Source organism: Populus alba, chromosome 11 (assembly GCF_005239225.2).
Source record: "Populus alba chromosome 11, ASM523922v2, whole genome shotgun sequence".
In the NCBI taxonomy this organism is placed as follows: domain Eukaryota; kingdom Viridiplantae; phylum Streptophyta; class Magnoliopsida; order Malpighiales; family Salicaceae; genus Populus; species Populus alba.
In genome coordinates, this window is record NC_133294.1 from 13,137,251 (window position 1) to 13,207,738 (window position 70,488).

Consider the following 70,488-nt stretch of genomic DNA (forward strand, 5'->3'; position numbering starts at 1 on the left):
AAATTTTTAAAAAAAAACTCGAAGCCTCCTTATTCTATTTTCAGCTTCCACGTAGCTACAAACAAATTATGTACTAATCCTTAATTCTAGCCAAGCCAATTCAAAAGCTACCCAGACAGCACAAAATTCTTTGCTAATCAATTAAGTAGGAGCAAGAAATGACACAAGTCACAAGGTATGTCTCGTGTCAATATCGTCACCCCGTAAACACAACAAACCTATAGGGTAGTCTACCTTGCAATATGATCCGGCTTAGGGTTTCACCAATCTCAATATTTGAATTACAGGTAGATTCGGAAGATCAATCTGATTTATCTCTAAATAATTTTGTTTTACTTTTATTTTAAAATAAAATAATTTCATCTAAATAAAAAATCTAAAAGAAATTGAAATGACATCTCTTTCTAGACAAAAAATTTTAAAAAAATATCTTAGAATTGATCCAGTTAAGTTTTATTCAGATTTGATTATGTTAGCAGAATCATAAATTACTTACGAAGTTATTTAAATTTGATTGGGCTAACTCTCAATTTGATTAAAAAATAAACACGATGCAAATTAAATTCAAAGTTAGGTAGATTATTGAAATTAACTTGTTAGGCTAGACTAAATTTAATAACCATGTCCAGAATGGAGCTAGCTAGTTTAAATTTAAAAAAAAATCTAATAAATTCATAATGGTCATAATTAAAAATATATTGCTAAAAGATAACAGATTGAATGAGAGTTAAAAAAACTTGAAAATAAACATAAAATTGAAGTAAAAAACTACAAAAAAAAAGACGTTTTTTGAAACCAATTGTTTATAGGTAGAAAACTCACCACGTTGATCATAACATTATTGATTTTTTTTAGAAAGCCTAAAAAAAGTAGGAAGAAAAACAAATGAAAAGCTAAAAGAAAAAAATTAAAAGAATTAAAAATAATGGAAAGGAAAACAAAAGGTATAAAGCTAGAGAAAAAACTAGAAATTTCAAGTCCTAATAGCCTAATATCAAAAGATAAAATATAAAAAAAAAACTTGAAATTAGATCGGGCTAATCTTCAAAAATCAGCAACACTAATCACAAGACCGAAATAACCATATAGAATACCAAAAAGAATGTTGAACAAATCTATTACAATTAAAAAATTAAAAAGAAAACAAATAGTAATCAAAACAATAAGAACCAAACTTGATATAAAAAATAAAGAATGAAAATAATGAGAGACTTAATTGAAAAATAAATTAAAAAATGATTAAAAAAAGCAATTAAAAAAATGAGAACCAAGATTGGATTAAAAAACAAATGAAATAAAATGTCAAGGGACAAAATTGAAAGAAAAAAAAAACAAATTCAAGTAAATGATTAAAAAGAGCAATTAAAAAAATAAAGACTAAATCTAGAAAATGAAATGAAATGAAATGTTGACGGATAAAATTAAAAGGAAAAAAAAACTAAGAATTTTTTTTTAAAAAAAAACAACAATCAAGAGAATGAGTATCATATTTGATATATACATAAAACAAAATCAAATAGAAAGAGATGAAATTAAAAAAAAAAAAAAAAAAAATCCAAAACAAATAAAGACCAATCAAAAGAAAGAGGATCATAATTGAATTTCTTTCTTCATTACTTTTTTATCAAAATAATATCATTTTTTAAGTTGAATAAAAAAATCAAGCAATTAGTTAGGGGAAAATCATGTCAACACCCGTTATTTTATTTTTTTTTACCATTATTTTTTTATATCAAAATAATGTTATTTTTACTTCTTACATAATAAAAAAATCTATTAACCCTGGTAACCCGGATCATTTGACCCAATTTGTGATCCGAGACATGAAGAGGGTTAACTACCAGGCCGAGTTTTTAAAGCATGATAAAAAAAAAAAAACACCAAATATGATATGAAAACTCAATGAAAATTAAACAATAAGAAATGAAATTGCTAAAAACCAATCAATCAAGAAGAGAACTCAAAATAAAAGGAATAGAATCATAAGAATGAGGATTAAATTAAAAAAAAAATTATAATCAAATGAGTAGGGATAAAATAAAAAAAATCCAATTAAAAAAAAAAATTAAAAGCAAAATAAATAGGAATCAAAAGAATGACGATTAAGTTTGGAAAAAAAACATAAAAATCAAATATCAAGAGATGAAATTGAAAAACAACAAATTCAATACAATTAAAAGATTGAGGATCACTTTGTAATTTTGCAAGGCCAACACATCTTTTGAGGTGGGGAGAGAGAGAAAGAGAAGGGTAGGAGAAAAATTGTCATCCAAGCTTTGTCTTGCCTTTGCGACTGACACGTGCCAACCCACCATGTAAAAGGTGGCATGCTACTTCGAATATTGTACTTGAAGGCGACCAACGACCACCTCAAGGTGACACAAGTGTCGTCCAAAGGGCACGAATGCTTTCCACCTGTTGATGTGTGCTCTGCACACACTTGTCTCCTTTTCTTTTTTATTTATAAAAAGACCATAACACCATTGACCCCCACGTGATAATTAAAAAAAAAAAACTAGGTAAAAAAACTGAAAATGCCCCTTTACTTCAGGCAAAAAAAAAAAAATGTTGACCGTAAGAGCTATGGGGTAATTAAACTATACAAAAAATGTGAAATTTTGAAAATGCCTCTTATACATTAGCAGTGTTTTTCTTTTTTCAAAGACATAGGAGTAATTACACTATAATGAAGATATGAAAATACAAAATTACCCTTAAGTGTTTATTAAACTATTTGGTTTTTAATGGAGGTATCAATCATTTTATTATGGATTGCTTATACACAATTCACAGTAAAAAACTAATGTCTTTTAGTTTTATTTGTAATGTATCACGTGGCCAAATATTAAGATGTCTCGACATTGTGTATTACAATTGAAGGGTGGATTTTAGGGTTAATTATCTATTTGACATGCGCTTTATCACAGGCTAAATATTTGTTTTAACAAGAAAGTTGAACATGCATGATTTTGCACACATGTTTTTTTACATAAAACATTTTAAGTGCAAATCAAAATATTTATGCATGTATCTAATTAAATAAATTGAAAACTCTCTATCTCCATTAAAAATTCATTAAAGATAACTCAATACATATCTAAAAAAGTCAACAAACGAATGTAAATCAAGATATTTGATCTTGCAACACAATTCATTCACCTAATTGTGTTCAATAACTTTATTTATTAAAATTAATTTTTTTTATTCAATCAAGTGATAGTAGAAATAGATACACACATATAAATTTATTGAATAAGATCAGATAGATATATAAATATATATATATATCACAAATGTTGCACTTAGTAGAATATAAATATGTTTTATCTATAAAAATTAAATACCTACAAAATAATATTTTGAAAAAAACAACCACTATTTAAAAAAGACTAAATACTAGAAACAAAACTAAGAGACAAGGGATATTAATTTAAAAATTATTTTCAAAAATAGATTTTAAAAAAGGCATGATTTTTTTAAAAGGAATTTTTTTTTTTTAAAAAAAGGAGGCTAGTGCTTGGCTCATTTAGACGGGCTCTATTTTTTTTGAAATTCAATTAGAGCAGATGAAAAAAAATGAGAAAACAAATCATGCTTGACCCATTTAGACTCGTTGCCTTGTATTTCCTAGATTTTGACTACTATGATAGCTAAAAAAACAAGATTTATATTTTTTTTTCCAAAAATCTATTTTCAGCCTTTTTTTAACAAAAACACCTAGAAAAGCCTAAACACCTTGAAAAATCCATAAATTGACTTTTTTAAGAAAACCAACACAAAAACCTAAAATCAACCAAAATTAAAAGCTTTTTTTTAGTTTAAATTTGGTTTTTAAAGCAATTTCAAGTTGAAAAAACATCTAAGTTTGACTCCTCTCTCCAAATAAAACCCTTTGACACTAAGATCAGCTATTTTGATGGTCAAAATTGTTGCAAACTTTTATTTTCTCTCTTAACTGCTAGAATTTAGCATCTTTTATATCTTTTTCTCTCTCAAACTAGGACTGAAAATTATAAAAATAAATCTTTGTACCAAAACTAAATTGAAAACTATTTAGTGACTGAATAGTTATAATTTGTAAAATTTAAGGACTAAAGTAAACTTTTTTGATGATAACTTTGAAAGCATCACCTATTTGTAGCGTTTTTTCCACTTTTGTTACTTCGTCTTTTCTATTTTGCCCTTAGTCTTTTCAATTTTGCCCTTAGTCAACAATTTGGATTCAATTATCCTTTAATTTGTCCCTAAAACAATGCAATCACGTAAAAAAAAATTAAGGATCAAAATGAAAAAAAAAACAATAAATCCATAATAAAATATGAGAATGTTAACAATGCATAATGTTTAGAGTCTTTGTTAACTAGACATGGATATGCATTACACCAACAGTACACATTTTTGTTTTCAATAAAAAAAAAATGATGTTTAGATGTCATAATCACGTTTCAATGAAAGAACAAAAATTAACAAGTTAGGTTATAAGTCCGACCAGGTAAGTTAGTTTTATTTTAATTAGATAATAAAAAAAGGAAACAATAGTAAACACATAAAAAGAAAAAAAAAAAGGTGACATTGAAAAAAACCATGAATGATGAAATTGTATAAAACAAGGTGAAAAAACCCGACCTAAGTCAACTCGAGATAGCATGATAAACATGTAACTTGGATAATAGATGTCGAGCTAACCCAACTTAACTTGCAAAATCCGCAGCTCAGGTCATGAGATCGGAATAACTCAAGAGAGAAGAAATCAAAGGAAACAACGAAGTCAATTTATTTTTTAAAAAATGTCAAATGACGAAATCAGAAGAGAAAATAAACAAAAAAGGATATCTACCAGCATTAACTTTTCAAAAAACGGCCCTAGTTATTAGACCGGAAACATCATATATGAAAAAACCATGAAACTTAATCCCTAACAAATCAAATATTGATGGATGAAATTGTAAATAAAAAAATAACACAAAAGGATCAAAAACCAAATAGACCAATTAAAAGAATGAGGATAAAAATTGAAACAAAAAATAAATTAGAGGGAATCTATAATTTTTTTTATTAAAGTGTGAAATTGAAAAGAAAAAAAAAACTTGAATAAAAGAACAAAAAATCAAAAAATTGAGAACCAGATTGAAAAAATAATATACCATAAATTTTGATTGAGTGATGAAATTGAAAACCAATTAAAAAAATGCACAAATGTGTTAAGGAAAAAAATCATAAATTAAAATATTGAGGACCAAAGTGAAAAACAACACATGGAAAATTGCGATTAAAGAAAGAAGTTGAAAAAATAATCAAAACTCTACAAAGGGCAGAGGATAAAAAAGTAGGAATCAAAATAATAGGGACCGGAGTCGAAGAAAAAAGGAATTGAGGGGACCTAGCATAGAAACCGGGGTAAAGAGAGAAAGGAAATGAAAAATAAAAGGGTTATTGACACCAAACTAGATGTCAATCAACAACATGCACCGACCAATAATTAAGGAGATACTAAGACAAATTAGACTTTACCCCCAAGACGACGACATATATCATGCATCAACATTAGATTTTTTTTAATATTTATTATAATACAAAAGACAAAACTTCCTTTACCCACTTTACCTCCTTAATATTAACGAGAAAATACCAAATTGAAAAGACAAAACTAACATTGGATCAAAGTCAAGGACTTTTTCGACTTTATAAGCATGTAAGTAATTTAACTGTGCTTGAATAAATAAAAACCCTAAACTGCCCCTACATGTTAGATCTTAGTTTTCTGCACCTAAAGGTATTTCCATCCTTTTTACATGTCAGTAAAGTCTCTCCAAACCCAATAATCAACCCAATTGTTTTTTTGTTTAAAGGATAAAATAGTAAATTTACTATTACAATCCACAATAAATTATTCACATATTATTCCTAAGTTTAGCAAACACCTCATAAATTCATGCGAGATTAATAAATTCTTTCTTACAAGATTGCTTAAAATATATTTGTGGATAATTAGGAAAGCATCCGTGATAAAACACCAATGCATAAAATAACCTTATATTTGATTAAGTTGTATTTCGTATCTTGGATATATCAATGTTTTGGAACATAGACCTTTAGGAAAGCATCAGGATTTTTCAAAGAAAAAAAACCATTTCTTTATTCTATTTAACCTTTTAAAATCGAAAAGCTGCATTATAGCAAACTCGTTTCTGATAAATTAACCTTCAATTTCCCGCTATTTTACATCCTGTTCAATATATTTGTACATAAATTCTTGGAACACCACAAAGAACAAACACATAAGAACGCACGAACAGTCAAGCTCCTTACGTTCACAAGAATTTGCAGTATCACATTAGATTATTGACTTCTTAACACAATTTGCAGTCAGCCATGCCTTTGCATTATTATTAATTTTAGTTTGTAAACTATACGTGATGCAGCAAAAGAAAATCCCTCAAATTGGAAGTAACATAATCAGTCAAAACTCAAAATCACTGAATTTATGAGAACATAATTTGTGAAAATGAAAGTTGGAAAATACTATATATCAACACCATCCACTAAATTTCCGTTTCATCTAGTTATCATAAGAGATCTGCCCAATAGAGGCTCCAATTCTTCAAATTCAAGCGGAGGATACGTTAACCTTGCATGTCCTTGAATCTAGAACACAAACGTTTTAGTCGCTATCCTCAAAATGTACATTTCAGCTTCTTGATGAAGCAACTGTACCTAAGTAGCAGTTTAGTCACACTGCAATATGAACATAGAGAATAAACTTAACTCTGCTACACCAAACTCTGGAGGCCTATGTGTAGGAAACAATCAGGTACCATCATACAGCACATAACTTCAAGATAGCTCCCCATCAACCTTGCATGGCAAGACTAAAATAAATAAATAAATAAGAAAAAATAAGCATTAAGGGGGCATAGATTTATTTGCAACTCATGTGACTTGATAACATACCATGAACAGACTAATTCGCTTCAACATAAAGCGCTAGAGCAGAAGATGGATTGTGATCTGGTACAATCACAACAGCAGGAAATTAGTAGAGGAGAAATTATGGGCCAACCAGATATATCAAAGTAAAAATTCAAAGATTATGGACACAAACCTTCTGATTCCACCTGCAACCAATCCCTTGTGCATATCAGAGCCTGTCGAGTGTCTGGATTCAGGGAACTGCGATAACTATCAAGCACCCTACCTCCAACACCGAAAGCCAACTCTGGCGCAATAGTTGACATGGGAGTCCCCAGAATGTCTCGTGCCATCATAGACAAGATAGGGTACCTAGGTGTGTGGACTTTCCACCAGTTTAATATGTTGAAATCGCAATTGCGAGGAAAGACCGGTTCTTCCAAGTATTTGTCCAAATCAGATATTGCACTCTGACCTTGAGAAGATTCATGAAGGAACTTGTCAAAACCCTTTAATCTATCCCTACTATCAGTACTGGTGCTAGGTAAACTGCTGCCAGGTAAAGTTGAACCTTGATCAACCAATGTTGAGCAGATGGAGTATGCATTAAAAAGCTCCTTAATGCCATCAGAAACTTCCTTGATTCGATCCAGGGCAGTACTACCATAGATCTGGGAATAATAATATTCCACCAATTTCATCTTGAATCGAGGATCTAAGATGGCTGCTACTGCCAAAGCCAAACTGCACTTGCTCCAATATCTATCAAACTTGGCTTTCATCTTCGATGCCATGGAACTAAGAAAATCATCTGGGTTCTTACACCATTCAATTAACTGGATGTGAACATCACAAATTTCAGGAAAATATATGTTCGCTGTTGGACATTTATCCCCAGAAAAGATATTGGTAATTTCAACAAAGAGTTTCAAATAACCAGTGATGGAACTGGCCCATTCCCACTCTGCATCAGTTAAAGCTGAGGTATAGGCTGGATCACGCTCTTGCAAGAAACAAAATGCACTCTTGTATCCTATGACTGTTTCGAGCATGAAGTATGTTGAGTTCCACCGAGTTGGCAAATCAAGAACCAAATTCTTCTGACTACTGATTCCAATTTGCTGGGCAATTTCATTGAACTTTCCTTGGATTACCTGCGAACTTTTAACATATCGAACACTTCCTCGGACCTTTTCAGTCACCTCTCGGATTGTTTCCATGGCATCTTGAACAATCAAATTTAGAACATGTGCAGCAGAGCGGACATCAAATAATTGACCATTACTCAAAAGGGGCCTGTTTTGTGAGATCCGATCCTTAATTCTGAGCACAATATCATCATCAGCAAAACAATCATCAAATGTCATGGCAAATAACTTGCATTCAACATCCCATTCCATGAGACAATTTATAATCACTTCGGAAAGCATATCTTCAGTATGAGAAGAATCCAAGGTCACAAAATTTAGAATTTTCTGTTGTAATTTCCAGTCCTCATCAATATAGTGCGCTATCAAACACAAGTATTCAGCATTTTCTGGAGAAGACCACATTTCAACAGCAAGGTTAATTCTGCCATGCAATCTATTTATCATCTCATACGCTTTCTGTTTCTCTTTCATATAAATCTCAATACAAGAGACTTCAATGGAGCTATTTGGCACAAACTCAAACAAAGGCTGAAGATTCTTCACAAATATTTTGAATCCAACATGCTCAACCATGGTTAATGGGTAACCATGCAATATTATCATTCGGGCAAGATCCAGACGACTCTGTTCTTGATCAAACCTACAACTTCCAAGGCTAATAATTTCATCTTTTCTCTGTTCATGATCGAACTTTATAATTGTGGGCTTAATATATTCATCTTTTCTTTGTGTTTCATCATAGTTGGCATTGACATTTGCAATGCTAAGGGAAGTATCCTTCTTCTTTTTCTTTGCTGCAAGTAGTTGCGACACATCATAGTTAGATCTTTTAAGACATCTCATTAAGTGATTTCTTAGATGCGTAGTCCCACTATTACTTGACCCACTGAGTTTCTTGTCACAATGCACACAAACAGCATAGCATACATCTGCCTTCCTGATCCTTTGGAAATGATTCCATACGACAGACGTCAACCTCTTTGGTTTCTTAATAGCTGATTCATTTGATACTTCCATTGCATAGGTTTAAGAGCCAGGGTCTGCATTTGACAGGAATCAAGAAAAATTGTGACAAATGAATAATTTAACCTTTGATAAAATTTCAACACTGATGAAACCAATAAAGAAGACATGAAACAACACTAGATTAGACCGATGACCTAGAGATGGGTTAAATCCAAAAACAAAGATTACGTTCCTAACACCTAAAGCCAAAACATAGCATGGTTCACTAGAGAGGCCAAACTCAGGAAAACAAGAAAAATGCTTTGCAATTACTTTCATACTCTTTTTTTCCTGGCAACAATACCTTTAGTATGAGCATCACAAACTAAACATGTGGGTCTCGCTTAAACCAAAACATTGCAGACAATCATGCATCCACAAACTAAACATGTGGGTCTCACTTATACCAAAACATTGCAGACAATCATGCATCCAAAAAGACCAACCCAGCCCAACTCACAAGAAGCAACTCCCTCAACAGAAACGGTTAGGAAACAGTACACAAATGATCTTCCAATTACATCATTAATAAGCAGCGGCCAAAAAACTACGCGACCAACTCTTTCAACTTTCACTATCCTCTAAGGGAAAAAAATAAAAGGCACACGCACATTCAAACGCATTACCAAAATCAAGGCTGTCAGTGGTGTCATCATCTACCAAAGAAATAACAATCACATGACAAATTGTCACAACAAACCAAAAAAATCATTTCAAAATCCAGTATTCTTAAATCACTCAATAAAATCACAGTTCCAGCTCCAGCCTCCATGAATAAAAAATCCAACCAATCCACCAAAAAACAAATGAATTGATCATCTTAAAACCCTAAATTCTCATAGACTCAAAACCCGACATTTCAGATTCAATCTTCCTTATACACCATAACTCAACAGATACAATAAATTCAAAACCAATCCATCATCTCAAAGTCCACAATTCTCAATCAAAATTAACAAAAGGAGCAATAGTTTCAGCTCCAATCACCTCTATAAATATTAAGTGTTCCCGCACCAAGAAACGCTATAAAACATAGATGGACCATCATCAAATTCCCAATTTTCCAAGAAAAAAGAAATACAAACTTTTTAACTTTACTTTTCTCCTTAACATGAATGCAAGATCCAATCGTTCAGCCATTATAACCATCAACTGAACAGTAACAGCAAAAAACAGTAAATGGGCCATCTCAAAATACAGGAAGTAAGCACTAAATCACATTTTGAAAAGAAAGAAAGGAAACAGAAATAAAGAAAAAAGACTTGCGTATACAAGAACCTTAAAGAAACAAAAAAAAAAAAGGTGAAAAACGAATCATGAGCGAGAGAGGGTCTTACATGGATTCTTGGATAAGCTTTGCTTTTTGAGCTCCACAGAGCCCGATCAGAGGATCCGGGAAGGTTTAGAGTTTGGACTCGGTGAAGAAAAGAAAAGATAAAAAAGGATCCGGTGTGGGGTTGTTGAGATTTGGAGAGAAAACGGGTAAGGATCCGGTAAGAAATCTGGTCATGTTGGAAACGAGTTGTGGGCCAATAACCAGTGTTGGAAATATACTTTTTTTTTTGTTTGTTAAAGCGGAGTTGGTAGAGCCGTAGAGGTGGTGTTTGTATAAAAAAAAGAAGTAAGTTTGGATCATAATAAAAACATAAATAAATAAAGGGACCATGTTGAAATTTAATTTGAAGCTAAACCCATGCTTGGGTCCGTTTGCTCATTGTTAGGTTGATTTGTGGTGCGTTGGGTTTCGACAAAATGTGGGGGCATTGTTTTTGGATTGGACCTAACCAAGTCTCTCATTGTACTTTTTTTTTCTTTTTCTTTTTATTTCTTTTATGATTTAAGCTCTAGATATTAAAATGATATTTTAATATCATGCGTATGTCAAAAGAATGTTAGTTTAATTTCATTGACGGAAGTGCATTTTCTTTTTATGAATGGGATGTACAAAAAGGGATGGAAATGGATTAAAAAAAATAAGAATCGATTTGTTTTTTTAAATTAGCAAATAGGGGTCAAATGTTTCTCATCACTTTTTGATTTGATGGGCTCCTGGTCATGTTACTTCAGCTTCCTATTTTCCATCTCGATAATTATTAAAACAATTGAGAGAGGCGAGTCTCTCGTCTCTCTCCTGTTTTCCTCTCCATTTCTTTTGATTTTATCAACAAATAAAATATATTAAAATAAAAAATTTTAGAATTATAATAATAATTGCAGTGTAAGATAATTTTTATTTAAAAATATATTAAAATAAAAATATTTTATTTTTAAAAAATTATTTTTGATTTTAACACATTAAAACGGTTTGAAAATTAAAAAAAATTATTTTAAATAAAAAAATAAAAAAATCAAAATTTGAAGGATAACGGTTTGCACCACGTTCCTAAACACACCCGAAGAAAAAATTGAATCTCTTGTCTCTTGATTTGAAAATTCTATTCTATTTAATATTGCAATATGGTCACTTTTTAAAAAATAAAATAAAATTTGTATTTTAATTTTTTTTATTGTTAGATTGTTTTGATCTATTAGTATAATAAAATTAAAAAAAATTAATGTATTTAAAAAAAATACTTTATAAAAAACCTAGAATAACAATGCTAGACATTTCACATTCCCATTTCTTTCATTCTCACTGATTATCTCTCTTTCTTTTTCTTTTTTTCTTTTATTTTTTAAGAAGAGGATGACCAAATTGAGTCCCTCCCTCTCCGATGCAAATGCAAAGCACGGTTCCTAGGCGGAAACTGCTTCTTGAATCGTGGAAAACGAAGACTTATTTGCGTAATTTTCAAATTCAGCCCAGTCTAAGTGTTGATTCGGGATCTAAAAAATTTAAATTGAAATTGAATCAGGTTAAAAAAAAAATAGAAAAAAAAAATCAGTATGATTTGGCGGGTTGACTTGACTAACCTGGCAAATTAATCTTGCGACTTGATAAAAAACTTGGTTACAACTAGTTGATTTTTGTTTTTTTATTAAAACGACTTCATTTTAATTATTATTTTTTTAAAATTGACCTAAACAACTTGTTCAAAATCCGGTGACTCGGTCAAAACTCGAAACTTGAACTTTAAATCGGGCTAATTCTAAAAACTATGCTTATTCAGGTCTTACAATTCTTATCAATTGATTTTAATTTTTTCTTGCTAAGTTGTTAATTCTTTCCTAATTTATTTTCGTAAGATTTTGTTGCTATGATAGCAATTCTTTCCTAGCTTATTTCCTGAATTATAGCATCATATGTAATCATTTAAAAGTGGTAGTGATGGAAAAAAAAGGTAGTTGCCAATTTTTGTTGAATGATAAATTTGAGAATGAAGAGATTTAATTGATTGATAGAGAGACTATGTTTTGTATTTCTTTCCCTCTTAGCAGTCGACGTGAGGTTGACTAAGGAGGTTTGCACTAATTTTGGGATTAGAGCAAGGTTTACACTAATTTCCTTCCTCAACCTTTGGTGGTAATTTTTACAATATGTTAAATAATCAAAACCCAAACACTGACCTACCCCAACTACAAGAACAGATCACCCAACTTGCATTTGTCTTGGAACAGATTAATCATAGGTTCTATACAATGGATGAACATCGAGCTCGAGATGAGTTTGAACCTCATAATAAATAGGTAGCTAGCTTTTTCAGTTATTTATTAATCAGGATAATAGTTTTATTAACTAAAATAACTAGTTTCTATAATTATTCATTAGTTAGGGAAACAGTTTCATTTACCAAGATTACTTGTTTCTTTAACAATTAACATTTATCAAATAGATTACTATACATTGAAGGAAAAATTGCTTACACTATTAATTAATACATTAGTTTAAAATTGTCGAGCACCTACTTGATATATGGGGTAAGTAAAATTATCTCTTGCTGCTAAGTGGGTTTTGTGGTCTCTCCTTTACCAATAAAAACAATATCATTTATTATTAAATCCTTAATTTATTTTGAAATTTAACTCGATAAACAATCAATTTATTCTTTACTTAAATTATTTAATATGTTTCCATATCATTTAAACTAATTATTATTAGCATTTAACTTATATTAACAATTTTAGTCTTATAATTTTCAATATTTAAATCTTATATTAAGATCATGTCTATATAAATTTTTTAAAGCTAGCTACTTATAGCCGACTTGACTTAATTTAATCACTCAAACATATTGATCAATACTTTAACCACATACAAAGTCTAAGTATTTAAGTCTTTTTTAGATGATTTGGGTAAAAATAGATTTTCAAGTCAAAACAATAAATATTTTATTTTTTCACCACATTTGGCATTTTAAAAAAATAGAGCTTGCATGTGAGCCTTTTCTCAATGGGCCAAGCGCTGACCTGGCTTACCAAATCCATTTACACCTATTTTTTTTTTTTTTTTGTAATTTTTCCATTTAAAGAAAACCAAGCTTGTTTTATATGCTTTTTTAATTTATATTTAAACTAATACCCCTCTCTTTATTTTTATTTATTTTTAGTCTTTTTTAGATAGTAATTGTTTTTTTTAATTTTTTTTATATGTATTTAATTTTGAAGATATTATTCTAATTCATCTTTAATTTTTTTGTGTTTTATATAATTAAACTTTATTTAACAAGAATATTTTTTTATTAATATTTCTAATAAGCATAAATTTTTATAAGATATTTTTTTTTATTTTCATTTTATTTAATTAATTTTATATATGTCAATTTCTACTATTATTTGATCAAATAAAAAAATAATTTTAATTAACAAAGTCATTGAATATAATATGATAAATATATCAATTATTTTGATTTATATATATTTTTCTGATTTTTTTAAATATATTTTTAATTATTATTAATAAATTTTATTTATTTAATTAAATATATATATATATATATATTTTTTTTTATTTTTACTTGATATTTTTTTATTGTGAAAAAATATGGAAAAAGAAAGCTTCATGTTTAATTTTTTTTATTAAAAAAACAAATATATCCGGTCTGCGGTCAATTAGCTGGAATGCTCCAAACAGCAGTGAAAACCCGCCGACTTTAACACTTCCTCACTCGCCATAAAAAAAACAAAACGATTCCCTCAATTTCCCCTGTACTGTCTCGTCTCCGGCGAAATTCTCAGGTGAGTATCCTTAAAACCCTTTGAAATCAAATGGGTATACAATAAATTCATGCAGCACGTACTGTTTAAGCCTTTAATAGATTGGGGTTTATTGGTTGTTGCCTATGGATAGACAGATAGATGGGTTGATATTTATCTACATAAATTGGAAGATTTTGAATATAGTTTTAGCACACAAGGAAGTTTACTTTTTATTTATTTATTTATTTCGACTCAGTATTAATCCAAGCAAATCATAAGATTTTTTCTTCCAAATGCAATTTGACTTAGGTCATTGATTCAAAACAATAGATTTTTAATCAGGTAATATTTTTTTTTTTTTCAAATTGGTATGCAGTAAAATCAATCAATTAGTCTTCGTTGGTTATTGGTTTTGGAAATTAATTGGCTTAATCGGAACAACAAAGCATGGATTTTAACAATTATTTTCTTCGTAGTCTCATTTAATGGATCGTAATTAGTAATTCTAATGTCTTTTCATTTATCAGGGTTGGTGAGGTAGAATGGAATCAAGGACTAGAAAGAGGTCATCGCTGAACAACAATGAAGACAGGATCAGCACGCTACCAAATGTACTTCTCCATCACATTTTATCTTTTTTGGACGCAGTGCAGGTTGTTCAAACCTGTGTTTTGTCCAGAAGATGGATGGATGTGTGGAAATCTCATCCCTATCTTGACTTCAATTTTGAGACTTTTTCATCCTTAATAAGTTCATATTATTATGACGATGACATGAACAATTTCACTGATTTTATCAGTCATGTTTTAGTACGTCGTAATAACGTCAAGGCTTTTAAGCTTTCCTTAGATACACGTCGTGATTGTCAATATAGTGTGGTAGAATCTCTGATATATTATGCAGTTAAACATTACGTGGAAGAGATATCTATAAATACTGCTCATTGGGATGTGCCAATTGTGTTGCCTCGTTGTTTCTTTGACTGTGAATCATTGAGAAGCCTGAAATTGAAAGTTGACGGTGGTCTAGCTTTGCCAAAGTCATTGGGGTTGCAGTCTCTGAAGACATTGCATCTTGGTGGGGCTCAGAATTTTGATGGAAAGATTTTCTCAAGTTGCCCAAATCTTGAAAATCTGACAATTGAAGATATATGCTTAAACGTGATTGAAAACTTCAATATTCATGCTCTTAGTCTGAAAAGCTTGGAAATTTTAAATTGGAGATATAATAGAATTAAGCAGGGGTGCAAAGTTATGTTATTTGCTCCTAAGCTTACCAGTTTCAAGTTTGATGGGAACACTCCTCTATTTTGGTCTGAAGTGAATCTTACCTCTTTGGATGATGTAAATGTAGTCTTGCAGAGATACTATCACAATCATTACTATCCATTCTATGTAGTTGAAGATGAATACATTTCAGAAGAAGAAGAAACCGAGCAGGGGCTTGGTCTCAATCTCATCAAGATGCTTCATCAGTTCTGCAGTGCAAAATCTTTGACATTATCCATGAATATCATTGAGGTGCATATTTTAAAACATTCTACAATTTAAGAGATTGTTTTGTTAAAGTTTGTGGTACAAGGCTGTGAAGTTCAGATGGCATGTCATCATTAGAGATATTGCGAATTTTACCATTTTTGTCTCTTTAAAGATTTGTGCAGGAGGTTGTATTCTTAATTTGCGTGGCTATCTTTAAGAAAATGATTTTCTTAGTGTGCATTCATTTAGACGCGTCTTGTTAACCTTTCATAAAGTTCCTAGCACATTAACTACTACTTCATTCCCTAGAGTGCTGCTAATTTAGGTGACAAATGCCTCCTATTATGTTTTACATTGAAGAGTTGAAAGATATTCTCTTAACTGCATGAAAGAATTTTAGGATTTCGTGTGTGGTCGCTTGCTTGTGCATTAGCCCAAGTGCGTTTGATAAGGACTCTTTAGGATTTGGGAGTCATATTCCTGAAATTCTGTAATATTAACTATTAGGCAGTGTTGAATTCTACAGGTGATGGCATAAGCTTTTTGACATTAAATATTTACTTTTTTTAATGCTATGAGTTTGCTTTGTATTTTGGCAATGGTGCTGCTACTGATTGACCCTCAAAGTGTAATGTTGAAACGTGACATATCCTTGAATAATTGAATTTTACATTCCATGCATCTTAAATGCGTTCTTATCCTCAGGCTCTCTCCTTCTTTATGGTGGCATGCTGGGCATAGATACAATAAATTTGAGCATACATCTTTTACAGTTATTTTTTCCATACAATCTTACCACTGATTGGTTGGCTTGCAAGGCTTTGAATATTTGATAAAACTGGATTTTCTTGAGCTGCAATTTTTTATTCAAGTATGGTCGAGGGTCATTAACAGATTATTAATTTTCTCATTTATAGCTTTCAAGTAGTGTTACAAGTTAAAAGGATTCGTTTGTTCTTTTTCATGCATATTTTACTCACGACTAAATAATAATAATAATAATAATAATTATTATTATTATTATTATTTAGTTAGCGATACCTAAAAGAATTTCATTTGATGAAATATCAAATCCTTTATATTCTTGTTCTGCTGCTGACTTTTGTTCATTAATAACTAACAGACTGTTTTCTTCTGCCATACCCAACTAATGTTTATCATTTGTTGCTCACTGAATAACTAAAATGTTAATTATTCTATTTATTTATTTATTTTGCAAGGGTTTGTTTCTTGAACATCCTTTAGTCTGGTTTCATTTTATATGAAATTTTCATGTTTCCAGGTTCTCTCAAAGGTTCCAGCTGCTCTAAATAAACATCCTTCTCCGTTTTCTAATTTGAAGTATCTGAAGTTGAAAACTGACCACAAGGATGTCACTCTACCTGCCCATGTCTTGAATTACTTTCTTAGAAGCTCTTCTTTGCTGAAAGTATGCTTCTAATATCTCCCAAGGTAATCGAACATCTCCTTCTACATTCAAAGTTACTGTTGATGCCACTTAAATAATAACTGCTTCAGTCTCACACTAACATGCCTTGTAATTTCGTGGGCACAAAGCTGTGAAGCTATATGAAGGCAGTTTTTTCCATTACCATACGCATGTGAATGTCTTTCAAGTGCTTAGGTACTCCTGTGACACCTGTAATCTACATTCTAATCGATCTGGCTTGATCCTTGTAGCATACAGCAATACAATATATGATGTTCTTTTTCCCGCAAACATTGCTTGGTTAATCCAATGTAATGAGTAGCTCCGATTGAAATCAGCAGTTTGCATTAAACTTGCTGAGAAAGAACCCTGCATACGATGTGTTAGCAAAATTTGCCCAAAAGGTAAAAAGGAAATTGTTGGGTGATCTCTCGTTCTTGCATGTCGAACTTGCAAATATTTATTTACCTGTTGATTAAATAGGAGCGGTAGTTGTTCACTGCCAAAGGCTAAAATTGATTGATAAGAGTTAAATTAACTAAGAGTTATTATTGATTAGGAGTTATGATTGATCAGGGAAGATAGGAAGTCATCCATCTTAGTATAATCTCCCAGATTAGATATAGACTCTTATGAGAAACTTTAACATATATATGGATGATTATATCTTAAACACAGTTTCTGTATGTAATTTGTAACTTCCTTACATTTTTTTTTATTTCACTTTTTTATAGTGCTCTTTTGCATTGGAGTATATTTATTCTTCTTTTCCCTTTTTCCTCCTTTTCACTATGCATCTTCGACAACAATATATATTTCTTAAGGATTGAAATTTTAGACACTATTTGATTTTGTGAGGCTAGTGCTCGAGATTATGTTCCTAGTTGTCGGAAGGAAGAAACGAAGATAGCATAATTGATCTTGAAAATTATTTGATTGATCGATCAATCCATAGACTGGTAAAAAAAATCATTATTATGACAGAGGCTAGTTACAAGGCCATGAAGAATTTAACAACTAATTACCAGCTCAAGGACTAATTGAGCAGGCTTAATTAGATTTACCGCGCTATGGTTATTCATCGTTTAACTCCCTTAAGCATCAAACAATTGCACATGGACAGGCTTGAAGTGCTCTGCATCTTTTACCTCTGTTACCATGAACATCAGGCGTTACTACTCCTTCCACGTCATCTGATTAGAGATGAAAAACACAACCAGCATGAATCGCGACAATAATGATGTGGTAGATTATGATTAATGAACTGAATCAAATTTAAAATAAGTTAATACAAAATTGATCTCTCATATAAAAACTCGAGGAGCAAGTACGAAGTATCTTCCAAGAGCAAATGCTTTGATGGGAATGTACGGAGGTTGCCACCGTCACTTGGGTGTCATATGTTAGTTTAACAAGCATTGATGCAAGCCTAACATTATTAGGGTATGATCACACACTATGTAGGTATACATAGGCTTACATACCGTCTCAAATTGATTATTTGACTCGACAACATTATAGTACACAACCTTACTTGTTCCTAGGCAATTTACAATGCCCCACAAGTTACTTTCCAACATGGTAATGTGAAACCTCTTATACCTCAAGGACTTGTTATCATACACAAATAATGTTGTAAATAGATAGGGTTAAGCTAGCTTAATACCTAAGTAGTTCTTTGAATAAGACAGAAGTAATGTTGTAAATATATAGGGTTAAGCTAGCTTAATACCTAAGTAGTTCTTTGAATAAGACAGACAATCAATAAGAGAACATTTATTAAATTCATTGATCAATGTGGTGATGGTGCACAAATCACTTAATGAAGTTATTACTGTTTGGCTCATCACCAACTAAAATAGCCTTTCATTGATTCTTTATGCTATCGACAAACTCAATCAATAGTTTGAAAGAAATAAAGAATCGTTTTAATGAGTACTTGTCATTGACTAACTTAATTAGGATTGTCTAAGATTTAGGACAACATATAGAAAGTTATGCTCTTTGATTCGGGACTCTAAAACCAAATGCATAATAGATATAATAAAACAAGAGTGCATTAAATTCATTACGGAGTGGATGTAGTGGAGTATTACAACAAGGTTTATGAGAACCAAGAACTTGGATATCTACACACTTGAGGGTCTAGCCCATTAGTCAACTGCAAAGCTTGTCTTTGTGAATATCCCGGGTTCGATCCTCAAGAGTACCAGCCTGTCACCCCCGCGGTGCCTTACCTGCCTACTGGGCTTGCAGGATGTTCAGTAGGCCCTGGGATTAGTTGTGGTGCGCGTAAGCTGGCCCGGACACCTAGGATCATCAAAAAAAAAAAAAAAAAAGAACTTGGATATCTACATCCTAACAAATGATTTTGTTTGATATTAAAAGATTTTTGAGAAATGAGAAGAAAAAAAAAAAGCCATAGAGGAGAATATACCCAAGTGGTTATTTCAATGAAGTTAAAATCGCAAATCCAATGATTTACTTAAACTCTGATGAAGAGTTCAAAGAAAAACATTATTAACATTGAGTATCTTGATATTATTCTTGTAAGAATTAAACATTACTTTATAATAACTTTCTTTTTGAAATTAATTTTGATAGAAGAAATTAAATAAAAAATATGAAATTTTAACCCACATCATCAGTAAAAATTAAAGAGATATTAATATGGTTAAAGTGAAATGTTCAATGCACCAAATCAACATGTTGGCTTGTTTTTAATCAATTTTAATTCAACACTTAAATTTTTAGAAATTATGTGAATCTGGAAAGTTGTAGGGAACTAGTTCTCAATCCACTGTGCAAACACATATAATTTCACAGGCAGTCATTAAACATCCCATCATCGAGTTTGTGCTTGATTTTTTTAAAAAATATTTGAATTTCTCACTTTTTAAAGAATTCAAAGTAAAGGGACTACAACTAGAAGTTTTGAAAAAATACAACTCTTTTTATCCCAATAAGAAAGAAAAGGAAAAATCAGTCATGACAACCAAGGAAATGAGAGGGAAAAATAGAAAAGAAAAGAAGAATGGATTGTTAGATTCACACTAGAGCTCCATCACTATCATGTGTTACCGCACAATAAATTTCTTGTCAAGATGATTCAATGATACTAAAAAAGGTCATTGTCATATCTTGGAGGAGGCTATACACACCTCCTTAATATAGTAGCTTTCCTTACACACTAGCGATTGTAGCACACAAAACATCTTTTATCTTTGATTCTCTTATAACTCTTTAATTTAGTCACAATTTTGATCTCTCTCAAGCTCAATAAAGGCCTAAATAGGGGAGAATAAATGAAGGGAAAGGAAATAAATAAATGGCCCAAATTGAGTGAGCTTATTATGGTTGTGTCCATGACACGAGTTTCTAATTTGACAAGCTAGTCTAGATTAACTTGAGTTATGAATTTGACAGGTTAATATAAATGAATTGAATAAGTTACCGTCTCAATTGTTTTTTAAAAGATATCATCTTGAAATATTTTTTGTAGTCAAATCATGTTTTTAAACCTTTCGATTTGTCAAATCAACTAGGTCACGTTGAGTTAACTTTTACATAACTTAATTTGAAGTCCAAGTAAGGAAAAAGATCAAGTTGGGAGCTTTTAATATTGACACATTGGGCCAAATTTAGTGACATTTTCAAAGAGCTCACCATGAATTGGACATTCTTTAATATATTAAAAAAACATAAATTAATTTTTTTTAATGAAATAAACAAAGTTTGAATAACATTATCTTAAAATATTTATTCAGATCAGGTTTTCACCGAGTAAACTTTATAAATTCTATTATTATAAATTTATACCTATTTATTTTTTAAAAATTATGATCATAAGAATGTCATTAACACCATGAATCGATGCTTGCAATGAGCATGAGAAACGAAGTTTGTAGTTTCTTTTAATTATATTGCTTAAGTTTTTCCCTCCCACTACTTTGACTATAATTTTGAGCTGTCAAAATGTTTTAAAAATAATTATTTTTCTACACAATTCTCTGGTATTGGCAATTCCTTCGGCCTTACATCCTAATTTATTAAAATCTTGGATATCTTGTCACAATAGTCAATGAGTTATAGGTAACTGATATTAATATCATCCTTATTTGTTAAGAGTATTGTCTTTGAACTTCTTGTTTGTCACATACAATAATTTGTATAATCCTTCTTTATAATTCAAGGAGATTGATATATTACATTGCTATCTTTATTTTTTTAATAAGTTAATTTTAAAATGTCGTTATGAAGATATAAATTTACCAAAATTGATGAGGCTTTGGTCTTAGAAAAGGTTCGAATTTTGAAGAGTCTTCAAGCATTGATTGTAATAACAACTTTAATTCTAATTCACATTATGAGTTCAAAAAGAGACAAAAAAGAGAATGGAATTCAAACTAAAAATAGTAAATAATTTTTTGAGTGAAATATAATTTTTTTTTTAATATCACCATTTAAGCATTAGATACCTATATAGTCAAGTCTTGTTATCATATTACCAATTGCAACTACTTTACCCGTATAAAATTGGATTAGTTTTGCACCACATCAATTTCATGATTTCTTTCTATCACATGAAAGCTTATGAGATATAGAAGTCTTAGCATGACCTGTGGTGTAAAAAATGATACAAGATAATCATAAAAGCTTAAATGATTTTATTATTAACAAAGAAAGTTTGAGCTATAGGAGTAACTTAAAAAAATAAAAAATTATTTTGACAACATTTAGTTTAAATATTAGTATATTACACAATACCTTATAATAAATGATTGGATTTATATACAACCAATATGTGACAAATGAATATGACAACCTAACTAGTCAAATATTTCATTTAAGTAACCACCCTAACCAAATCATTTTTTTTTAATTATGTTAATTATGATCTGAATTAAACTGAATTGAAAACCAATTCAAATCAAACCGACTTAGATTGGTACTTTTTTTTTTTTATTAGCAAATAACCAATAGGTCTTTTAATTAGAATTGTTTATATATATATATATATATATATAGACCTATTTTAATGCTTATTACAATAGTTATTTATTGAATTGAGATTAAGAAGTTTTCATAATAGGCTTGGTTTTTTGTAGGCTTTTATTAACAACTAATGGTTTATTGTAATAAACTTTTACTTCCCACTTATTTTATTGGGTATTTAAAAAGCTATGATACATACTATTGAACTCAAAAGTGATGGGGAAAAATTCTTTAACAAAAGAGGCTATCAAGCTAGCAAGTCAAATCTAAAAGGTTAGGCTAGGTGATTAAAGTTTGTTTGAGATTCTGATTATGATTGCAATTCAAAGTATTTTTTGTTTAGAAATATATTAAAATGATATTTTTTTGTTTTTTAAAAAATATTTTTTAAGATCAACATATGAAAATGATTTAAAAATATAAAAAAATTAATTTTTTTATAAACACGAGTTGGACCGCATTTTCAAACGGTATCTTAGTCTTAGATGCTTAGATGATGACATATTTTCCACCCAATTTGTTTTTAAATCAAATAATTGCACGTCATTCACTTTAGATAATAAATTCAATTTTCAACCTTTTTTTCACAAAGTCCTTTTAACAATGGAAACATAAAAGGTTGTTTTTCTTTCAACTTTGTTCCTAGTTATATCATTTGTTTTTAACTGCAAATTAAAATTTTATTTCATAAAATTAATATTTAATTTAACGTCAATAACTCTTAGAGACTTCATAAACATATCTCAACACATAAAACAATACCAATAATTCAATATTAAGTACGGGGATGAAATTCAAAATGATATTGCAGAAGGGACAATGTTGTCCACAATAAATTTTTGACGTTGAAAACGATGTAGCATAATAAAAACTTGCGTTATGTTTTAACTGTATTTTTAATTGTAATTTGTAATGTTCTTTTATAATTTGTTTTTGTCTAAAAGAAAAGTTTTATACTGATTATTTCTTACATTCCAATATTAATGCTGTTTTCATTATTAACAAATTCAAACATTCCAATATTAATGTTAATTAGCCACATTAACCAAAAATAAAAATAATAAAAATCCTAGAATGTATATCTCATTTGCTAATTGGTATCATCGAGCTTCCTGGGTAATGATGGAAAATGCAAGGAAAGCACAAAACGAATAATTTTTTGTCAATTGCTTTTGATTGCAGGACAACATTGAAGGGAATGTGATGGTTTTAAGGTGAACATTGCCTTATTTTTTTTTTTTTTAAGAGGGTATTTGAGAGTGTGATTATGGTTGCTTTTTAAAGTGCTTTTCACTCAAAAAAATATGTCAATAATATTTTTTTATTTTTTAAAAATTATTTTGAGATCAGTACATCAAAATGATTTGAAAACATCAAAAACATATTAATTCAAAGTAAAAAAAAATTTTAAATTTTTTTGGAAACACTTTTGAAAAGCACTCCCAAACAGCCTAATGTGGATGTCTAGACCAGTTTATGCATTTCTTGACTAATTTTACGGGTTTTGAAGTTAATGACAATATAATTCTCCAGAGGCCATCATATTAGTAATTATGGACTCAAATATAAAATCACAAAAAAAATAATTTTTTTAGTTTCAAACTCTTATAACTGAATTACCTTTACATGGTTTCATTGTCTAATTTTGAACTTTGAGAAATTGATTGAAAATATAATTTATAGGCGAGGGATGCAATTGTAGTTATCCATTAACTTTCTACTACCCGTCCCTAATCCTTTATATATGCTGCTCCATACAGTGAGTGAAAAGCATCCGAATTTAACACTCCCTCACCCACAAAAAAAATTCTACGAATCCCCCAAATTCCCCTCTACTGTCGCGTTTCCGGCGAAATTCTCAGGTGGGTATCCTTAAAACCCTTTAAATTCAAATTAGTATGCAATAAATTCATGCAGCACGGGCTGTTTAAGCCTTTAATAGATAGGGGTTTATTGGTTGATGCCTATGGTTGATTGTTATCTACATAAATTGGAAGATTTTTAGTTTAGTTTTAACACACAAAGAAGTTTACTTCTTCTTTTTCCCCCCTTTTAATCCAAGCAAGTCATAAGATTTTGTCTTCCAAATGCAATTTGACTTGGGTCATTGATTCAAAACAATAGATTTTAATCAGGTAATATTTTTTATTTCAAATTGGTATGCAGTAAAATCAATCAATTAGTCTTCGTTGGTTATTGGTTTTAGAAATTAATTGGCTTAATCGGAACAACAAAGCATGGATTTTAACAATTATTTTCTTCGTCGTCTCATTTATTGGATCGTAGTAAGTAATTCTAATGTTTTTTCATTCATCAGGGCTGGTGAGATAGAATGGAATCAAGGACTAGGAAGAGGTCATCGCTGAACAACAATGAAGACAGGATCAGCACGCTACCAAATGTACTTCTCCATCGCATTTTATCTTTTGTGGACGCAGTACAAGTTGTTCAAACCTGTGTTTTGTCCAAAAGATGGATGAATGTGTGGAAATCTCATCCCTATCTCGATTTCAATTTTGAGACATTTTCATCCTTAATAAATTCAGATTATTATGAGGATGAGATGGTCAATTTCACTGATTTTGTCAATCAAGTTTTAGTACGTCGCAATAACTTTAAGGCTATTAAGATTTCCTTGGATTTATGTGGTCATACTCGGTACAGTTTGGTAGAATCTTTGATATATTATGCAGTTAAGCATCATGCGGAAGAGATATGTATAGATACTGCTTGTCGCGATGTGCCAATTGTGTTGCCTCGTTGTTTCTTTAACTGTGAATCATTGAGAAGCTTAAAATTGAGAATTGATGGTGGCATAGCTTTGCCAAAATCATTGGGGTTGCCGTCTTTGAAGACATTGCATCTTGGAGGGGCCCAGAATTTTGATGGGAAGATTTTCTCAAGTTGCCCGAATCTTGAAAATCTGAAAATTGAAGATATATGCTTAAACACGATTGAAAATTTCAATATTCACGCTCTTAATCTGAAAAGCTTGGAAATTTTGAATTGGAGATATAGTAGAATTAAGACTGGATGCAAAGTTATGTTATTTGCTCCAAAGCTTACCAGTTTCAAGTTTGATGGGAACACTCCTTTATTTTGGTCTGAAGTGAATCTTACCTCCTTAGATGATGTAAATGTAGTCTTGCAGAGATACTATTACAGACATGACTATCAATTCTATGTAGATGAAGATGAATACATTTCGGGTGAAGATGAAACCAAGCAGGGGTTTTGTCTGGATCTTCTCAAGATGCTTCATCAGTTCTGCAGTGCAAAATCTTTGACACTATCCATGAATATCATCGAGGTGTGTATTTTAAAACATTTTATAATTTAAGAGATTGACTTGCAAAAGTTTGTGGTACAAGGCTGTGATGTTCAGATGGCAAGTCATCATTATAAATATCATGAATTTTGTCATGTTTGTGGCTCTAAAGATTTGTGCAGAAGGTTGTATTCTTAATTTGCATGGCTATCTTTAAGAAAATGATTTTCTTAGTGTGCATTGGTTTAAATGTGTCTTGTTAACCTTTCATAAAGTTCCTAGCACGCTAACAACTACTTCATTCCCTAGAGTGCCACTAATTTAGCTGACAAATGCCTCCTTTTATGTTTTACATTGAAGAGTTGAGAGATATTCTCTTTAATGCATGAAAGGATTTTAGGATTTCATGTGATCCCTTGCTTGTGTGTTAGCCCATGTGCGTTTGATAAGTACTCTTTAGGATTTGTGTCATATTCTTGCAATTCTGTAATCTTACCTACTAGGCAGTGTTCAATTCTGCAGGTGATGACGTAAGCTTTGTAAGCTTTTTTAATGGTATGAGTTTGCTTTGTAATTAGGCAATGGTGCTGCTACTGATTGACCCTCAAAGTATAATGTTGAAATGTGTCGTGTCCTTGAATAATTGAATTTTACATTCAATGCATCTTACGTTCTTAACCTCAAAGGCTCCCTCCTTCTTCATGATGGAATGCTGGGCATAGATACAATAATTCGAGCATGCATCATTTAGAGTTCGAGTTATTTTTCCTTACAAGTTTACCACAGGACTGACGAAACTGTTTTCTTCATCCATACCCAACTAATTTTTAACTGGTTATGATGATCATCCATGGACATCAGGTTTCATGATGAGATTGTTTGTCAACAACCTTGGATTTGTTGCTCACTGAATCACTAAAATGTTAATTTCCTTGTTTTTCGCAAAGGTTTATTTCTTAGTTGAACATCCTTTAATCTGGTTTTATTCTATATGAATTTTTCATGTTTCCAGGTTCTCTCTAAGGTTCCGGCAGCTCTAAATAAACATCCTTCTCCATTTTCCAATTTGAAGTATCTGAAGTTGAAAACCGACCACAAGGATGTCACTCTACCTGCCCATGTCTTGAATTACTTTCTTAGTAGCTCTTCTTTGCTGAAAGTATGCTTCTAATATTTTCCAAGGTAACCGAACAGCTCCTTCTACATTCGAAGTTATTGTTGATGCCTCTTAAACAATAACTGCTTCTGTTTCACACTAACATGTCTTGTAATTTCTTAGGGCACAAACCCACAAAGCTCTGAAGCTATTTGAAGGCAATTCTTTCCATTACCATACGCATGTGAATGTCTTTCAAGTGCTTAGGCACTCCTTTGACGCTTGTAATCTTCATGCGAATCGTGGCTTGATCCTTGTAGCCTACAGCAATACCATATACGATGCTTTTTTTCCTGCAAACATTGCATGGTTAATCTAATATATGAGTAGCTCTGATTGAACTCAGCAGTTTGCCTGAAACTTGCTCAGAAAGAATCATGCATACAATGCCAGTTAATGCAAAATTTGCCTAGAAGATAAAAATGGAAATTGTCGGGGTATGCGATGATGCCCTTCTTGTGAATTGAATTTGTGACTTTTTTTTTTAAATCCACATTAAGAAAGCTAAATGAAATGAGAATTTCACTGCAAGTACAGACATAAATTAGTATGTCTAAGATACTAGTAAAAATAGTATGAAGATATTTCTTTATTTCTAAGATAAAAAAAATAATGGGTTGGTGAATAAGGGTATTTCATGTTTTTTTAATTTTCATGTACAAAAAAATAATGCTTTTAACCTCAAAAAAGATATATAAAGAGGTTCTTGGTGGCCAAATCTGGTTGTTTCCTGTTTAACTAGATGAGCAGCCGTGCTCTTTTCCATATGATGCATTGCATGTATACATATAATGGTTAGGTTTGTTATAGTGATAAATTATTAGTGGTTTTTTCTTTCTTTTTTATTTAATGATAGCTAAAATGCACAATGGTAATCTCTTTGATTGCTAGACCTTACCCTTTTATTCTTTAGTGACTTAAATTTAAGCCTTCAGTTTATGGGTATTTGGGTATTTTCTTTTTACTCAGTGTTATTAGAAAATTGTTTGGAGGTGTATGTGTATTTTCTAATTTTAACATAATGAAAGCACTCTTTTATCTCTAAAATCAATAAAATTTAGAACTATTAATCAAGGGTTATTTTGGCTTTTCATTATATTTGTAATAATAAAAATATTTATTTGCCTCTAAGATTAAAAAGGATAGGCTGTTAGACAAGAATATTTCAGGTTTTTTTCTTGAATAATAAAAGAACACTTTTAGTCTTACAAAAAATTGAAAAAAATAGCTTAGATCCGATAAAAATATAACAAGTATGCCAAACCTAAACAACTTGAATTTAACACCATGCCGAATCCACATGCTTTGAGCCTCAGAATTAATACTAGAGATTCAGCAAGTTTTCCCAACCATACCTGGCCAAAGCGCCTATCTTCATCTTAAGGTGCCACAGACTTAATACTTGAGATTCAGCAAGTTTTAATGATGTGAATGCCATGACTAATTAACTCTGTTGTCATTACTCAGACACCAAAAAATAAACTGAGCGGAAATTATTCTACACAATGGGTGCAAGGCACATTTAGAAACATTATTGGCTCTTAATTAATTTAAGATTTTCTTAATGTTCAATCTCTGTCAGTGGAAGATCACTTGCAAGTGCTTTCTGGCTTTATTTTTCTCTCTTTTCTTCAACCTCAACACATTAGATTCACCTTTACCTACGTACCCTTCTTCATCGCATCCCACCTTTTCCATTCATTTAATCCCTACCACTAATGGCCGTTGCCTTTTCATTTGCAGGGATTCTCCCTCAATAGGATTGTACTTGCTTTTTGTGCGTGCAGCAACTTAAATAACCTGTTCTCCAGCTACATTTACGTGCCTCTTTTGACTGCTACAGCAAGAATTTACTTGGCTCTCTTGCAATGCACCTTTACTCTTTGCCTTTGATGAGACATCGTTTTGTTGTTTGTTTGCTGAATGCTTTTCTTTTGTGATGCCTTTTGTTGTTTCTAAATTCAAGAATACAGGTGTTGCCTAGCTCCTTAAGAATGATCAATCAAATTATATATTCTCTCAAATTATATGAGCTTTTGTTCTTACAATTTCCTTGCAATGTGAACCCCTTCCACACACTGATAGTTGCCCAAATTCACCAAAACTTGCTTCATCTGTACAATTGTTTTTGCTTCGTTCAACGTTCTCTTAATCATAACTTCAGCTGGTTTTTCTAAATTATATTAGCACCATTGACAGGCATGGTTTGCCGGACTCAATAACTTGGGTTCGCATTAAACAGTTTAAATACGAAATTATTCTTGGATTTCAACAAAAATAAAGTTGCATGAAGGGGTATTTTTATTATTTTGTAAATATCATGTGTGAGGTTTCTGGACCTAGTTGACGCTTGCCTTTAGGTTAGGGTCTTTTTTTGTCTTTTCAAAATAAAATAAAATAACATGAAGCTTAAATACTTAAGTTAATACACATGGTGGAGGAAAATTATCTTATGAGGTTATGGTATGTATGTTTTCGGAATAGAACTTCAACAGCAAAGCTTAAAGAGGAATAACATGAAGCTTTCTAATGAAGAAGCTGATTGTCTAGGAGTTCTATTACCAAGGGTTCAAGATTGTTTATATAGCTTTGAATCCATATATAGATATATCCACGTAAAAAAGGACGGTCAACATGTTTTTCATCTAAAATTTTAAACCACTTGGGCGAAAAAGCTTGAGTGATGACAACCTTTGCAAAAGCTTTTTAGGGAATACATTTCCAGGAGGTGTTTCTTCATTTCATGTATATATGTATGCCCTCGTGGTTGATGGTGAATATATTAGATTTTACTAGAGCTGATATTTTTATGAGAACAAGTTTGTTCATTTATAATTTTAGGAAAAAACAACCTAGTTAAGACAAAATTATTTTTATTGAATTTACCCTACTCTATTATATGATCTCTTGGATGATTTAAGTTTTAGATTCAATTGTCTTTGAATTAAATATGAATGATCAATTTAACCTCACAGATCTAAACTTCATCTAGTTGTCTAGCTCAAAACATGATTTAACTCTTAAAAAATTATTAAATTATTGTCATTTAGCATATGCCTAACCCGATTATGCATAGATGCAAAACAATAAATTATTGAAAGATAAAAAAAAATTATGGCGTGAAATGAAAAAACAATGCTATATTGCATTGCATTGAGTCAAGGGTATGACCATGATAAACTAACCTGGTTAGACCATTTATTTATTTTTTTTTCATTTTTTTTTCTAGTTGAGCTTTTATTGGATTCAGGTGAGATGAGATATAAAACAAAATTAAAGAGTTATTAAATAATCAATTATGAAATTTAAAAAAAAATATTGGTGTTTGCAAAGTATGCACTAGCTTGTGAGGAAGCTTATCACAATAGAGAGGCATGTTTAACATCCCATGAGATTTAAGCGTGTTTGAGAATGTGATTTTGATTATTTTTTAAAGTGTTTTTTATTGAGAAATATATTAAAATAATATATTTTTTATTTTTTAAAAATTATTTTTAATATCAGCACATTAAAATAATCTAGAAACACAAAAAAATATTAATTTAAAACAAAAAAAATAAATAAAATTTAAATTTTTTTAAAAATACTTTAAAAATACAAAAACAACTACTTAGCAATAATTACTAAATTAATCAAGGTGTAAATTGATCCAAATATTTATGTTAATTAAAAAAAATTAATAAATAACAAAAATCCTAGAACGTATTTCTCATTTGCTAATTGGTATTACCATGCTTCTTGGGTAAATAATGGAAAATGCAAGGAAAGCGCTTGACGAATATATTCTTGCCTAATAAAAAAGCAATTGCGGGAAAACATAGAAGGGAATGTGATTGGTTTTAAGGTAACATTGCCGTATTTTGAACTTCGAGAAATTGTTTGAAAATATAATTTATAGGAGAGGTATGCATTTGGAGTTAGTTAACCATTAACTTTCTAGTACCCGTCCCTGATCCCTTATATACGCTCCAAACAGCGAGTGAAAAGCCGCCGACTTTAACACTTCCTCACCAAAACAAACATATACGAATCCCTCAAAATCCCCTCAACTGTTGCGTCTCCGGCGAAATTCTCAGGTGGGTATCCTTAAAACCCTTTGAATTCAAATGGGAATGCAATAAATTCATTCAGCACATACTGTTTAAGCCTGTAATAGATTGGGGTTTGTTGGTTGTTGCCTATGGATAGATAGATAGATGTGTTCATTGGTATCTACATAAACTGGAAGATTTTGAGTATAGTTTTAACACACAACGAAGTTTACTTTTTTTATTCCTTTTATTTCCACTCACTTTTAATCCAAGCAAAGCATAAGATTTTTTCTTCCAAAAACAATTTGACATAGGTCATTGATTCAAAACAATAGATTTTAATCAGGTTTTTTTAACCCCGTAATCTCATTTGAATTCATTATCTAGAAAAAAATGACAAATTATATTATAATTGAAATAATATATGTTAATATTTTAATATAATAGTAATATTGATCCTAGAGTTTTTTTTTTTTGAATGAAAATATAGAAAAATACGAAGTTGTGTTTATGATATCCAAATTGTATACCTTTTTCTTTTCATTTTTTCTCATGAAACTTTTTATATTAAATTTTGTTTATAAGGTGAATCGAAATTCTTAAAGATATACTTTGGCATGAAATGCTGTATTATTATAAATAACGTTTCGGTACATATGCTAATAATAAACTAGTCTCTGAAAATTAACAAATTCATTTTTAAGCCAATCAAGAGATTATATTGGCAGTATAATTATAGCTGGATAGTACAATTACAAGAAAATTTAGTGTGATGGTTAATTTGAAATATAGGATACTGAACTGTAATTATAACTCTTTTTCAAATTTCGATGACTTCGTAACATTCCTTCCTTTGTTTACTTTTTGTTGTGGAATTTGCAGTTCTCAATCAATAGGTATCTCCTTGTCTCTCCACATTAACAATGGAAATAATCATACTGGAAACAGATAGACAACCTCAAAATAACCAAGAACCAACAGGGGAACCAAGGACTAGGAAGAGGTCATCACTGAACAACAATGAAGACAGGATCAGCACACTACCAAATGTACTTCTCCATCACATTTTGTCTTTTGTGGACGCAGTGCAAGTTGTTCAAACCTGTGTTTTGTCCAAAAGATGGATGAATGTGTGGAAATCTCATCCCTATCTCGACTTCAATTTTGAGACATTTTCATCCTTAATCAATTCAGATTATTATGACGATGAGGTGAACAATTTCACTGACTTTATCTATCATGTTTTAGTACGTCGCCATAACCTTAAGGCTGTTAAGATTTCCTTAGATATACTTCGTGATACTCGATGTAGTTTGGTGGAATCGTTGATATATTATGCAGTTAAACATCACGTGGAAGAGATATCTATAAATACTGCTCATTGGGATGTGCCAATTGTGTTGCCTCGTTGTTTCTTTGACTGTGAATCATTGAGAAGCCTAAAATTGAAAGTTGACGGTGGCATAGCTTTGCCAAAATCTTTGGGGTTGCAGTCTCTGAAGACATTGCATCTTGGTGGGGCCCGGAATTTTGATGGGAAGATTTTCTCAAGTTGCCCGAATCTTGAAAATCTGAAAATTGAAGATATATGCTTAAACACGATTGAAAATTTCAATATTCATGTTCTTAATCTGAAAAGCTTGGAAATTTTGAATTGGAGATATAGTAGAATTATGCGTGGATGCAAGGTCATGTTATTTGCTCCTAAGCTTACCAGTTTCAAGTTTGATGGGAACACTCCTTTATTTTGGTCTGAAGTGAATCTTACCTCTTTGGATGATGTAAATGTAGTCTTGCAGAGATACCATCACAGTCATAACTATCCATTCTATGTAGTTGAAGATGAATACATTTCAGAAGAAGATGAAACCGAGCAGGGGCTTGTTCTCAATCTCATCAAGATGCTTCATGAGTTCTGCAGTGCAAAATCTTTGACATTATCCATGAATATCATTGAGGTGCGTTTATTAAAACATTCTACCATTTAAGAGATTTATTTGTTAAAGTTTGTGGTACAAGGCTGTGAAGTTCAGATGGCATGTAAACATTACAAATATTGTGAATCTTGCCATTTTTGTTACTTTGAAGATTTATGCAGAAGGTTAAATTCTTAATTTACATGACCATCTTTAAGAAAATGATTTTCTTTGTGTGCATTCATTTAGATTTGTCTTGCTGACCTTTCATAAAGTTCCTAGCACATTAACAACCACTTCATTCTCTAGAGTGCCACCAATTTATGTTTTATATTGAAGAGGTGAAAGATATTCTCTTTACTGCATGAAAGAATTTTAGGATTTTGTGTGTGGTCACTCGCTTGTGCTTTAGCCCATGTGTGTTTGATAACAACTCTTTAGGATTTGTGTGTCGCGGGGTTGAGGTAGGGAGGGGTTTGGTTCATATTCTTGCAACTCTGTAATAAGTCAGTGTTAAATTCTGCATGTGATGACAGAAGCTTTTTTTGACATTGAATTTTTACTTTTCTAATGCTATGAGTTTGCTCAGTAATGTGCTGCAACTGATTGACCCTCCAAGTGTAATGTTGAAATGTGACATGTCCTTGAATAATTGAATTTTACATTGAATGCATCTTTTATAGCTATCTTTTCCTTACAGGTTTACAGCTACTGGCTTTGATTGATTGGCTTGCACGACTTTGATATTTGATAAAACTGGATTTTCTTATGCTGCAATTTTTGGTTTCAAGTATTGTGGAGTCACTAACAGATTATTAATTTTCTGTATTTATCGCTTTCAAGTGGTGTTACACGTTAAAAGAATGTGTTTGTTCTCATTGCACACATATTTTACCCATGACTAAATTATTTTTGTTTTGTTGGAGATAGCTAAAAGAATTTCTACAGTAGTTTAATTTGGTGAAATATCAAATCCTTTATATTCTTGTTCTGCTGCTGACTTTCGTGTGAGAACAAGTCTGTATATCATTAATAACTAACGGACTGACTGAGTCAACATGTAAAGACAACTTTTTCTTCAGCTATATCCAACCACTGTTTAACTGGTTATCATGATCATCTATCGACATCAGGTTTCATGATGAGATTGTTATTTTATAACCTTGCATTTGTTGCTCACTGAATAACTAAATTGCTAATTTCATTGTTTTTCTCTAAGGTTTCGTTCTTAGTTAGCATCCTATCTGGTTTCATTTTATATGAAATTTTCGTGTTTCCAGATTCTCTCCGAGGTTCCGGATGCTCTAGATAAACATCCTTCGCCATTTTCTAATTTGAAGTATCTGAAGTTGAAAACTGACCACAAGGATGTCACTCTACCTGCCCATGTCTTGAATTACTTTCTTACAAGCTCTTCTTTTCTGAAAGTGAGCTTCTAATATTTTCCAAGGTAATCGAACAGCTCCTTCTACATTAAAAGTTACTGTTGATGCCTCTTAAATAATATCTGCTTCACTTTCCACTCTAACATGCCTTGTAATTTCTTAGGCACAAACCCACGAAGCTGTGAAGCTATTTGAAGGCAGTTCTTTCCATTACCAAAATGCATGTGAATGTCTTTCAAGTGCCTAGGTACTCCTTTGGGGTTTGTTATCTTCATTTTAATCGATCGTGGCTTGATCCTTATAGCATACAGCAATACCATATAAGATGTTCCTTTTCCCGCTAACATTGTGTAGCTAATCCAATATATTGAGTAACTCTGATTGAACTCAGCTGTGTAGCGATGATTGAACTCAGAAATTTGCCTGAAACTTGCTCAGAAAGAACCATGCATACGATGCCAATTAATGCAAAATTTTCCCAGAAGGTAAAAAGGAAATTGTTTGGTGATGCGTTGATGTCGTTCTTGCATATGAATTTTTAACTATGTTTACATTGACAAATTAAGAACACTAGCTTACTACTAAACAAGAAAAATAGCTGTTAAATTAGCCAGGAGTTGATATCGATTAGGGGACAATAAGAGGTTGCGTAAACTTGAAACTTGTTATCGATTAGGGGACAAAGAGATGCACATGGACAAACTCATTGTACTCTCAAGCATCTTATATCTTTGCTACCATTCCAAATATATTTGCCTTCACAAGCACAATATCACACGACCATGCAAATACTTAGTAGGCAAATACCAAGGTATTTTTCATGAGCAAACACTTGGAGGTTCCTAGCCATATACTGAGTATCAAATGTTAGTGTAACAAACATAACTACAAACCTTACATCATTGAAGTACGATCACAACTAGAGTGCCACCCATTATACAAAAATATAGCTCAATAATCTTACTAAAAGGTAACCCAACTTATGCCTAGAAATACAACGCTCTACGTGTTACCTTCTAGCAAGGCAATGTCACCATCCTATACCTCAAGGACATGTTGAACAACAAGCATGGGGGCAAATGTAAAGGGTTGAGCTAACCCAACATCTAGAAGAGATGATCATTAAAAACCAATTTATTTTGCTTGGGTGAATTATTTAGATGCTCCTTATCTTTACTCTTTAGTGGTTACTTTTTAAATCATAAATGAGTTTTTTCAATGTAAAAGTTGTGGTTTTCTGAAGAAGAAGAAACATGGTTTTTTTTAGTGAAGGAGAAGAAGAGAGATAGAGATAGTGTGGTTATGGGTTCTTGGACTTTTTTCCAAGAGAAATAGTATTAGTAATAAAGAATTATAATCTTATGAGAATGATTTTTTTTTTTGTTGGTTTCAACTTATAATAGTATTTTTATATCATTATCCCATATGATGTCCACAACTCCACGCTTCATAAGATAATTTATAACCACTAATCAAGGCCGCCAAACTAACCACCTTAACCCGTGACAAACAACACAATCTCCTTTCCATCCACTCTAACCAAAACCTCATGATCTCCTTCACCTCGTGCATATAGTAGCCTTTAACCATCATCCTTTCCATCCAAAACACAACATCAACTATGTCATTTCTTCATTTTTCCCAAGCCAAATAGACTGGTAGCTATATAATCCAACAACTCTGAAATCTTCTCTCCATCATGAAATTGAATAATCGATCCACCATTACTCAAAAACCAGGTTGAAAATACGAAAACTCCTCTAACCGAAATCAAACCAAAATTCTAGTTAATTTCTACCCAAAATCAAGTAAAAAATCCCAAACTTGTGACAACCCCCATCTCTACCATTTTAACCATAAAATCCAACAAAAAAACACCTAAAAAAAGAAGAAAAAAATAGTATCAAAACATGAGATACATGTGTTGTGCACCTCACACACTTATTAATATGCTAACGCATGATTCCCATGTATCGACACTATCAAAATGGTTTTTAGTTATGTTTTAAGAACAAAATCACATTTTCCCCTTCCCTTTATTACTTAAGATTATTTGTGCATGTTTTTCATGATATATTAAAGTATTGGAGTTCGTATAATTGTATAGAAACTTTGGGGGTATAAAGCCATCACAAATTTACTTTTTAAGGTGCGATAACATTAGAATCAACAACCCACATGTTGAGATTGGAATAGAATTATCTAAGATGTAATTGTTTAACGTCACTTTGAGCTTATATATATATATATGTTTGATTGTGGTGGAGTTTATGCTCGATAAAGGTTTTCAATTATTTTTTAAAATAAATGGTAGGATTATTTTTATATTAAGCAAGTTTTTATTTTTATTTTTTGTTTGGATGTGTATTGATTATTTTCTTTATCAAATAATCAACTTGAGGATGGTAAGATCTTTATACAGATCTTTTCCTTCAGATGTTTAGATGTTTTCATATAAAAAACAATAATAATTTTTTATTTTTTTTATTTTTTGTGTGATGCTTGTATGTGTGTTGATTGATTTTTTTAATCCAAGAGTTAACCTAGGGATAATACAATCCTTATACATGTCATGTTTCTTGAAAGTTAAAAGATACTAGATATTGTTGATACACCACTTTGTTTGTGTGTTTATATATATATATCATTTTTGTTTTATGTGAATCTAGATCTATAAGTTGAAGGGTGTCTTAGGAAATATCACTTTAATACACTTTACTAGTTATCTAGTAAACTCTTATCATACTGATAGAGTCATCTTCAAGATGCCAACATTTGATTTTATAAAAAAATATTATTTATAATAAAAATTTGGTTAATATTCTTTTGAAACTTGGTTTGTAAATATAATTTAGATGTTTATACTTATTGTTTATGAAGTTTTAATTTTGAATATGTGTGGATGTTTGTTTAATTATTTCCTAGATCACATCATATAACTTTTATGTGATGAGTAAATTTGAATTGTGTTCATATGATCTCATATAGACCGATTTAGGACGAGTGGTGACTTTAGGATCTATTTTGAAAATAATAAAAGAAAACATGCTTGAAACCTAATTTATCATTCACCATTCTCTCAAATCTAATGTCTATGTTTTAAAAATGAGGATTACACCATGTTGTCAAAACTAGATCCCAAATGTCTTAGTAGTCTTTTATCCTTAGTATCAAGTGCACATATATCAGTTTAGGTAAATTATTAGCATGTAAGCACAATACATATCTTTTTATCATTAAAAATAAACATGAAGCAACTTATCTTAGGTCTGATATATAAAGTGATTGTTATCTTTTCTATTAAAAAACCAATCATTTACTTAGAATATTTGAAAGAACAATTAGTGCTCTTAATTACTATAAAACTATGTGAAGATTTTTTTTTTTCAATTCAACTCCTATCAGCTCACCAAGATGTAAAAACAGAGGAAGTAAAGGACTACAATGAGTCAAAAGTTTTTAACCCCTTTTCTGAGCTAGGTAGACCTATATATTTTTCAAAGAATTTATATGAAAAGAAGTGGGGGACATCAATCCTAAAAAATATCTAGAAAACTCAAAACAAACAAATAAGAGAAAGAGAGAGAGAAGAAAGAGATCACAAAGATATACAAAATAAAAAAAGGGATAAAAACATATTAGAAAAAGAAAGAAAAAAGAAAGAAAGAAAAGGATCTCAATCAACATTACCATCCATGACAACCCCACTATTGCCGTAACCCTCATTAATAAACTCTTCATCACCATTAACCTATACCAAAATCTTTTGAAATGCGTTGACAAAACCCAATGACCCATATCTCTCGCTCTCTCTCTCTTTTCATAATGAATGACCCTACACCAACTACAACATTTATCTTTGTTCATCTTTATTTTTATAAGCATATGCATATTAATTTAGGCAACCAAAATAAAAAGTATAACCTAAAACTTTATCTTTCAAAAGCAAACACAAAACAATTTATCATAGGTTGGATGCCTAGGCTAAGTTTTATTTTTTATTTGAATAACCAACTTCGTACTATAGAATCTTAGAAAAGCTAGTTAGAGGTTTCCTATTTACTTTAAAAATAAGTGGTGAATATTTTTTTTTTCATTTTACCTTTTTTCTTTTAGCTCATTAAGACATCCCTTATAATAACAATTATGGGGTTATGTTAAAAAAATTTTAAAAAAATAAATCGATATTAATAAAAAAAACTTTTTTATATTTTTACTATTCAAATTGCATGGGCATTCTATACTTTGTTCCGATTTTTTCTTTGACATTTCAATTATAGAACTTTTTTTTAAGTCCCTATTTATTGAGGAAAGAGATTGAAAGTTGCTAGAAAAGGGATATTAGAGAGAAAGATCTCGAGTGCCCAAATTTTGACCATATATAAGTATGATTTTAGTATTCATGAATTCATTTTTAAGAGAAACTCAACAAATATGGCTTCTACCATTAATAATGTTAGAAAAAGTAGATCAAAACTAAAAAATGTTAATGACTTGATTTGATTTTGAGTTTTCCTGTCTATTAAATTGTGTTTTGTGATTGGAAGAGGTCCATATGATATATTTTTTTTTCCATGTTTTGGAGTGAAAAAAAGTTGAAATTTTAGTTTTTGGAATCTAAAAAGTTATATCTTGATTTTTCAGTCACCTTTAGCGACTGCAAGTTGTTACAGATGGACAACACCTCATTCGCTGCCTATAAAAAATTATGGCCCGAGCTTAAGCCCATGCTTTAGTGGCCATCCTTTCATGCCTAGTCAACGTATAGGCTTGATTCTTTAGTCCCTTTTATTTTAAAAAAACATTTATATTAAAATAAATTATATTTAGATAAATAATTATAATTATATTTTAAAAAATATTTAATTATGTTATGCTTTTTAAATAACTTTTTTTAGCTTTTTATTGTTATATTATATATATTATTTTTAATTATTTTTATATTCTTTCTTATAATTAATTATTCTTTCCTTTTAATACTATCTCATACAAATAATCAAAATATCTTTTTTCTTAATTTAAAATTTTTTTATATATTATAGATTATGATAAGTTTTTATTTTAAAAACCATGCTACCAACATCTACCAAAATTGAAAAGAAATAAATGAATAATAAAAAGAAAGTTTTGGATAAAAAAATATTTTTTTCCTACTAAAGTTCGATCATTTGAGTTTTAATGGATGTTTGTTTTTATTGCTTTAAGTTTTATTCAAATAACCATACTATCAATAAAACAAATCATAGTTCCATCAAAATTAAAAAAAAAACATATAATTAAAATAATTAATAGAAGAAATATATTTTTACTCCTAGAATTTAATTCATTATAAATTTTTATGAATATGAATTTCAGTTACCACATAAAAAAAGATGGTTTTTAAAATGGCTTGAAGAAATATTTATATACGAATATTTATTAATACTCCTGCGCTATCTAATGGTAATACGAAGTCATGGGCTTTCTAACGAAATTAATAAAAAAAGAAGGTCCACCTAATAAATCATATGAGAAGAGAAACAAAGTTATTCATTCTAAAATATTCATTTTTAAAACATTTAAACAAAGTTATTTATTTTGAAATATCCATTATTTAATGAATTTTTCTTTTAATATAGATGATTTAGACTTATGGATTCCACATCCAACCAACACTAATATTATTTAAAAATTCATTTAGGATTTGATATTTCGAAAGTGTACATCAAGGGTTTATACTTAAAAATGAACACCATCTCAACTAAAAGTTTAAATTAATAAGTTAAAAATATATTTTATACACTATATTAATTAGACACCAAGACCAAGTTTAACTTCAAGCTTTTATTTCAGTTAATCACCATACGTATAAACAACATTTTTGGCATCATAAGTTTTTTTTTTTAAAGTTGATCGCCATGCATGAAGGGTAAATTAGTTTCATAACAAAGTAGAAAACAACATGTTTTTGGCATCAAAAGTTTTTTTGTTTCTTCGTGTATCTAGACATAATTGTGTCAGGTAAAAAGTCCTTTTTTATATGAACTTTTGCTAAAAACCTCACAAATTAAAACTAACTTCTTTATTTATTTATTTCCTTTTTGATGTAAGAAATATGTTTTTTTATTAATAGCATGAATTTTTTAATAAAAACTTATCATGATTTTAAAAGGAGGTTTTGAATTAAAAGAAAGTACGAGAAAAATCATTTATTTAAGAGAATGGTTAAGGATAATCATCATCAATCAAAGGATGATGAAGTTGAACTTAAAAAGAGTGAAAGGAAAAAAACATGACCGAAATATTTGGTCCTGATTTTTTAATGTACTTATTAGAAAATTAACCTCAAACCTAATCCGAGATAATATCATGTCCTAGAGCTTTCTATTGGAAAAATATAGTCAATAATAAAATTGAATCCAATATGAATAATCATACATGAAAACTAATAGATCTTCATTCCAAAAGTAAATCATTAGGTCATAAGTAGATCTTTAAAAGAAAAATAAAAGTTAATGACATTATTGACAAATTTAAAGTTAGATGACAGTTGATGGCACTATTGACAAGTATAAAGGCTAGACTTGTTGTTAAAGGTTTTAGACGATAAGAAGGGTTGTAATATTTTGACAAATATTCATTTATATCAAGAATAACTTTCATATAAACATTAATAGTTATTACACCTATTAACAAGATTGAAATATATCAAATGCATACAAAAACAACTTTTTTAAATAGTGACCTTAAAAATAAGATTTACATGGAATAACTCGATGAGTTTGTTGTCAATGGACAAGAAAAGAAAGTTTGTAAGCTTGTCAAATCATTATATGGTTTGAAACAAGTATCTAAATAATGACATGAAAAGTTTGACAAAGTTATGTTGTCAAATGACTTCAAAATCAACAATTTGATAATTATCTTTATATAAAAAACACAAATAAAAGTTATGTTATTGTCTGTCTTTATGTGGATTATTTGCTAAGTTTGGACAAAAATGATCACATGATCAAGTCTACTAAAAAAATATTAACTAAAAAGTTTGACATGAAATACTTAAGTGTTACAAATGGCATACTAAGAATAGAAATTTCTAGGATATCTAATTGATTAGTATTATCCCCAATCTCATTATATTGAGAAAATTCTTAAGAAGTTTTCTAAAGGTAACAATAGCACTATCAAAACATTAATTGATATAAGTGTACATCTGTCTAATAATAGAGGTATAGGAATAAATCAATTGAAATATTTTTAAATAATTAAAAGTCTAATGTACGTTATAAACTATACAAGGCTTGATAATACTTAATGAGAAGATTTACAAATAATCCAAGTATGGATCATTGTAAGACAATAAAAAAGGTACTTAAATATTTGAGATACACCTTAGACTATGATTTACACTATATTGATTACCCAATAGTACTAGAAATGTATAACGATGCTAATTAGATATCCGACACTACAAATTTAAAATCCACAAATAGATATGCCTTCATAATTGATGGAGCAGTTGTGTCCTGAAAATTCTCTAAACAAACAAGTATCACTAGATCCATGATGGAATTAGAGTTTATTGCTTTTGATAAAGCTGAAAAGGAAGCTGAATGAATTCAAAATTTCTTGAAGGATATTTTATATTGGTCAAAATCAATGTAAGCTATTTGTGTCCATTGTGATAATCAATCAACAATTAGAAGGGCACAAAGTAGTAGATTAATAGGAAGTCTATACATCATAGACAAAATACTCTTAAACAAGAAGTCTATACATCATAGACAAAATACTCTTAAACACTTTCTCTTGAATGAAATTATTTTCTTTGACTATGTCAAAGAAAAATATTGTGGATCCACTAACTAAAGATTTTTTGAGAGAACTTGTGTATAACTCATCAAAAGGAATGGGTTTAAAGCCTTTAAAATACGAAAGAGTGTAATGATGATAATCATACTCAATTGATTAAAGATCCCAAGTCATACAAAATTCTTGGTAGCACTAAAAAAATATTATTTCCTACTTATTTCTATGATGAAATAAGTGTTAGTTGCATCGTGATAAAGGGGAAAGCTGAGTTCTTAATGATTTTCATATATTGGTGCACCAAGCGGAGTATAACAGAATATTCTTAATGACTTATATAAGTGAAAATATAACTGTTTCTTTGAGAATTTTGATAAATATTAAATTCTCCAAAGCACTCATGTATCCAATAATTATTCAGGACCAAAATAAACACAATAATGAAAACTAAAGGAAATATCTAGGCACAAAACTATATGAGTTCTCTTAATTTACGTAAAAGGCTGAATAGTACAAGACATTGTGTTTAATATTGAGCTTAATAAATTCGATAGTATTTCACTGAGAAATGCTAAAAGCTACATATCTTGATGTAGTGATATGCAAAATCAATATTTCTCAACAAATCATTGAGTGGTTTAAAAAATGGTGAACAATTTTTGTTCATGTTGAGAATTGTTGGAAATTTGTTTAAATAACATGATTTAAATAAATTATAGGTGAATAAAAAATTAATCCCAAAGAATCCTTGATTTTCTTACTAAAAATAACCTTGGTTTTTCTTGTTTTTATTCTTGATATATGGTGGCTTATTAAAGGTTGATGATGGTGGGAATTAATTTTTATTAACTCTTAAACCTTTTAGCTTTCAAAATTCAATATAAAAAAAATCTTGAGTTTAGGTTCATATTATTAAGATATTTTGAGTTTCATATTCTTTCATTCAAATATCTTTTTTAGAAGTGTATCTAAACTAAGGTGGTGTTATTGGAATCTTGGGAGAGATATTATAAACATCATAGTTGTACCATTGAAGATGAATAAAGTTTTAAGGACAAAGAATTCAACCTTGACAACAACAAATGTTTTATCATTATAAAATGCTTAAACAAGTACTCCTCTTTGTTTTAATTTAAATATAGATATATTTTTATTATTAGTATGTTTGTTAGAGTTTTGAATTAATATTGATTGCAAGTAGGGTTGTTTAAAAAAACCACAAAAAAAATTAACTGATAAAACCAAAACAAGAGAAGAAACCGAATCAACCAATTAGAAAATTAAAAAACTTTCAATTCGATTTAGTTTTGGTTTTAAAAGTATAAAACTAATTGAATCAGACTGATTTAGTTTGAAGCTGAACCCTTTAGCAAACCAGGTATGAAAGACTAATTTTTCTCCAAAACCCTATTCCCTTAATTTCCTTTTCTTGCACAACCACCCTACCCTTCCCTCTCTATCTTTATTGTAATAGACCCAATATTGTAATAGACCCAACTGTACGATTTGATCAACGCTAAAAGTTCTCAACATATGCTCTTGATTTGAGGGTATTTTATTTTTGTAAAGAATTCTACTAAAATTTCGACAGAGTTTCGTTTGTATTTAAGACCTCCCAAATTCAAGGTTTACATTTATAATTTGATGACTTTGCTCACTCCCTGATTCGGTTGATTTTTTATACCCAAACCAGACCGAACCAAGTCCTAATTGCAAATTTAATTACATGGTATAATTGTTTTTATTATATTTATGTTGAAAACATGTTTTCCATGAGTTGTATTTTTACATACTTATAGTTTTAAATATGTATTAATTCTAGGTTTATGTTGGATATTTTTTATTTAATGTGATGATAAACTAAATATTTTTGCTCATTAGTATAATATATATTTATAAACTTTGATTTACAGTAAAATATCGGTAAGTTTTAGTTTATAGTATATAGTTATAGTTGTAACTGTAATGTAATGTAATGTAATGTAAGTGTAATGTAATATTAGGCTTCGTTTGTTTGCTGGAAAGTAGTTTCCTTTTGGAAAGTCAATTTCGGAAAAAGTGAATTTCGGGAATGTGAATTCCGGGAAGGTATTTTTCAATGTTTAGTAGTGTAATGGAAAATAAATTGGAAAACACTTTCCAGTGTTTGGTTATGTCATGGAAAATGAGTTGGAAAATAACTTATTAATATTTTATTTTTCTCAAGTTTATTAAAATAATGAGGAACAATCTTACAAATTAAAAAGTTGAATGAGAATGAAATTGAAAAAATAATATAATTTCATAAATTATCTCAAATAAAATAAATAATAATCAAAATAATAGAGATCAAATCTAAAAAATAAAAATAAAAAGATGAAGAAATTAAAATAATAATAATCAACATTTCATAAATTATTTCAAATAAAATAAGTAACAATCAAAAGAATGAGGACCAAATTTGATAGATTAAAAAATTTCAATAAAAATATGATAAGGAAAAAGCAAATAGCAATTATAAAAATAAGGACCAAAGTTAATATAAAAATAAAATTTTAAGAGATGAAATTGAAAAAAAAATATTAAAAAAAAAAATATATAGCAATCAAAAGTTTGAGGATCAAATTTGATGTAATAAGCAAATAATGACATTTCTAAATTTTTCACAACTTCCGTAAAGTGTTTTCCCCCTAAATTTTTCAGGAAAACACTTTCTTGAAAACCAAGCCAAAATTTTCTTTTACTGGAAAGTGTTTTCCATTTACCAACTTTTCTATTGGCAAACAAACACAAAAAAGTTTGGAAAGTGCTTTCCTGGAAATCACTTTCTGGAAAACAAACACAGCTAAAGAGAAAACACTTTCCTGAAAATTAAGTCAAATTTTTCTTTGACTGGAAAGTGTTTTTCGTTGACCAATTTTTCTAATAATAAATAAACACAAGAAAATTTAAAAAATAATTTTTTAAAAATTACTTTTTAGAAAACATGGCCTTAATTTAAAAGAAAGAATTGCACATTTTGAGTAACAGTTATTAAAGTAGCCCAAACAGGCACCAAGCCCAACTCACTGCCTTCCACACCACGCCTGCATCTCCAGCCCCATACTCTCCCAAGTCTTCAAGGACGGACAGCACTTCGCTGCTCTAAACCCATCGAGCGCTCACGAACACACAGTGAGAAAGATATAAAGATGGCAAGGAGGCGGCTATTATTGATGTTAAAACCTTTTGATGTTTACCAATTTGGCCAATCAAATGGTGGCTCATCCATCACCAATTCTCAGGTAACAACCATATGTACATTACAGTAGTACCACCACCGCTTTTACTCTATATTTTTTTTTACAGAATATTCAGAGCTCACTCACTATTCATGGTTTCTTCACTTCAACCCTCTTAAATATTAGCCATTTCTTTTGGGTTCTTCTCTCTTGTCTCATTTTCATTTTTCATTTTTCATTTTTGATTTAACATTCGGCTTAACCTTGATGAAGATACTCTGTTTGATAAAATGTCAAAGTTGATATTAGCGTTTTTTGGATTGTATTATTTTCATTGAGTTTGACATTCACTGCTCTTATTTAGCTATTATATCTGTAATAGTAGATGACTATAAATCAAAATACTTAATTTTTATGTTTCAATGGAGGAATTCTGTTAATTCTCAAATTTGATGGCTGCTTGCTAGAAATTTTGTTGGTCAAGGAATGTTTGAAGGGACCATTTGATCTAAAGTCTCAGCCTCTTTTTTTTGGTCATTTTCTGTTTTTACCAATCATGTAAAGGTTTCTTCGATGTTTCTTACTCAATTTTGTGTTGGAATTATTGCAGGCTTTTCGTTATCTAGATAACAGGCGTAAGGTTCACAAGGATGCTATAAACTTCTGTCAGGATATTTTACGAAAGAAATCAAATATTGATTGGGAACCCATCTTACGTACAAATTTGTCACAACCAATTCGGAATTTTGATTTGGTTGTTACTGTTGGTGGTGATGGAACTCTTTTACAAGCAAGTCATTTCTTGGATGATTCAATTCCGGTTCTTGGAGTGAACTCAGATCCCACACAAGTCAAAGAGGTTAGTTTATTTGTCAGGCTGAGCTTAGATTTGTGTTCATTATCTCTGTAAGGATTTATTTAGATTCTCTTCTTTTTTCCCTTGATGTTAAGGTGTGTTCTGGATGCCAATTACAGCATGCTCTTTGGTGTAGGTGGAGAAATTCAGTAATGAATTTGATGCTACTAGAAGCACTGGCTACCTGTGTGCAGCAACCGTCCAGAGTTTTGAACAAGTAAGAAATACCGACGGGGTTAACAAAGGGAAATTAAAGAAGCAGGCATAGACAATAAATGTGACTCTGATAATGTATAGCCTGTGATTATAAGTTTGGGTATTGATTAAAGGACAACTTAGTAGCCATGTAATGTCCAGGTTAAATACTAGCATTTGTGCTAACTTAGATTGATCACTAGGCAATCCAGAAAGTGTATCCAAGACCTGAAAACCGAACTTAATTTTAGTAAACCATTTTTAAAAGAAGCATCCTGACTGGATTGCTAGTCATTAGAAGGCTTTCCTTGGAGAAGAGATTTAAACCCACTTTTGTCTTGTAATTTGTAATCTTGAGATGGTTGTACTCTCATTTGAGTTTATGTGCCTGTACTATTATCATTTTTTTTTTTATAGAATGTATTTTCTGGAATGGTGTCATCTGTTCTTATAATATGTATTACCTAAATTAGCAGAAATCACCAAATTCTTTTCATAGTAAGTAATTTCCTTTGTTCATCAATCATGTTGATTTCTCTCAGGTGCTAGACGAGATCCTAGCTGGTCAGAAAGTCCCTTCTAACTTGTCGAGAATATCATTAAGTGTAAATTCACAACTGCTGTCTACTTATGCCCTCAATGACATATTGATCGCTGACCCTTGTCCTGCGACAGTTTCACGCTTCTCATTCAGGTAATGATTTGGCGTTGAGCATGCATTGATTACAGCATATTATGTTGATGCGACCAATGTTGAACCTTTGTTCTTGTTTTCAGGATTCAGAGGGACAGTGAATCGTGTGGCCCATTAGTGAACTGCCGATCAAGTGGTCTCAGAGTCTCGACTGCTGCTGGATCAACAGCTGCAATGCTCTCGGCAGGTGGATTTGCGATGCCTGTTTTATCCGAGGACCTTCAATATATGGTGAGAGAACCCATTTCACCTGGAGCCGCAATCAGGTTAATGCACGGGATAATTAAATCCGATCAGTCCTTGAAAGCCTCATGGTTTTCCAAGAAGGGAGTAATATACATTGATGGTTCTCATGTTTTCCACTCTATCCAGCATGGGGATACCATTGAAATGTCTTCCAAGGCCCCGGGTTTGAAAGTTTTTTTGCCTCACGATTAACACAGAGGACATGTGAACGGGGAGTGTAAATACCCGAAAGGACAGAAATTTTGCATGCATGGTAGAGGTCTTGTAATTTTGTAGGGAAATTATATTTCTCTTATTGAGAAGTAAAAAACGCAGGATCTCCATTTTCCCTAGTGAACCCAAGCTTGTGCCGGCCCCGAGCATCAAATGTGAGAAAATTGTAACTCAAGGCCCTTGTATCAAGCAAGATGCTGTTCTCTGTTTTAAATCATGTACTCTAAATAATGACAATGAAGTGAAATTGCTTGAAAAATAAAAAAGAAATGGCATTGAAATATGTTTTTATTGACCAATTAGAATTGACTCCGAGATTTATAACTGCCTAAAAGGTCCAGCCGTTCTTTCATAGCACACAGGCACAAAAGTTGCAATTGGATCGAGAAATCCAGACCCAAGAGGAAAATGCTAATATCATTTCAGTATTTCCTAGTAGAACTTGAATCCTCTGTTAAACTGATCAGAGAAAGCAGAGGATGCTACTGTTACAAGAGCAACGTAAGAGCATCAAGAGTTGCTGAGGTTCAAACACGTGTGCCCCTTTAAGCTACCGCTTTGACAGCTTCTATGTACCCTTTTTAATTATATCAAACAAGAAATCCAACAGCATAATAGCTATTTCCATGTATCCGTTGTTATGGAAGCCAAAATCTACACTTGCATGATATCAGGATTACAGTCTCTTGTTTGTGCCACGTCATCATTCTTCTCCTTCCCTTTTTTTTTTCGTTTGTTTTTTGGAAGACAGGAAAAGGAAAGAGAAGACAGGAAAAGCTTCTCAGGACTGTACTGAAACCAAGCAGCCCGGCGAGTGCATGTAAGTTGCACGCCTTGCCTTGTAGCCTACAGCCTGAAAAAGAAAATATAACAGATAAATTACTCAGAAATATCAAATATCTAGCAACTTGAATCGAATTACAAAGATTAGGCTACGCTACTACTAAGTCTGGTTAATGAACACAGTCCATCACTTACGTGAACATCTGAGGGCGGCTACGTGAAAGTTGAGGGCGTTTTATCGGGGATAGAATCAAGTTCCGTAGCGTCATCGAGGGGTTGCCAGATCCAGCTCCAAAGGAAGGGACAGCACCAATTCTTCTATTTCCAACATCAACTGGCATGGCTGCTTGGTTTGCTGGTGAGCCACCACGGATTTCAAAGGGACCAGAATTCGAGCTGTTTTGTCTTGCCGGCCATATATCCTCCCGAGGCCCTGGAGTTGATGGAGTGAAAACCGTCCAATCTGCATAAATTAAGTCAACTAATTTTGGAGATGCTTAACCAAAAGGCATTATTAAGCTATAGCGTGACAATGACAAGCAAACATTTTCCATTGTTGTAAGCGTAACAAGGACTTTAATAATCAAGAAACATTTTAAGGCACCACAAGGAGCCTGTGCTGTTCTATTGCCATTTTAAAATGAAAATGATTACCTTTACGGATAGGGTCTCTGTTATCCATCATGGTAGCTGCAGGGTTTGAGAACAAATCAGGCTCATTTCTTGAAAAGAAATTGTTTGCTGGTTGGATGGCTGATCTTTTATTTGACTCGTACTCGCTCCTCAACTGATCATACATTTCATCTAGTTTCCTCTTCTGCCTAGTATTCAAAGTACCAGTGTTTATTACGATCCAGGCTCGCATCATAAGCTGATAAAGTAATCGAAGGCTTTGGACAATATATAAACTGACCTGGCTTTCTCAGAAAATTTCTCCTGGAGCTCTTGTTTATCCTTTGACAAGCTCTCAATCTCTTGTTCCATCATCTGGCACCTTTTGGCCATTTTCTGATATGCAGCATGCAGCTGCTCCAGTTTTTCCGTGAACTTTTCTTGCATGGACTCACATTTTTGCCGGCACTGAGCTACAATTCTATTCATCTTGTATTGCATCTCAAGTTCCCTTTGCCCAGTAAAAAACATCACGCTTCTGTATGCACTTTTCATCACTGGGGTCATTTAAGGAAGATGCAAGGATTAAAAGGCTGTTTTTGCACGTTTCCCAGGGAATGCTACGAACCATACTGCTATTCAGTTTGGTAATTCTCTCAAATGAAATAGAAGAATTATGAGTACCACCAAGTGGACTTATCATTTCAAATTTTCTACTTGTATTCAAACTAGTAGTTGATGGATTTAAGGAAAAATGGTGTTATCTTATAAAGGATACATATCTGTGGAGATATTCCAGCCATGGCCATCTGCAAGAAATTCATTATGAATAAAAGGAAAAAAGGCAACCAGTAAAATAAGAAATAGCAATGTTTTGACCAAATAATGATGGATGTTTAGATTTCACTTTAATAATATGTAATAGAAGAAGCAAGATATTTGTAATATTCTGAGCTAAGTCCTTGCTTACATTTATCCATTCATCATTTGGATTGATGTCCACAGGTTTCATAAGGCTGTAAAGAGGAAACCAAAATTGAAAGTAAAATCAGAATACCATGAGCAAGAAACATGAGTAAAGATTACCCAAATCATTAGTTCGTATTAGAGGTGTTCAATAAAATTGACAGATATAGCTGTAAATACTGAAAATATTTTGAATTTTTTAGTCCCAGTAAATTCTTTAAAATCATAAGAGCTTCATATTTTAAATTCAAGGAAATGTCAAATAAATTCTGTTTGTTAAGAAACAATTCCAAGCCACAACAAGCATTTCAAGGAATAAGCAATTCCATAAAGCACTCACCTCTTAGAGAGCACTTGATCACAGATTGGACAGGCTGCATCATTATTAAGGATCTTGTTTGCATCTTCAGTGCCTGTTTGTTCTGTTAAGGGACAATATGCGAAAGCAACAGAAATCCAGAAAGCATAGAACTAAAAAAGCTTAATCATAATCTGATCTTGGATACATAAGAGGTGACCACAAGTAGTAGAAACAGCACGCCCTTCCAACTCTCGCCAGCATGAATTGCATCTCATTTTCACCTTCACTATAAGACTTTTATCCAAATATTATCCACTCATCTGAACCTAATAAAAGGAGTTTCATAGCATTAGCATTAGCTACAACACCACATGCAGACACATAGATTCAAACTAATCTGCATCACTGTTCCATGCAGCCACATGGTTTTAAAAATTGAAGTTTTGGATGACACTGGCGAAAATCATCAGCTGTAAATACTGAAAATATATTGAATTTTTTAGTCCCAGTAAATTCTTTAAAATCATAGAGCTTCATATTTTGTAAAATAAAGAGTGATATTGATCATGCACAGAAAAATAGACATGGAGATTTTATAGAGAGCGATATCGATCATGAAGAATGACAATCCACGCAACTTCTTTCACAACGTTCTTTTTTTTTTTTTTTTTTTTTTACGAAATTGGCCCATCTTTATGGGGTCATTTATTTTCTCAACATCAAAATGTGATCTGCGAATTCACTACAATCCCCTTCCATTATGCACAGTCAAAACAGAATTTGTGCAAATATTTATATTTTTTTACGAAAGTATTCCTCATAAGATAAAACGACTGTCACAATCTCAAAAGAATTGCTAAAATTTTGTCAAATATACAGCTGCAAAGTGCCAAATCCTCATCACTGAGTAACAAATTAAAAAGATTTTCTAGTGTCTAAATATTGATCAAGGTAGTGGTTCCTCAGTAATCAAGAAAAATTAGTCAAGGTCATGAAAATGACTAAAGTACCCTCAGTTTGGTACTGAGCCAAAAAGTCCGCGCAGACCCAAAATTTGCATGAAAACACCAATGTTCTCGAGTTCCAAAAATGAATTCTTATTTTTCAAATTCCTGAACTCCTTTCCAATTCTCAAATTTTCTCAACATCCAAACGGAAAATGAGAAAAAAGAAGACGCATAAACAAACGAAATGGACTTGATAAATTTTCCTGAAAATTACACTCCTTGGCGTTCTCCTTAATGAAAATCACAAATCAACGCCTAAAATCGTAAGGAAACTAGAGATTATAAACATAAATAAATCATATGGAGATCTAAAACGCGAGCAGAGTGACTATCGAAATTGAAAAGCAGCAGCAATTGCTAATGTGAAATCAAATTTATACGTTACTTCGGAAACAACGAAATGTGATTTGAAGAGACACGAATCCCTAACCTGAAAGAGTTCTGCCTCGAAACGTTTCTTCTCTTCTCTTTTTTTTTTTTTTTTTTTTTCTCTTCTCTTCTCTTTTTCTCTTCTCTTCTTCTTCTCTTCTCTTCTCTTCTCTTCTCTTCTCGGCTTGTGGCGTGGGGGTTTTGAAGGAAGAGAAATGGCGGCAACTCGATTTTTTTATTTATTTCAAATTATCACACTTCTCTCTCTCTCTCAAGCAAGGAATTTATAATTTGACGCTTCTCCTTTATTTCAAAATCTGGATTCAGAACGGTGTCGTTCTTCAAGCAACTCTTTTAATTTTTTAACCTTAAATAGTGTTAAAAAAATCTAAATTAAAAAAAAGAAGACGAATTTTGTTGTTCTGTTTTTTTTCTTAATAAATTTGGTTTTTTTAATAATTTATATATAGAAAAAAAGTATATAGTTGTGCAAAAAGCCAAGATAGAGATTATAGAATATCTAAATTATGATTTTTTATATGGTGCTGAAATAATAAATTCAGGATCAATATCTAATTAACATATAATTGTCCTATATCAGTTAATGTTAATAGTTTAAATCATACTAGAAATAATAGAAAACTTTGAATAATTAATTTAACAATTTCCACGAGTAACTTTTTGATTTCAAAATGATAATTTATTTGTTTCAATCTAAAGGATTTCCTATTATTCATCAACTAGGTTTTCTTAGAATCATAAATTTTTTTATCCATTTTAATATTGTTTCTTATTTTAACTATATATTTATAGGCTATGAAATATTAAAATATATAGTAGCCAAAGCATGGCTTAATTAGGACTTTAAATTAATCACTAACTACAATTCTTAATAATTACAATTACAACAGTAAGAATCTATCCATTAACCAGGCTAAAAACCGCTAAATAAACAATTTTGCTCGTGAAAAATTATAAACACACAAATTAAAAGAAAAAACAAAGAAAAAAAGAATTTAAGTATGGTCCCCTCCTCTTGACAGTTGTCATTATAGTCCTTGTTCACAGGCCTTCTCTTGAATCTAATCGAGAGAAGTTTACAAAAAAAAAAAAAAAAAAACAAGTTGAGGCTAGAGTAAAGATTTTTTAGATTTCCTAGTCGAAATTCATATGCCTCGCTGTGTGAAGGAGGCATAAGCTAAATATAGCTGTAACAACACATGCACATGAAAAATATATAATATTTAATGTGCGAAGAGGGAATTCCCCGATTTTATTAAAGGTGATTCAGTTTGATTTTTATCAAATCAAATAATTAAATTGGTTTTTTTAAAATAAAATTTGGTTCAAACCAACTAGTTCTGGTTTGGTTCGGTTTTTTCGATTTAGTTCGGTTTTTTTCAGGTTTAACTTGGTTTTCTCGGTTTTGGGTTCAGTTTAGTTTTTTCGATTTCAGACTTATCAAACCAAAACCAAACCGAACCGATCGGTTTTTAAAAAATTATAATCAATTTTTTTCACGGTTCAGTTTTTTTTTATTATTTTTTTCTGATTTTTTCAGTTTAATCAATTTTTTATTTTTTTGCTCACCCTTAATTTTTATTCTCTAAATATATGATAATTATCTCTTTAAGAGGTTTCCAATATCTTTAAATAAGTCATGAAACCTATCTTATCACAAAACAACTACGAATATAAAAGTATGTAAAAAGTTAAAAATCTAAATTTAACAACAAATCGTAAAACACCTAGAAAAAAAATTATTATATATAAACCTAATATATAAATCTTTTTTAAAAAATATCTTCATGAATATTAAATGAGAATAAATTATCTATTTTTTATTTTAATAATAGTTTTTTACATGTTTTTCTCAAATTAATTTTTATTCTATCACACATAAATAAATAATTGAGTCATGATAGTTTTTTATGTTTATAATCAAAAGTTGCTTTTCAAATCATTATAAACTTTTATTAAAAAACAATGCTTTTTATATATAATAAAAAACATGTTTTCATCAAAATAATACAAAAAAATACATTTTTCCTCCTAACTTCAAATGATTTAAATTTTAATGAATATTTATTTTAGTTTTTTTCTCAAAAAAGCATGCTACTAAAAAAGACATAATTTTGCTAAAATAAAATAATAATATATGAATAAGGAAGGAAAAAATTGCTTCCCGAATTGATAGCAATCACATCTCTTGGAAATAACAAATCATGAATCATAATTAAATGAGCGCAATTGATAGCTTCAAAAGATGAAGACATAATCATTAACTTACAATGACGTAAAAAAAAGAAAAAGCAGCTACACTAGCCTGGAAGATGATCCCCTCTTCTTGACCGCTGCCATTATTGACCTAGTCCACAAAGCAAGTTAGTTAACTAAATTGGTGATGGATCATGGAATAAAATATTTGTGCTATTAGTTAAAAGCATTATCAAGACTTACCTTCTCACACCGCCCTGAGTAGCTAGTATCGTCTTCCACCATTTCTGGGAGCATTCTTCCTTCTAAGCCTTTTTGCATTTTGATGTGCACTGTCTTCAACCATCTTCACAAACCATGCAGGTTTTCTTGCTCTAAATACAACGTATCCTATAGAGACTCCAAATACAAATCCACATCCATAACCCATTGCTACTGCTTTCCATCCAAATCCGTCTTCAAACATTGAATCTTCTTTCTCGAAGTTTGACGGAGGCGGTTGTTGCCCCTCGCCTTTGTTGCATTTTACTTGCAAGGGTAATCCACATAATCCCAAGTTCCCTCCGTATGAACCATTTTCAAATGTGTTGAACTGCTTACCTACAGGTATGGCTCCCTCAAGTTGGTTATACGAAAGGTTCAGGACTGCAAGAAATGTTAAATCTACCAATTCCTGAGGAATCCTTCCAGCAAGCAGATTTGAAGAGAGATCCAACGACTCCAGATTAGTTAAATTCCCCAATGACGGCTGGATACAACCAATGAGGCTGTTGTGAGAAAGGTTGAGCTGTTTCAGAGATTTAAGCTTCCCGAGGGACTCTGGAATCTTTCCCGTGAATTTATTGCAGGATAAATCAAGTGTTGCGAGGGCAATTTGAATTTTAGAAAACTCAATCTCCGAACCTTTCCATGCCAAAGTTACAGAATAAACATAAGAAGTGGATAAATTATTTGTCCTCATGTAATCCATATGCTCATCAACGCTCATCATGGCTTTAAAGTTGTTGAAATACTCTGTTGGCAAAGGACCACTCAGGCTGTTGTTGGAGAGGTCAAATATCTGTAATTTAGAAAAAGAGTCCTTGACAGTTGGACCCTTCAAAGAACCATGGAGTTTATTTGACCTTAGAACAACAACCTCCAACTGTGGAAGCGTTTCTAAAAAGGAAGGGAATGTGTCATCAATCATGTTGTTACCGAGGTCCAGAAATTCTAAATTCACACAATTGATGATGGATGGTGGTATCACCCCTTTCAATTGGTTGCCATTGAAGTTGAGATATCTCAAACTATTCCCCTCTGAATAGATTGAAGGGATAATGCCGTGGAGATTGTTGCCACCAAGATGCAACACTGAGAGTCCATCACTGAAGTTTCCCAAGCATTGCGGGATGAATCCACTAAAGCCATTGTTGGACAAGTCTAGAATCTCTAGGAACTTCAGCTCACAAATGACAGAGGAGATGTTCCCAGTCAGTTTATCATTGGAGGAAAGCATAAGAGTACTCAAAAGCTCAAGCTTGAAAACTGAAGGTGGAATCTGGCCATACAACCTATTATGACTGAAATCGATATATTGTAATGAATTACAAAGGAACGGACTTATCTGGCCATACAGTAGGTTATTGTGAAGAAGAAGAGCCTGCAAAAAAGGCATAGAAAACAAGGAGGAGGGAATTGTTCCATTAAGCAAGTTATGAGATAAATCGAGAGAGTTTAAACCTGAAAGCCTACTTATTTGTGATGGGATGTGTCCTATCAGCTGATTATTAGATAAAAAGAGTGCAGTTAGACCTGAAAGTCTACTTATTTGAAAAGGGAGGCCTATCAGTCTATTGTACGAGAGATCCAACCAATCAAGTTGTGTGAGTTCAAACAAACTATTCGGAATTTCACCAATAATGTTATTGCAAGAAAGATTCAGTTCTTGAAGCTTCTTAAGGTTTCCAAGTGATGATGAAATCTGACTATCAAACTTGTTATTTGAAAGGTCCAACAAAGAGAGTTGAGTAAGGTTAGCAAAACCACCCGGAATTTTACCAGAAAAATTATTAAAAGAAAGTCTTAAGGAATCTAGCATATTAAAGTTTCCAAATGAGGATGGAATCTGACCATCAAACTTGTTGTTTGAGAGGTCCAACCAAGTGAGTTGAGTGAGGTTAGCAAAACCATCCGGAATTTTACCAGAAAAATTATTGAAAGAAAATTTCAACGAAAATAGCATATTAAGGTTTCCAAATGAGGATGAAATCTGTCCATCAAACTTGTTGTTTGAGAGGTCCAAGTCGTTGAGTTGTGTGAGGTTACAAAAACCGTCTAGAATTTTACCAGAAAAATTATTGAAAGAAAGTGTCAAGGATTCTAACTTATTAAGGTTTTCAAATGAGGATGGAATCTGACCATCAAACCTGTTGTTTGAGAGATCCACCTTGGTGAGTTGAGTGAGGTTAGAAAACTCATTCAGAATTTTGCCTGTAAAATTGTTGGTTGAGAGAAGCAAGCGACTGAGCTTCTTAAGGTTTCCAAGTGAGAATGGGAGATGACCTTGAAAATTGTTACCTGATAGGTCCAACCACGCCAATTGTGTTTCATTAGCAAAAACATCAGGTATTGGACCAATAAAATTATTGTATCCAAGATCCAGGTACTCAAGTTGCTTAAGTTTTCCAAAAACATCAGGAATTGGACCAATAAAATTATTGTATCCAAGATCCAGGTACTCGAGCTGCTTAAGTTTTCCAAACGAGAAAGGGATTTGACCACCCAACTGGCTATATGCAAGGCCCAACTCAATGAGTTGGGTGAGGTTACCAAGTAGACCAAGATTCGAGCCAACAAAATTGCACCCAATAAGATACATCTTCTCCACAGACTTCAGATGACCGATTGAATGTGGTTCCAAATGAATTGAGATCCGCGTCTGTGACAGATCCAAATGCGAAAGAGCATTGCTCAAATTGTATGGCGGAAAAGAGCCAGTGAGTTCTTCGTTGCCCCTTAACTCGAGCGATTGAAGGTTTGATCGGCGAAAGATATTATCAGGGAGTTCACCTTGCAATCCACAATACCCGAGTTGGAGAGATGACAAAGAAGAAGACAAGTTCATCAAGGAACTGGGTACCACCAAAGACAAGTTCACTACACCCAAGTAGAGTTCTCTCAGCTGGGTAAGGTTGTGAGCAAGCTTGTTGAAAGAAATCGGTTCCAGCATCAGCTCGTCAGAGTTGGAAGAGAGATCAAGTGACACCAATCTGGATAAATGGGAGATTTCTGGGGGAACTTGGCCTGCGAAATTCGATAAATTTAGATTTAAATGCGTCAAATGCAAGAACTGACCAAAGGAAGATGAAATGACAGAGCCATTGAAGTCATTGCGAGAGAGATCGAGCTTCTGAAGATGATGAAGGGAGAAGAGAGTGCTGTTAGAATGGAGGGTGCCATAAAGCATGCTGCAACCAAGGTCTAGGCCAATTACATGGCCAGTTTGCATGTTGCATGTCACGCCATCCCAAGAGCAGCAATCTGTACCCTCTTTCCACAGCACTTTCTTGGGTGGATAACATGGAAATCCATATGGTGAAGAAGGCGTCATGGGAAAGGAGTTTTTGAATTGGAGCAAAGCCAGGCTCTGGTCACCGGGGCATAATTGTACTGACGAGGAGAAATTGGAAGAAGAATGAGCAGGTTGGGAGTGCGAATGGAAGAAAAGAAGGCAGAGAAATTGAGCGAGCAACAATGAAGATCCCATCATTCCCTAAAAGTGCTCTTCTTATAGATTGATGGGAGACTTCTATTAGAATGTAGTGTATATATAGAGACTTCCGGAATGCATAACTTCCCCTTTCCTCGTTGTTTCTAAAATTATTTAAAAAAGAAATCATATAAATATATCATCAAAATACTGATGAGAGAACAAAAGTCTAGCCAGAATAAAATTGAAAGCAAATTCCTTCACTGCTGAAAAACAGACTAAAAACGAAATGGAATTTGAAATGTTGCAGTATCTACTAAAACCTCAGTTCAGCCGGAAACCAACAAAGTTTGCACTGCTAACTTTCCATTGTAATTCGGAAACTACAATATTTGGATTAAAGAAAAATAAATAAATAATAAATTCATAAATAGCAATTGAAAATTTAACAACTAGTGAATTCATAAAATTAAGTCCCCTTTTTTTGTTGTTGTTGAATAGTGAAATGAATATTCATTTTGTGGCGTAAAATATAACACATCTATATTAGATATGCTAAGTCATTATTCTAAATTTAAATTATATTATATACATGATTTTTTGTATATCAATAAAGACATGCAATGAACATAAGGCTTTATATATACCAATACATGACTAGGAATAACCTTTAAATTTTGATATATGATAATAACTAACAAGAAAATGATAGTGAACTCGTGCATATAAAGTTGAGCTAAGCAAGAAAAAAATCTCTAACAATGCGCGAGACAATGCATGTATTTTATGAACCTTTTATCTCTAACAATAATTTTTTTTTGCTCTTAAATTGAAACCATAATTTTTTAAATACTTGAAATTAATTTTTAAACAATCACAAAATCCTAATAACTCTTTGATTTAAAAACTTTTTTTTAACAATTTTAACTCTTTAATTTCCTAACAGCTCTTTTATTTTTTAAATTATTATAACAACTCTTTAATTTTCTAATTTATTTCTTGACGAGATGTTACATAAAGCAACCTATATATACCATGCACTTTTACAATCAAGGTGTATTGAAAACACCATAGTATTTTTTTGTGTTTATAAAGCTTGCTGGTATTTCCTTTCGATCTTGTTCTAGTTATTTTTGCAACCCTCGTTTTAGAGGAGACACTTATTGAATCATGAAGAATAGCCTTTTATAAAGAAAAATTTTCTTAAGGACATTCTTTGTATACGCCTCAATTATTTTGTTTCTGTTTTTCATTGGATTTTCTTACAGAAGGTGAAAGAGTTGGTTTTTTTTTTTTTTTTTTAGAAATGAGATTTTTGAATGTATACTTAACCAGAAAAAAATGTTTGGCCACCTGATATTAAGGTGGAAGACTGATCATGGAATGTAAGAACAGTATGATAGCTTCGTTCCATTACTTGCTATGGAAAAGTTCCTTTGGTAAATGGTCTTTGCAAATGAATGAGTGTCTGGTTTCCCACCACATTTAATTAAATAATTTTGTAGGACACGTGATATTTTCTAGATAGCATTGGTTGCCAAAGACTTAGCTACAATTTCTCGATTATCATCCATCGAGTGATGGATGATCAGAATTGTTTTTGCCTTCCTTAGAAAATTGCTTGCGCTCCATGATAGTGGACAATCGGCAGAGAAAAAAAATGAGGCAAGAAACAGAGGCAGAGAGCTCTGATATCATGTAAAACGGAGAAAGAAAAGATTTGCCAGAAAAGTTATTTTCATTGAATCTGTTGCTGCCGCTATATACATGTATTTTCCTATAATTGTGTTTAGCTATTTTTGGAATAAGAATTACAATAGGAATAGATACCCTTGACACCATATTTTTACATATATTTTTTTCCTAATCCATTACGTAACCATGAGATATTGTTGATCCTTTCTTAACAGAAGTCCCCAGCAACGTACACTTCCCATCAGACGAGCTGCAAAGGAAGAGCACAAACTGTATCTATTAGCACATATTCATTGCTATTTTCTAAGCTATGAAATGCTTCTTCTTCTTCTGAGAAACATATAAATTGCTTAACCCTTCAAGTAAGCTGTCCCCTGTTCTTGTTAATAATAGCAATAATTATCTATCTGCATTAAGTTTATAAGACAGCAAGGAATAATAAGTTTGTAAGCCAGCAAGGAATAATAAGTTTGTAAGAACAGCTGCCATCAGACGAGTTACAGAGGAAGTTGTAATTAGAGCATGAACCGTATCTGTCCCCGAGAACAGTTGCCATCAGACTTGCTGCAAAAATGTTAATTTTAGAAATTAATATTGCCGTGTTTCCAACACTCAGTCTTGTGTGGAAATATTTGCAAGTGAACCTTCAGTTTCATATTCAGCACCACAGTTTCAAACTCCAATCTCCATTGTTTGTCAGTTTTCTAGTAACTGTTCAATAAAACTGTTGCCAGAACATGTTGACTGGTTTGCAACTTGTGTTAGTGACTTAAGGGACCTCTCCTCGTGTGGAAATATTCGCTGAAAGGATTTATTGGTTGCTGTACAGCTGCGGATTGGACACAAGAAGGTGAAGACGACTTTTTGTTTATCAATTGTTTTTTATTTCAATTACGTATACATTATCCATAGTTTAAATTATTTTTTATTTAAAATAGAAAAGGGAAAAATCAAAGTAAATCAATTGAAGGAATGGAAAGAATTTTTTAAAAACAAAATATTACTAATCAAGGTATATACATTATTTCCATCGGTTGTTTTTGTTCTTACTATTTTTTTTAAAATCCTGGAAAAGGTATTAAATTATTAATTATTCATATTATAGGTATACAAAAATAATAATAGTATTCATATTATTACTTTTTTTTATTATTTAAGATGTTTTTGATGTACACAAAAATGTTTTTCGAATATGCTGCTAGTTTCATTTATAGGTAGTAGAATATTGATAAAAAAATTTGAATTTGTTTTATTTTTTTTTATTCAAATTAATATTTCTTGATGTTTTTGTATTATTTTGATGTGATGATATAATAAATCAATTTTAAAAATAAAAAAATATTATCTCAATATATATTCTTAAAAAACAATCATTACATAATAATATAATAATTAGCATAGTGGCCTGCGCTCCACAGCGAGTCAATAATAATTTTTTAAAAAATATAAAAATACTTGAGTTGATAAAAATACTTGAGTTGAGTTAAAAATATGAAATGTATTTACATCATCATTATCTTTAAATAAATATATTTTTTACAGTCGCACCATAAATAACATATCGCAAAACAATGCTCAATACATCGGCAACTAATTTATTTCCCTTTAATTTTTTTTCCTTTTATTATAATTCCAATTTAATGTTTTTTCCTCTTGAAATTTTTTTCTTTTCTCTTAAGTAATTTTTTTTTTGATAAAGTAAAGAGAATAAATTGATGAGACTTATTTTATATTGTACAAAAATTAGATTATGATAAATTTTTTTATTAAAACATGTTTGTTTTTACGTTTCAAAAATATTTTAAAAAGTAGATTTTTAAATTTTTTTTCTTTAATTTAAATTCATATTTATTGCCGTGATTCCAACACTCTTGTTTAGTCATCAACTAATTAAGGACCACATGAAGATTGGACAGTATCTATAGATCCAAGTTCCGAAGACTTTTCTGGACAATTGCCTTTTGCTTTCTGACCTTGATATAAAATTTACACTTCACCACTTCAGCACCACACAATATCTATACATCCAAGTTCCGAAGACTTGGTGGTCCTTAATTGGATAATTGGAATCAAAATCTAAGGTTATGGTTCTAAGGAGGGAGCACTTCCATGTGAAGATTGGTTCTAATTGGACAGACCATGTGAAGATTGGTTCTCCGTTGTTGATGCTGGAAGAGAGAGACCTTTTAGGACGACCAGTCCCACAGTTTATTGAGGACAAGAACATTCAAACTCCAGTCTCCTCGTGTGGAAATATTCGCTGAAAAGTCTTACTGTACAGCTGCGAATTGGACATAAGAAGGTGAAGATGACTTTGTTTATCAATTTTTTTATTTCAATTATGTATACATAACCCCATAGTTTAAATTATTTTTTATTTAAAATAGAAAAGGGAAAAATCGAAGTATATCAATTGAAGGAATGGAAAGAATTTTTAAAAAACAAAAAATTACTAATCAAGACGTGTACGTTATTTCCATCGGTTTTTATTCTTACTTTATTTTTATTTATTTATTAATCCTGGAAAAGGTATTATTCATATTATAGGTATACAAAAATAATACTAGTATTCAAAATATTACTTTTTATTTATTTATTTAAGATGTTTTTGATGTATACAAAAATGTTTTTCCAATATGCTAGTTTCATTTATAGGTCGGAGAAATTTATAAGTATATAATTTTAAATACAAATTATTAGATCTAGACTAGTGCCCGGATTACGAGTTTTCATATCTGATACAAATCAACCAGCATAGTGACATGATAAAAAAAATAAAATTGAAATTGAGATAAGAATGACGGAGTGTAAAACGTTATCAAAACTTCATTTGTTTTCTTAACAACGTTTGTCTATTTCCTAAGTAGAGGTATCTTAGTTGAGAAATATTATGTGCAAGTTAACTAAATTTGGTGTTTGACATATATATATATATATATATATATATATATTAAAACTAGCGTCAATAGATATTTTGTTTTTTCATAATAATTTTTTTGTTATTATAATGTTAGATGAAAGGAAATTTGGTGTTTAGCTATATATAAAAAAACAAATAAACAATTAAAATGTACAATGAAATGACTAAAATATACTTCAAATCAAATATTTTAAAAATGGAATCAATGGGCTTTTTTGTCATTTCACAATAGTTACTATTATAATTATTATGTTAGCTTAGGGAAAAATTGGTATTTTGCTATAAAAAAAAGTATAAGCGTGTGTACGATGTCAAGAAGCTTATATGGAAGCTTATATAGAAGGCAACCCCACATTTTGGGCAGCATGTGCTCCACTTCCTAGCATATAAGAATGCCCTTATACTATTTTAGTGTTGTTGTGTCCTTTTCACTATGAAGCGACGCATGTTGGAGCTTGTGGTCTGGTTTATTATCAGTGGACCTTTTTTTTCTCATTTTCTCTCTCATCCCTAAAACATTATAGTTTGACCCTCATTATTATGGATATTTCAACTTCAGTTTTTTTTTTTTTGTATTTTTTGTTTTTATCTTTTTATAGAAGTTTTATTTGTCTTTAATTTCATCATTCGATCCCAATTTACAAATATTATATTTTTCAATTTGGTCTTTATGTTTTGGTTTCTAATTTTTTTCTTAGCTCTTTGATAAAAAATTTATTTGTTTTTAATTTCATCATTCAATCAAAATTGATAGTATTATGCTTTCCAATTTGGTCCTCATTGTTTTGATTTCTCATTTCTTTATTGGAACTTTTAGAAAAATTATTATTCTTTTTAATTTCACCTTTCAATCATAATTTTTTTTATGTTATTTTTTATCCTCATTCTTTTAATTTTTTTGGTCTTTTTTTAAAGTTGTATTTTTTTTCAATTTTACTATTCAATTAAATATAAACTTTATTTGGTATTTGAATTTTAATCCATATTATTTTAATAGCTATTTTCTTGAATCTTTTTGTATAATTGATTTTTTTCAATTTCATCATTCAATATTTGATTAATTGAGAATTATACTTTATTGTATATCAAATATAGTGTTTCGAGGTCTAATGATCCCAGTCATGAATTTAAAAAGTTAACATTTTTTTTTAAAAGAGCTTTATGATTCTCTTTATTTTTTTATCAGATTATTCTAATTTCATAATCTAGGTCACGGGTTTGGCAGAATATCACGGGTTGACTCGGACTTGATTATTGACGTTACAGGTTTGTTATGCTAACTCGGGTTAACCAGGACCCCTTTTTATGTCCTTTTCTTATCCCATTTTTTTCTTCCATATTTAATGGGTTGTGAATTGAGATATATCATTTATCCCTTTTTTTTTTAAAAAAAATTAGGTTATCCTAATTACTTTTGTTTTTAAATTTGGTCCATCTATTGTCTTTCTTTTTGTCAATTTGAATTAAAGCCATCTTATCCAACCTAGTTAAGTCTATAACCCGAGTCACATTTTTTTTTTGTCTTTTAAAACACAATTGCGGTAGTTGAACATTATTTTTTGCGCAAAACAAAATAGTTTGGCCCTATGGAAAAGCACATACACGAATTATAGTTAACATATACTAAAAATGAATAAATGAATAATAAAATGTTAAGCATGTTTCATCTAGCTCCTTAAGACTTTTTAGGCATTTTTTAAATAAAATTAAAACTTATTTTTTTCTTTCAATTTCATCCTCCAACATTAGGCTTACGAGATACTGGATTTCATAATTTATTTTGATTTACTTTATATGAAGTTATCATGATCTCATGACTCAAGTCACTAGTTTTACAAGTTAGCCGTGTTGACTAATGTTATTTTTTTGTCATTTTTTAATTAATTTTTTTTCAACTTCATCATTCAAAATTGGGTTGATTGAGAATTAATTTTCATAATTATTTTTTATTTGATTTCTATGGGGTTATCATGGTCTCATGACCTATATTGCAAGTTTTGCAAGTTAACTAGGTTGACTGAAGTTTTTTTTTTCATTTTAAATTGAATAATTTTATTCCAATTTCATCATTTAATATTAGGTTAATTAAGAATTTGACTTTATATTTTTATTATATTTTCTTTTTGCAGAGTTATTTTGGTCTCCAAACCCTGGTTTGACTTGGGTTAATTTTTTATCTTTTTTTTTTATCTTTATTCTATTTAATCCTTCAATATTGGGTTGATTGGAGATTGAACTTTATCATATTTTTTTTATTTGCTTTCTATAAGATTATTATAGGTTGGGCCAGTTGACTAAGGTTATTTTTGTCCTCTTTTAGTTTTTGTTTTTTAATATCATCCTTTCATATTGGGTTAGTTGGGAATTAGGCCTCATAATTAATTTTTATTTGTTTTCTATAAGGCTATTCTAGTCTCATAATGCGGGTCACGGGTTTGGTCAGTTGACTCAGGGGTTTTTTTTATATCTCTTTTTTAATTGATATGTTAATTTCATCCTTAAACATTGAGTTGATTGAGAATTGAGATTTATAATTTATTATGATTTTTTTCTATGGCGTTATCCTAATCTCATGATCTATGTTTGATAGGTTAACCCATGTTGACTTAACTTAAGATTTTATTTGAGTTTTGTTTTCAATTTTATCTTTCAATATTGGGTTTATTTTTCTTTTATTTGCTTTCTGTAGGATTTGGCAAGTTAATCCAAATTGATCTGAATCGATGTAATATATTTTCCTTTCAATATTTAAAAGAGATGTCATCTTGATTCTTTTTAACTCAAACTATATTTTAGTGGTCATTCGAGTAATCTTTGGATTTACCAAGTCGACCAGGTCATATTAGATCAATATCTATATAGTTAAAAAAAAATTAAAAAGACATTAACAATTATTGGATTTTTTTATGTTAAAAAAATTTATCTAACTTGCAGCATAGTGCAGACAATTATCTAATAAAATAAACTAAAAGATTTGAAAAAAAAAAAAAGGAATCAAGCATGCTACTATGCATGCAAATTCATATGTATGAAGGATTGTTTTTTTGTCATTCAACTTTCTTTATTCACAATCACATCCTTTCAAGTTTTATTATCATTGTTTTATCGGTTAATAATTTCTTTTCCTTTTGCATGTTATTATATATGCGAGGTAAGAGGAATGATCCCATGTCAAATTAAAGATTGAATTTTCAAAAAAGAATCTTAGATTGTAGTTTAAAAAAAATCCAAATAACAAGAAAAAAAAACAATGTCCAATGTTGAAAAAGGCATGAAAAACCTTAGTTTAGTTTTAAAAGTTTGAGTTTATGTATTTATTTGGTCCCTTAAGTTTTATGATTTTACATTTCAATCCCTATATGTGTTGCTACCTAGTTTTTGACCCATATATATTTTTGATAAAAAAAATTAAAAAATAAAAAATAGCAAAAAAAAGAAAAAGTCAAAAAATATATTTTTGATATATTTGCATCGTTTTTAGCATTTTCAACGTCATCTCAAAAGAATTTAAAATTTCAAAAATATTTTGAACACGTAAATTTTATGATCACTGAATTTAAATTTTTTTGTAGGACACGTGATATTTTCTACAATTTCTCGGTTATCATCCATCAAGTGATGGTGATATCGTGGAACTCTATAGCAAAAGTCCCCAGCAACGTACACTTCCCATCAGACAAGCTGCGAAGGAAGAGCACAAACTATATCTATTAGCACATGCATATTCATTGCTATTTTCTAAGCTATGAAATGCTTCTTCTTCTTCTGATAAACATATAAATTGCTTAACCCTTCAAGTAAGTTGTCCCTGTTCTTTTTAATAATAGCAATAAGAATCATCAGTATTAAGTTTGTAAGCAAGGAATAACAGCGAGTTAGATGTCCTCGAGAACAGCTACAGAGGAAGTTGTAATTAGAGCATGAACCGTATCTGTCCCCGAGAACAGTTGCCATCATACTCCAAAAATGTCAATTTCATACTCCAAAAATGTTAATTTTGGAAATTAGTACTGTCGTGTTTCCAACACTCACTTTTGTGTGGAAATAAATATTCAGCACCAAATGAAGATTGGTTCTCCTTTGTTGATGCTGAAAGAGAGAGACCTCTTAGGACGACCAATCCCACACTATCTTGAGGGCAAGAACACTCAAACTCCAATCTCCATTGTTTGTCAATTTTCTAGTAACTGTTCAATAAAGCTATTGCCAGAACGTGTTGACTGGTTTACAACTTGTGTTAGTGACTTAAGGGACCTCTCCTCGTGTGGAGATATTCGCTGAAAGGATTTATTGGTTGCTGTACAGCTGCGGATTGGACACAAGAAGGTGAAGACGACTTTTTGTTTATCAATTGTTTTTTATTTCAATTACGTATACATTATCCATAGTTTAAATTATTTTTTATTTAAAACAGAAAAGGGAAAAATCAAAGTAAATCAATTGAAGGAATGGAAATAATTTTTTAAAAACAAAATATTACTAATCAAGGTGCATACATTATTTCCATCGGTTTTTATTCTTACTTTATTTTTTTTAAAATCCTGGAAAAGGTATTAATTACTCATATTATAGGTATACAAAAATAATAATAGTATTAAAAATAAAATAAAATTGAAATTGAGATAAGAATGATGGAGGGTAAAACGTTATCAAAACTTCAATTGTTTTCTTAACAATGTTTGTCTATTGCCCAAGTAGAGGTATCTTAGTTGAGAAATATGATGTACAAGTTAACTAAATTTGGTGTTTGACCATATATTTTTTTTTTTTATAGTAAACGAGATAATTATATATTAATGAAGCAGCCCCATCAAGTAAGTGGGGCTGAACGAAAGATAGAATACAATGGGAATATGAAGAAAGAAAAGACCAAAGTGATGAGGGACTTAATTAGTTAGTCCAGTTCATAATACATTCAGGATTTCTAAAAAGATCTGAGCCTGTATAGCTGAAATTTGTAAATGAGGACTTCAACCAGAAAGCCAAACGGTGAAAAGTGAGATCAAAAATCATATCCCAATCAGGAGCCTTGGATTCGAAGATTAGGCGGTTGCGCGCTATCCAAATTGACCAATACAGACCTTTACAGAGGAGGGTAATAGCACGTCGCTGAAATTTTCCATTAATCAATCCGGACCATTCCTGTAGATTTTGATTTGGGTCTTTGTGCAGACAACCTGAGCACCCGGACCATTTCAAGAAACGACCCCAAAGAGACCATGTTATAGGACACCAATGGAAAAGATGATTAATTGTCTCGGTTTCCTTGCAGCAGAATGGGCAGTGAGATTCCTCATAATTTATGATTCTCCTCTCAGCTAAAAAACTTCTTGTACTCAAACCTCCATGAAGAAGAAGCCAAATGAACACATCCACTTTTGGGGGGGCATAACCATTCCATAGCAGAGTAAGGGAGTGATTATTTTCAGTGCCCGATAGACTATCAAAGAAGAGGCGACCTGATTGAGCTGAGTACATGCCAGAGCTGTGGAATTTCCATAACTTGCAGTCTGCACCATCTGAGAAAAGGAGACCACGCTGCACCTCTGCGATCAAGCTCTCCCTTTGGCAGATCTCACGAGGCCGAAGGGTTCTTCTCCAGGAAAGGTTTAAAGATGCATCTGTCAAATTGTATATATCTGCAAGGTTGGTGTTTTGCTGCAAGGAGAGGTTATAAAGTCTGGGGAATAAGAGCTGGAGATTGGTTGCAGAGCCGAGCCAAGAGTCAGTCCAAAACCGGATGTTCCTCCCGTCACCCACCTTGAACCCGACATTTGCATGTAAAAGATTGGCTATGTTTTGTGTTGAGAAGATTGCCGAAACAATGCCATGCCAAGTTGGAGATAAAGAACCTGCAAACTCAGGGATACCATTTATAAAGTGAGGTCGGTATTTTAGAAGAATGTGTTCTTGCCAGCCTCCTGCCACTCCATTGTCTAGATTCCATAGCCATTTAAAGAGCAAAGCCAGATTTTTGTTGTGGATGGATCCCAGCCCGAGACCACCAGAAGATTTATCCTTTATTACGTTGTGCCAAGCCACCTTAAAAAGGCCATGAGAAGTTGAGCTTCCTTTCCAAAGGAAAGACCGGGTTAGAGAAGAGATGGCTTTAGTAACACCCTTTGGCATAGCAAAAACTGACATGTAAAACAGAGGAAGGGAGCTCAAGACTGATTTAATTAGACATAACCTTCCCGCCATGCTCAAAAAATTCCCTTTCCATGTGAGTAGCTTTGCTCTGATAGTGGACAACACTGGTTTCCAAGTAGAGAGTCTGCTGGGATTGGCTCCAAGAGGTAGTCCAAGGTACCTAACCGGGAAAGTATCACTACGACAGAAGACTGAGTTCGCCAGGCTAGAGGTGTAGTCGTTGTCCAAGTTGATACCTATTAGTGAGCTTTTATAGAAGTTAACTTTCAGTCCGGAAATGATCTCAAACCAACGTAGAATCCTCTTGGCATGTAGAAGAGAGGGAAAATCATTTGGCAAGAAAATCAGAGAGTCGTCGGCATATTGCAAATGAGTTAAGTAATGACCTGGGGTAGTCTGTAAGCCTTTGAAGTAACCTGAAGCTGATGCCCTATTGAATAAAACTGTCAATCCCTCAACTGCAATGTCAAATAGGAATGGAGAGAGTGGATCCCCTTGCCTGAGACCCCTCTCCAAACTAAATTCTCTACTAGGAGAACCGTTTATCAAGATGGCTAATTTTGAAGTGGATAAGCATTCGAATATCAGCTTCCTCCAGTGTGAGCCAAAACCCATGTATCCCATACTTGTGTCAATATGTTCCCATAAAATTGAGTCAAAGGCTTTATGGAAATCTACCTTCAATAAGAGGCCATGCTTCTTCTTGCTGCGCACACCATGGACAACCTCATTTGCTATCATGAACCCGTCTAGAATCTGACGCCCAGCAATAAATGCAGACTAGTTAACACTGATCACATCTGTCATGACATGACGAAGCCTAGTGGACAGTAGCTTTGCCACTATTTTGTATAGCCCGTGAATCAGGCTTATCGGACGAAAATGGGAGAATCTGCTCGGCTCCTTTGATTTCGGAATCAGAGTTACAAAAGAAGAGTTGATACCCTTTGGAAGTTTACCAGTTCTGAAAAAACTTTTAACCAGCATAAAAACCTCTGAGCTGATGATATTCCATACCTTTTTATAGAAACAAAAGGTGAAACCATCGGGGCCAGGGGCTTTGGAACCATCACAATCCCACACAACTTGCTTCACTTCTTCCATTGAAGGTGGTCTTTCTAGCCAAATTGATTTGGCTTCTGAAATTTTAGAGAACCCCGAACCTCCCATTTCAATTCTTTTACATGTTGGTTTGCGAAACAAGGATGAGAAGAAGTTGATAGCGCCTTCTTTTATATCATTTGAGGAGACTAGATGACTGCCATTATGTTCAATCTTACTAATGTAGTTGCGGCCCTTCCTTAGACTTGCTGATATGTGAAAAAAACGAGTGTTCTTATCCCCCATTTTACACCAATTTTGACGAGATTTTTGCCTCCACATATCTTCCACCCTTCTGTTAACCTCCCATTGCTCAGAATTCAGCCCCTGGAGCTTTGTTTTTTCGGTCTCCGATAAGGGACGCACTTCGCTTAAGTTCTCAAGCGTTGTGATGGAGTTCTGGATGTCTACAAGTTTTAGATTTTGATCCCCGAAAGTGGATTTATTCCATTGTCTCAGCTTTTTTCCCATGTTCCCCAACTTCTTAATCAAACTAAACTCACCTGGAAATTCCTTGCAGCTTTCAGACCAGAGGGCCTCAAAATCTGTTAAGAAAGAAGGGTGCGACAGCCAGTAATTTATGAAACGAAACGGCTTCCACCCACAGTCTACCTCCGGGCTTTGGAGAATCAGCTGACAGTGATCGGACAGCCCTCTAGGGTAGCGGCAGAGAGATAGAGCCGGGAACTGTAGATGAAAATCCGGGGAAGCGAAAGCTCTGTCAATGCGGCTTATAGAACCACCCCTAAACCAAGTGAACCGATGCCCTTGCAAATTGAATTCAACCAGTTCACAGTCTGATATGAATTTGCGGAATGAAGTTGAACCTGATGAATTGAGGTGACCACTACTTCTCTCATGAGCGTGTAAAGTTTCGTTGAAGTCGCCTAGCACCACCAATGGCAGTTCGAAAGCAAACTTAAGAGTGGTGATTTCTTCCCACATATCAGCACGGTCCTTCACTGAAGATGCAGCATATACACCAATTATCATACATGTAAAGGAAGAGGGAATATGCGTGCCGCATAGGCTGATCCACTGCCCCCCAAATTCTACCGAGCTAACTTCAAAGACAGAGCTATCCCACATTGCTATAATCCCTCCTGATTTCCCTATAGATTCTAGAAAAGCCCATTTGACAGTTGCAATATTCCACAGATTTCTAATAAAGGAGTCACAACAGTTGTTTTTCTTTGTTTCTAAAAGAAAACAGATGCCAATATTATTTTTTATAAGCCTATTCCGGATTGAATTTTTCTTGTGTGACATGCCTAAACCACAGCTGTTCCAAGCAAAGATATTCATAAAAAGAGCAAAAGACCAAGGCAGGCTAGACTTATCAGGATAGAGAACTTACAACTGGTTAACTGATGTCCACTCATCAACTTCTCTATCAATATTTCTCATTATTCCTTCTTTGAACCCTTTTAGTTCTTGCGGGTTTCCCAAACCTAGAACCACAGCATCTTGTATCATTTCTTGAGTCTCCTTTTCACTGTCAAACCCATTGTCTTGATGCTTCGTACAAGTGATCTGAAACCGAATATTTCCTTGTTGGATTCCTGAGTTTAAGGAGTCGGAAGAATCACAATCCTCCATAGTGTTAGCAACACTACCACTGGCTTGCAACAACTTCAGTTTTCTTGTTTTGCTGCTTTTCTCGTTTGTGTTTTTCAATGGTTGCG

At 31.5% G+C, this 70,488-nt stretch overlaps 8 protein-coding genes across 13 annotated transcripts in view; 4 read left to right on the top strand and 4 right to left on the bottom strand.

Annotated features, from left to right (window-relative positions):
* Positions 1-6,453: 6,453 nt before the first annotated feature.
* Positions 6,454-10,611, bottom strand: LOC118043693 (zinc finger BED domain-containing protein RICESLEEPER 1). 2 transcript variants are annotated; one of them, XM_035051728.2, is made up of 4 exons: positions 10,403-10,611; positions 7,103-9,100; positions 6,952-7,008; positions 6,454-6,855 (listed from the first exon to the last, which is right to left on the bottom strand). In XM_035051728.2, the coding sequence occupies exons 2-3, from the start codon at positions 9,075-9,077 to the stop codon at positions 6,962-6,964; spliced, it is 2,022 nt and encodes a 673-aa protein (XP_034907619.1). In that variant the 5' UTR covers positions 9,078-9,100; positions 10,403-10,611; the 3' UTR covers positions 6,454-6,855; positions 6,952-6,961. The 2 variants fall into 2 exon arrangements, with proteins under 2 accessions (XP_034907619.1, XP_034907620.1); XM_035051729.2 differs by having other exon boundaries at positions 6,454-6,869.
* A 3,443-nt stretch (positions 10,612-14,054) lies between these two features.
* Positions 14,055-17,339, top strand: LOC118043691 (F-box/LRR-repeat protein At3g26922). 2 transcript variants are annotated; one of them, XM_035051726.2, is made up of 4 exons: positions 14,055-14,180; positions 14,669-15,661; positions 16,902-17,071; positions 17,177-17,339. In XM_035051726.2, exons 2-3 carry the CDS (start codon positions 14,684-14,686, stop codon positions 17,058-17,060), a joined length of 1,137 nt encoding a protein of 378 aa, XP_034907617.1. In that variant the 5' UTR covers positions 14,055-14,180; positions 14,669-14,683; the 3' UTR covers positions 17,061-17,071; positions 17,177-17,339. The 2 variants fall into 2 exon arrangements, with proteins under 2 accessions (XP_034907617.1, XP_034907616.1); XM_035051725.2 differs by having other exon boundaries at positions 16,902-17,339.
* A 6,410-nt stretch (positions 17,340-23,749) lies between these two features.
* LOC118043692 (F-box/LRR-repeat protein At3g26922) lies at positions 23,750-26,812 on the top strand. The gene is made up of 4 exons (XM_035051727.2): positions 23,750-23,905; positions 24,361-25,353; positions 26,324-26,493; positions 26,591-26,812. Exons 2-3 carry the CDS (start codon positions 24,376-24,378, stop codon positions 26,480-26,482), a joined length of 1,137 nt encoding a protein of 378 aa, XP_034907618.1. The 5' UTR covers positions 23,750-23,905; positions 24,361-24,375; the 3' UTR covers positions 26,483-26,493; positions 26,591-26,812.
* A 3,435-nt stretch (positions 26,813-30,247) lies between these two features.
* Positions 30,248-34,189, top strand: LOC118043690 (F-box/LRR-repeat protein At3g26922). The gene is made up of 4 exons (XM_035051723.2): positions 30,248-30,543; positions 31,381-32,456; positions 33,695-33,864; positions 33,963-34,189. Exons 2-3 carry the CDS (start codon positions 31,422-31,424, stop codon positions 33,851-33,853), a joined length of 1,194 nt encoding a protein of 397 aa, XP_034907614.1. The 5' UTR covers positions 30,248-30,543; positions 31,381-31,421; the 3' UTR covers positions 33,854-33,864; positions 33,963-34,189.
* Positions 34,190-44,639: 10,450 nt separating this feature from the next.
* On the top strand, positions 44,640-47,274 carry LOC118043702 (NADH kinase). The gene is made up of 5 exons (XM_035051739.2): positions 44,640-44,850; positions 45,398-45,646; positions 45,780-45,860; positions 46,381-46,532; positions 46,616-47,274. The coding sequence occupies exons 1-5, from the start codon at positions 44,758-44,760 to the stop codon at positions 46,968-46,970; spliced, it is 930 nt and encodes a 309-aa protein (XP_034907630.1). The 5' UTR covers positions 44,640-44,757; the 3' UTR covers positions 46,971-47,274.
* Positions 47,275-47,413: 139 nt separating this feature from the next.
* LOC118043703 (E3 ubiquitin-protein ligase CCNB1IP1 homolog) lies at positions 47,414-49,989 on the bottom strand. Of its 4 annotated transcripts, none has more exons than XM_073412408.1 (8): positions 49,859-49,989; positions 49,693-49,765; positions 49,357-49,402; positions 49,165-49,195; positions 48,688-48,943; positions 48,429-48,595; positions 47,970-48,207; positions 47,414-47,844 (listed from the first exon to the last, which is right to left on the bottom strand). In XM_073412408.1, the coding sequence occupies exons 1-8, from the start codon at positions 49,926-49,928 to the stop codon at positions 47,838-47,840; spliced, it is 888 nt and encodes a 295-aa protein (XP_073268509.1). In that variant the 5' UTR covers positions 49,929-49,989; the 3' UTR covers positions 47,414-47,837. The 4 variants fall into 4 exon arrangements, with proteins under 4 accessions (XP_073268509.1, XP_073268508.1, XP_073268510.1 ...); XM_073412407.1 differs by having other exon boundaries at positions 47,970-48,237; XM_073412409.1 differs by lacking the exon at positions 47,414-47,844 and having other exon boundaries at positions 47,966-48,207.
* A 3,239-nt stretch (positions 49,990-53,228) lies between these two features.
* Positions 53,229-57,087, bottom strand: LOC118043704 (uncharacterized). The gene is made up of 2 exons (XM_035051741.2): positions 53,490-57,087; positions 53,229-53,397 (listed from the first exon to the last, which is right to left on the bottom strand). Exon 1 carries the CDS (start codon positions 56,995-56,997, stop codon positions 53,512-53,514), a length of 3,486 nt encoding a protein of 1,161 aa, XP_034907632.1. The 5' UTR covers positions 56,998-57,087; the 3' UTR covers positions 53,229-53,397; positions 53,490-53,511.
* A 9,355-nt stretch (positions 57,088-66,442) lies between these two features.
* The window catches only part of LOC140956085 (uncharacterized), a 4,468-nt gene continuing 422 nt past the window's right edge, over positions 66,443-70,488 (bottom strand). The window contains exons 1-4 of the mRNA XM_073412259.1: positions 70,427-70,488; positions 70,161-70,365; positions 68,720-69,965; positions 66,443-68,458 (exon numbers count right to left, since the gene is read on the bottom strand). The exon at positions 70,427-70,488 is cut by the window's right edge and continues 422 nt beyond it. Of these exons, the coding sequence (XP_073268360.1) occupies positions 66,443-68,458; positions 68,720-69,965; positions 70,161-70,365; positions 70,427-70,488 (3,529 nt within the window). The remainder of the gene's footprint in view (positions 68,459-68,719; positions 69,966-70,160; positions 70,366-70,426) is intronic.

What these genes read in the sequence shown, in the direction of transcription:
- LOC118043692 (XM_035051727.2), top strand. Translation starts at nt 24,376, where the DNA reads ATGGAATCAAGGACTAGGAAGAGGTCATCGCTGAACAACAATGAAGAC. An exon ending in TATCCATGAATATCATCGAG is followed by an intron (nt 25,354 to 26,323) that starts GTGTGTATTTTA and finishes TCATGTTTCCAG; the next exon opens with GTTCTCTCTAAGGTTCCGGC.
- LOC118043693 (XM_035051728.2), bottom strand. Translation starts at nt 9,077, where the DNA reads ATGGAAGTATCAAATGAATCAGCTATTAAGAAACCAAAGAGGTTGACG. An exon ending in GTTGCAGGTGGAATCAGAAG is followed by an intron (nt 7,009 to 7,102) that starts GTTTGTGTCCAT and finishes TGATTGTACCAG; the next exon opens with ATCACAATCCATCTTCTGCT.
- LOC118043703 (XM_073412407.1), bottom strand. Translation starts at nt 49,928, where the DNA reads ATGAGATGCAATTCATGCTGGCGAGAGTTGGAAGGGCGTGCTGTTTCT. An exon ending in CAAATGATGAATGGATAAAT is followed by an intron (nt 49,196 to 49,356) that starts GTAAGCAAGGAC and finishes AATTTCTTGCAG; the next exon opens with ATGGCCATGGCTGGAATATC. An exon ending in CAGAGACCCTATCCGTAAAG is followed by an intron (nt 48,238 to 48,428) that starts GTAATCATTTTC and finishes TAATTTATGCAG; the next exon opens with ATTGGACGGTTTTCACTCCA.
- LOC118043704 (XM_035051741.2), bottom strand. Translation starts at nt 56,997, where the DNA reads ATGATGGGATCTTCATTGTTGCTCGCTCAATTTCTCTGCCTTCTTTTC.
- LOC118043702 (XM_035051739.2), top strand. Translation starts at nt 44,758, where the DNA reads ATGGCAAGGAGGCGGCTATTATTGATGTTAAAACCTTTTGATGTTTAC. An exon ending in CCGTCCAGAGTTTTGAACAA is followed by an intron (nt 45,861 to 46,380) that starts GTAAGAAATACC and finishes GATTTCTCTCAG; the next exon opens with GTGCTAGACGAGATCCTAGC. An exon ending in GTTTCACGCTTCTCATTCAG is followed by an intron (nt 46,533 to 46,615) that starts GTAATGATTTGG and finishes TCTTGTTTTCAG; the next exon opens with GATTCAGAGGGACAGTGAAT.
- LOC118043690 (XM_035051723.2), top strand. Translation starts at nt 31,422, where the DNA reads ATGGAAATAATCATACTGGAAACAGATAGACAACCTCAAAATAACCAA. An exon ending in TATCCATGAATATCATTGAG is followed by an intron (nt 32,457 to 33,694) that starts GTGCGTTTATTA and finishes TCGTGTTTCCAG; the next exon opens with ATTCTCTCCGAGGTTCCGGA.
- LOC118043691 (XM_035051725.2), top strand. Translation starts at nt 14,684, where the DNA reads ATGGAATCAAGGACTAGAAAGAGGTCATCGCTGAACAACAATGAAGAC. An exon ending in TATCCATGAATATCATTGAG is followed by an intron (nt 15,662 to 16,901) that starts GTGCATATTTTA and finishes TCATGTTTCCAG; the next exon opens with GTTCTCTCAAAGGTTCCAGC.